Genomic DNA, 70,766 nt, shown 5'->3' with positions numbered 1-70,766 from the left:
CTGGGCAGAAGTCAGCGCAGAAGTCCCCACGATGGCCCCGGGAGCTCCTTCCTGAGCGGTAATAGCTCCTTCAAACCCATTGCTGTGTATGCAGAGTCAGAGGGTGAAGTGTTGGCACTAAGTTGCAGCAGGCTTGTGGTGAGAAGGTGGAAAGCTGCTGCTGCAGAGCCTCTCACAAGTGTCCTACAGCGCGTGCTGGGGATGGAGTGGTGTCCCTGTCTCAAGGAGCAGGCATCGGAGGCGGTGGAGTGCCACTCGACTGCTAAAACACCCGTCCCTGGAGGGAACAGCAGGCAGCCGGGGCTGGAGATCGCTCCAGCAATCTCCGGTTTCCTTGGTGACAGCCGGGATCTCTCCGCTGCACAAGAGCTTGGGCTTGACGGGTGGAGAGGAGCCTTTTTTCTGGATATTATACTGTATTATTTGGTGTAGGGTTTCAAAGGTCCTCATTGTTTTGAGTCTGAGCGGCTGGGTGACGGCAGAGCCCCACCGGCCCATCCACCTTCCCCGGGATGAAAGCATCGCTCGCAGCAGCGGGCTCCTTGCTCCAACTCCTTTCACAGTGGCTGTTGCCATCTTGTTTGATTCCCGCATTATCTGATTGTCACAGCGTGTTTCTCTATATTAGGCAGTAAGCCAATTTGTTACTTAACCTGTAATTGCACTTTAATATAAGCTATCTCAAAAATGTATTTTTGAAGTGAGTCTTATAAACACATGATATGCTCCTAACATCAAACCGCTGTATTCTTTGGGAATAGGCTCTTAGGAGGATTTGGCACCGATTTTGTTAGTTTTAGTTGCTGATGCTTTATCAAGGGCTGACACACTGTATGTCATTAAAGGGCACAGCCTTTAGGAGTTCGCCATATTTAAAAAATGAATTCTTCCCAGGAATTTACTATGAATGTAATTTGTTGCTGATTTGTTGACTTGAACCCTGGGAAACCCAAGAATCTTCTAACTTCAGCTGAAATCACGTTATTGTGGGAAATGTGGTGCTTTTTGGTTCATGAAATGCAATCGAGAAGACCTCATCTAGAATAATAGCAAGAATAACGTTCAGCAGTGTTAATACAGCTGCCAATGGCTGCTGGCAGATTCACTTTTTAATAACTCCAATTTTACAAATTAAATGCTGATAACATGTTTTACTATCATCCTGTGTTAGTTCCCTGCTGCAGTTGTAGGGGAGGGAAGGTATTCAATCTCCATCTCAACTCATTAATTTTAAAAAGTTGGCCAGTATTTGCAAAGTGTTAAGCATATAAAAATTAATGTTGACAAATCTTTGAGGAATAGAATGAAACAAAAGAAATCAATTAAGGAAACAGCCCGCGGTTATATTTTATAATCTAAATTGTGCTCAGTCTTGCAACAGAAGTTACCAGCAAACCCTGGTGCCGGATGGAAATCCTAGGAGGGGAAGTTGGGGCTCAGGATGGAATTCAATATTTGCTGAAACTACCTGAAATTGTGACGAGTGTCGGTGCGCATCTCCTCCAGGTCTGGTCACCAGCTTGAGCATGGCCAATAACCTGAGGGGGAGGGGGGTCCTGGCGAGCAACGGGAAAAGCATTAATGGTGTTAATGGGCTTAGTGGGCTTTTCATGAAGTCTCGTACAAGATGTCTTGATGCAAACCAGGGGCATGTTGTGTGCGAGGCCATTTCTGGATGCTGGCAGCCCCACTGTTTCCGTGGTTTCGCTATTTGCCCTGTGTTCTGATGTCTTTGTGGTTGAAGGGGAGTGTCCAAGAGCCATCTCTATTGAGCTGTTGAGCTCCCATTTGCCAGTCAGGGCAATGTCATGGCTTCAGGTCCCTCTCCAGGTGAAGAAGGAAACCCCAGCGTCCCTTGCCCTGCTCTCCAGACTCCAGGCCATGCTCTGGAGAGGTGCAAGGCCAACCAGGTCACTTCTCACTGCATTTTCAGGGCTGTCCTCACCCTCTTCCCCGAGCTCTGCCTCAGAACATTCCTATTCCCTTGGGTCTGCCTTTGCCAGAAGTAAAGCAGGTTTGCAAGTTTCAGCTGACCACCCTCCCCTTGGACGTCTTTGGGGTTTGAATCAACCCAATTCATGTTCACGCATATTGGCTGGTTTTGACCCAGAAGCAGCAAAGACCACCGAGCTGGCTGAATGTTGCATGTTGCAAAGAGGTGAGCGCGTGGACGGGGTGTTCAGCACCGAGGAACACTATGGCATCTCCATCCTTGATTCATCCGGAGCCCAGCACGGGCAGGGCAGGACCTTCGTTTTCCTTCACCATCCCTGTCCCAAGGCAGTGCCTGGAGCTCCAGGAGCAGGGGACGGAGAGGGGACAGCGAGCACCAGTTCATCCTCCGCCGTGACCTATCGCCACGGCATCCCTGCCGAGGTCCTTGTTTAACCGAGGGACAGTGTTCCTCTGATATCAATGAGTCACTTCTGCTTAGGACAGCAGTATAAATTAATTTGGATGTCTGTGTGATCCTATCAGTGTTATCTTGGAATTCGTATTTTAAGGCTTCTGTGGCCTTCAGAGTAAATAAGTGTTTTCTCTGGATGACATATGAACCTAGAGGAGAAGGGTAAGTTGTCTTGGCTGGCTGTGGCATAGTAGGAGAAACCCCGTAGGGTTTTTCACCACCAGTTGTCTAACTGGACTAGTGTTTTATTACATGCAGGAAGGCGATGAAGGGAGCACCCCAAACCAGCACCTTGGAGGGGAGAAATCCCTCTTTCCCCTTCCCAAACACGTTCCTGCCCCAAGCAGTGTTCCCAGCTGGCCGAGCTGCCCATGACCTCATACAAGTGCACAGCTCCAGCAAGGTGATGTGCTCGGCTCACAGCCACCTCTCCTCCTTGGTGTTTTCTCCTCCTTTTCCAAAGAAAAATGATTATATTGACCATTTCTTTCCCCATGTATTTTGTTTCTATGATTTAGAAAGACCCATAAGAATTTCAGAAGTCTGTATAGAAAATACAGCTGAGGAAGGAAGATCTCCATCGCGAAGAAGGGTAAGGAAAGATCCATCAAAGGATTATCTCTAGCATTCACTTAATTTTATTACTTTAAGTGACTTTATTACCTTCATTTTGCTTTCCGTTGCATTCCAGCACTTATTTAATAAACCCCTCTCCGGTTTTAAATAGCAGTTTAGTTTTTATGGTAATGCTAAACTTAATCAGATGCTCAAATTAGCTTGAAATTAATTATATTGACAGCAATAACCCTTAGTTCCCTCTTCATGTCCTGTGTACAGATCTCCTTCAAGACTGCATTAAATGCCATTTAGACATAGAAATTAGTTGCAGCCCAGTTCCCCGCCGATGAGGGCCCATCCCACAGGCAGTGCTGGTGGTTCTCTGAACAGAGGGGAGACAGACCAGTAATTTGCAACATGAACAACATTGATTTGGGGGTCGGTGCTTCTGTTTTCTTAAATGGACAAAATCTGAGCTTCCCTTAGCATCCCCTCTTGGGGTTTTTGGGCAGCCCGAAGGCTCCACCTTGCTATGGGGGAAAACAAAGCATGGAGGAGCAGCTGGAGGTCCTTGGGCTGCCTTCACATGCGAGGCGAACACCCTGCAGCGCCAGGACCTGCACCTCTTTCTCAGGTAGGACTGACCGGTGAGGTCTGGCAGGGCAGGGAATGGGGGACGAGTGTGCTGTGACCATATAGCATCACCCTGGGTTTCTCCCGGCCAGTCCCACCGAGCCCCTGCCCAGACGTTGGGCACCTGGATTGCTCCAGGCTCAGGGCTCCTGTTGATGCCTCTTGCAGCATCTCTCTGCAGCAGCATCCCCCAGCCTGTCAGAGCCACGTGAATTCAAATCAGGCCCTTCCCGTGTGGAAGGATGCTGGGAGAGACGGCACTTCTCTGCCCAGGAGCACTTTCACCCGGCCAGTGGCTTTCCACCATTCCTGTTTGATTGTCAACAATAGTTTGTAGGCTGAAAAATCCTCTAAGAAAGTTTTTCCTGCTTGTCTGATGGGGCCCGCTCCCAGCCCAGAGCTGGCGTGCTCTAGTTGCACTGTGTTTAAGGCAGCGTTATAAGCAGGGTGAGCTGGAGATCTCCCTGTTGACTTGGCTTGGGGCCTTGGACCTCCCGGCTGGCCCCAGCTCCCCCGAGCGCTCCCCGTCCCCAGGGGAGCTCCATCGTAGAGGAGACCCAAGGAAGCGGAGCCCCCAACTCGCTGTGCCATGGCCGGGCAGGCGGGGGGCTGCACACCATCCCTGGTGGCCATCACTGCTGGGAGGGTTCCAGCGAGGCCGTGGCTGGACCCACCGAGTGTGGGAAGATGCCTCGCCTTCGCTCTCTGGGGTTTCTCTTGGACCTGCCAGTAAATATCGCCGTGCGCTCTCCCATCTGAGCGAGAGCCTGGCCGGATCCAGCCCCTCCAGCGGCGGCTGCTATTGATAATTGCTGTGTGTTGGTGGAAAGCCATTTGTTATTGATGCCAGTTTAGAGGCCTTATTAGCTTAGCATGCCTCATTGCTCTAAAAAAAGAGAACTTCCCTCCTTTAACCCACGCCAGGCTGGCAGCCTGGCATGCCATCCTGGCCCCGGCGGCACGGCGGCTCTCTCCCGTGGGAGCATCGCCCGCTGCTCCGCCGCGGTGTGACCTTTCGCTGAGCCGCCCTGCGTGTCCTGGAGCACACAAGGTGTTAAACTGCATTAATGAGACTGATGTGATAAACCCTGCCAGCGCAGAGCAAGCCTGCTCGACTCCACTTGCTTGCCCTGAAGTCTGATGTGATTTTGCATTTAAATAGCCAGAAGAGTTTGTAATATTAATGCATGGTTCATTGCCAGCAAAATTCGGGCTAGGTATACACTTCACTGGAGAGTGAAGACAGCCTGATTCATAGAGGATTCCTGCTAAATCTGCTGTAGGTTCCCAGGGACCTGGAAAATGCATTATGGTAAAAATCAACATGACCTTCTGAAAGCACCGCGCGGAGCCTGGATCTGTATTGCTAATGCTGGAGCAATACTTGGCGCGGCAGAAGTCTCCCCCATTGTTTGCATTCTGGCTGGATGATAGAAAAGTAATCAAATTAGAATTAAAAAACCCACAAATCGAGCAATATCTGCAGACTATATTTAACTTATGTGATATATGTTATCGTGTGCAGGCATACGCATGCCCCTATGCAATTGTCATGTTAAAGCTTGTTTTGCTTTTGATTGGCTCCGAGGCAGAATAATATGGGGGCTGTAATGTAAGTTGTTTTTCCTTTTGGAATGAATAAGTCTTGCGGTAAAGCTGACACGAAGCATAAATTTGTTAAATTACATAAACATTATTGCGACCCATAAAATTCAATGAATCCTCGTCGCCTGTTTACTCATGGCTGGCTTTACTGTTTGCACAATGTAATTTAACGTGTCAATTTGCTCTCAAATAAAAAACATCTGGCCTTTTGACATGCCAAAAAAACTGCAGAGATGATCTGAGAAAGGAGCTAAAAGCCCAGGCTTTACATAGCAGTTAGCAAGGGGCTCTTAAAAGGAAGCCAATATCATCCAGATCAATTGATGGCCTCTTGGCAAACCTACTTCTGCAAACCCTGTAAGATTAGTAAATTTTATCCTAATTAAAATTAAGAAAAGCCATGGAAGGCTGGCACGCGCTTTGCAATTACATCTCCTGCCAATATTGACATCCATTCTATTGGATTTTTAAACAATCTTATTATTTTGTAATCACAAATAACAAGAAGAAAATTATACTTTTATAAGAGATTTTTATTCTGGATGAGCTATGGAGTCCCAGTAAATTAATTCACCTCCCTAAGCCCCTTAGCTCAAGATTCTCCTTGAAAATCTCAGACTTTGGTAGTCGGGCTTCTACGAACGTCCACGTACACACAGCTACATGCTAAGACAGGCTGGTAAATCTCGGCTTAATCCCTAATAAGCGGTAATACCTATCGCTCCCCCAGACAGCACACAGAAGATGCTGACCTAAATAACAGGAGTTTAGAAGCCACATGTGGCAGAAATCCTCCTGCGAGCTCGCTCTGTGCGCGCAGCCTTGCCATCGACGGCTGCTCCCGCTGATTGATTGAGACATTTATGATTTGCATAGGAGACAGTTCGTGTAATTACGGATTACCGAATAAAGCCAATTGGTTGCAAAGATTAGAGAGGCCACGTCCCATAGGAGCCGTCAGAGAACCGCACGGCATTTCTTAGTCCTGGTTGCGTCTTCAGGGCAGAAAGCCTGGCCTGGGGAGTGGAAAGCACGAGTCCTCCCTGCTCATCGCCTGCCCTGACCGGCGGTTCAAGGCACTGATGGAAAACAAGCAGCCCAGCGCCGGGCCAGACATCAGCTTGTGGGGTAATTATAAACCCTCTGGAAAAACGAGAGCAGATCCCTGCTATGAAATCAGGAGGTTACAGTGAGTTCAGGCATTGTTTTAATTAAGGGAGAGACATCTCTTCCTTGAGGGAACACTGAAATCACGTTACAGCCGATAGGAAAGATTTCCCATATTGTCAGTGAGGGTTAGACACGTTTGTGCGTAAATAAATTCTGATTTCTTTTCACCCGCTAGGATAACACACAATATTTTCTTTTAAAGTATATGGGGCTGGCGGTGGTTTTACTCTAATCAAGTTCTTGGCATTTCGTACAGGCTTATAATGGGACTCAAGTAGTTGCACATTTTCTGTAATTGGACTCGAGTAATTGCACATTTCTCTAAATGATTAATGAATGGAATTAAAAAGTTTGAAAAAAGTCGCCTGCTACACTGGAGAAAATGTAACATCAGCGGGGCTGGGAGGAGAGGCTCTTACACAAATATTTATGAACTGGTGGCTAAAGAGCTACGTGATAGAGGAGAAATCCTATAGCCCATGTACTGCGAGTGGAAATGAAACGGGCTGGCAAAGAGTTATTCTGCAGCTGAGGCCCCGAGTGGTGTAAAGCACAAAGCTTAGGTGGGGATTATCGGATCGAGATATTATAGAGATAACACGTGTCAAAGGTGACTTCTGCCAAGTTCCATTTTATCATTTCTCACAGTAGATAAAAAGAAAGAAAGAAAGAAATTCCAGCAAATGGATTTCTGCGGGGTTTTTACAGAGTAGCTATTGCAAGATGATTTCTGCTTTTTTATTCCCATCCTGCGAGCTAGCGAGCGGATGACTCCTCTCCCTCTGCGCTTACTTTCATTAAAGGACGGTATTCGATAGGAGCGTTAGAAACATATGGTGCAAATCACTTGCTTTGGAGTTGCCTTAGGAGGAAGGAAAAAAAAAAGAGCCATGGATACCCATATGTAAAACCTGACTGCAAACATGACAAGGGGAAGGCTGATTCTGCCTGCTGTAGCTTCCAATCTGGAAATACTTACGCCTCCGATGACATTTGCTGTGCTGCGTGGAAAGATCCACTGCTTCCCGGGGTCTGCAGCCTGTGGCCAGATGTGGATGGAGCGGGGCGGGCTTGGGCACGGGTGAATTTGCAAGGGGACAAGTGCAGCCATCTGCACCCGGCGCTGGGCTCCTGCACCCACCTGCAGCCGCCTTCTGCTCCTGCACCCATCATCTCGGCTCCTGCACCCCCAGCCAGGCTGTCGGCAGCTGCAGAGGTGCCCGCAACAATTTGGCCTTTAATGCAGGGGTTTTGGTGAAAGGGCCAGGGTGATGCTGGTGGGTGGGGGCTCGGGATGGCCCCCTCCGCCCCCCCAAGCCGTGGCAGAGCTGCACTTTGTGGCCAGGGGTTGGGGAATTTTCCCAACCTGGTGCAGATGCCTGTGCAGAGAAGCTGGTTTTGCCCAGGCCCAGGGAGCATCAGCCCTTGCCGGGGGACTTGCAGGGCGCAGTGCAGACCGGCAAGGCTGCGCACTAGCATGTGCTACCAAATGCAACCAAGAAAGCAAAGAATATTTTTTTCCTCCATAATTTCAGCATAATTTCAATTCGAATTAATTTTAATGCTTCAGTTTGCTAACGAGGATGAAAAATCACTTCCCAACAGCAAATCCGTGCTTTTCCCCAGGGTTTAAACCCTGCAGGCATGTGATGCATGCCCTGCGCTGCGCCCGGAGCAGGGACCGGCGTTACCAGCCACCCGCGCAGCCCCAGCCCTCGGCCCTGCAGAGATGGAGCGGCCAAGCATCGCGCTGCCTGGCTTCTGTTGGGGTTTCTGGGCTGATCTTCAGACTCGTGAAATAAATAACAGTTATGCAAGGAGCCCGCTGCCAGGCCGGCACAGCACACGCCGCCTGCTCTGCAGTCGCCCCGTCTCTCACCTCTTCATCGCTTTGTTTTCACACCGCTGCTGCTTTCTCACCACCTCCGGTCACACCGCCCCGAGCAGCCCGGCCGGGTGCAGAGGGGACAGGATCACCCCAACGGCCAGCCCTTCGCAGCTTGAGATGCATTAAAACTCATCCTGTGCTGAGGGCAGGTGTTCAAAGTTAAAGCCTGTTCGGGAGCAGCCACGCCAAGTGATTTGGGAGGGATGTCCACTGCGGGAGCACAGCTGGGAGGGGGGGCTTGGGGCAAGCGCCCGCTCCCCGGGAACTGCAGCGCAGGTTGTGGTCACAACCCTCTAGGGAAGAAAAGGGGCATCCTTGCTGCCACGGAAGAAATCCGTGGCTTTGGCTTGCAAAATGGAAGCGTTTGGCGTAGGAGATGGGCAGCCGGGCAGCACAGTCAGCAAAAGCAGCTCTGTGGGGTGCGTGGTTCCAGCACAGCGTCAGGCTGGGACCGCAGGATGGGATGCTGGGTGCCGGCTCTGACCCTCTCCCTTACGCTGCCAAGTCTGCGGCCTCCCCTGCACTGGCTGGAAATGAGCATTGTTGTCTTGTTTTGCTGTATTTTTTGGCCGCCGTCGGGTCCTGCTGGTTTCTGAGCAGCGCTCAGAGGCGTTGGCGTTTTTTTTCTGTCGGTCAGAGCAGGAGTTGCAGCATGCGAGGGGGGTCCTGCTTTTTTTCCAGATGTGCCAAGAATCACTCTCAATCAAGAGACCTTTCTGCTCCCAGGATTCAGCCATTATTGAAAAAAAAATTCTGAGATGAAAGAGGATGGTTTAAATTAGGGAAGAAGTGTTTTGGAAAAAAGAAAAAAGTGCTAAAGGCTTTGCTTGGCGCCTGCCATGCCCGAGGGGCTCCAGGCCAGGGCTGCTCAGCCGAGCTGGAAACTGTTTTGATGTGCACAGGAGGAAGGCACCAGGCAGGTGTGAGCTTTTGCACCTCAGCCACAGGGACGTGAGTTTGAGGTCTGCAGCCCCATCCTTGGCTCTCCCACCCGGGGCAGCCGGAGCTGGGATGGATCCTGCGGAGAGAGGAGTGGGATCCATGAGAGCTGCAGGGTGGGCTGGGGGAGTGAGGGCTGGGTGTCCTGGTTTAAAATGAAGCTGAGCTGTTTTAGTAGGGGGTTGACTACTTCCCTGCAGCATAACCAGGCAATAAACCTACAGCACAGGGAATTTTTTAAATGCCAATGCATACGAAGCTGATAACGCTGGACTATTGCTCCTCTGTGCGTGTGAAGATTAGGAGCTGCCCATCGCCAGCCCAGGCTTCAGGCTCCTAATTAAACCCGGGGCCCCGCAGATCCCCTCTCACTCTAAACACTGGCACTTGATGGATGGCCTGTTGCTTCACCCCGGGGATGCCAAATAAAAGAAGATTAGAGGAGGTGCGTGGGGAGCGGCGTGCCGAGCCACCAGGGATGGGGCTGAGCTGATAATAAGCCCCGTGCCCAGACTAAACACGGCGGGGGGCTGCGGGCCCCTTCCCCAGCGGATATCACGCAGGGGATCGCTGCCGCACCCTGCTGCCCGCCGCTCCCGCCCTGGGCTGCTGCCTGCTCCGCCTGGCGCTTCGGCACATCGGCACACGCCGGTGCACGGGGATGATGGGCATGGCCGGGCAGCGCTTGGCAGGGGATCTGCTTGGCCAGCGCGGATGGTCCCCAGCAGCATCACGGGGCATCGTGGGCATCCCAGGCTCCTCTTGCCGGGTGACGGTCCCCCCCTCGGCTCTGCCTGGCGCTGCCATCCCATCGGGAATGATGTCATTCCCATGCTGGCTTTGGCACTGCCTGCTTGGCCACGGCTGCTGGCCTGGGGACAGAGAGAGGACAGTCTGGGCACATGGGGATGGCCAGATGGTATCGCAGGGTGGAGGGAAGGTGCAGCTTGCAAGTCTCTTTTATTCCCCTTTCCTGCTACAAATCAGCATCTCGCTAGATCCTCCTGTGCTTGAGCTGCACAGGGACAGCAACGATCACCTGAAGTCTCCACCAAGCTTTGCAGCAAGCCCGAGGAGGTCTCAGTGCGATGCCCAGTCCCTCTTCATCATCCTGTGGGAAGGGTGGGAGAAACCCCCGCCCACGCCTGCCCAGAGCCCACCCCCCGTGCCCAGAGGATGGGTGTTTTCCAGCACTCCAGGCCAGGAGAAGACGTTTAAAGGCCAGGGAGAGCAGTGCCCTCTGCCACCAGCATGTCCCACGGCCGGGGCTGCCGCCCACCCTCAGCAGCGGGAAGTACCGGTGGTGCAAGGAGTGTTGGGAGGGAAAACTGCACTGAAATATCTGTCCTGGTGCGAGCTGGCAAAACCAAATAACAGCGAAGCAACAGCAAAATAGGATTTATAATACCCTCAGCTTTACTCTCCAATTTCAGCTTTGAAGATGAATGTTTGCTGCACTGTTATTCATTTATACATTATTTTTCCTATCTCCTGAGAGACACTGTGCTTCCCAACACACACACACAAAATGCATTTACTTCTATTTCTAAAAATCATATCAGTTCTGCCTTAAAAGTACATGCTCATAAGCATTCCTCTGTATCCTTGTGTAAAGACCCATGTATGAAGATGCAATCCTTGCGGTGCAGGTTCACACCAGGTGAGTAATTGCTCCGGAGTCTACGAAGCCACAGAGTTATTGTGAAGTTTTGTAAGATCTGTGTGCTCAGGTGGATGTGGCTCCCTGGGTAAATGGCTGCCAGTCCCCTGGGCATGGGGACGGGGATGTGTTCAGCCACGGACGCCAACTCCCCTCCGCCCCCGTGGCACGAGGACCGCGGCTGCGTTGACTGCAACACACCGCGTGAGATGGCTGCGTTAGATCCCGGGGTGATAAAACGTGTGTAATGTTGTGTTGCAGAAGGAACAATGAATGGAAATGAGTTGGAGAGGGTTTTATTATTAAAGGGAAGATTGATGGTTCAGCTATCTGGTGTGGGAAAAGCTAGTGTCCTTATTAAATGTAATTATCTGCAGCGCTAATAAAAGCTTGCAGATTTCCCCGGGTCAGGCTGCCCTCTGCTTTAGCTGCACTCACAGACGTTAATAAGCAGCAGCTGGAAGAGCCTGAAGAGGAGTTCAGGGGAGATGCCCATCACACCAAGCACTTGCTAATTGCCGGTCAAGGACGAACATGGAGTCTATCAGGGCGGCTGTTAAACTGGCCGTGTGGGACGAGGTGCTTTGCTGTGCTCTGAGCTGCGGAGAGGAGTTGTAACAGCACGGCTCTGCCTGAGCTCCTCGAGGAAGGGGAGATAGAGCTCGGTCCAGGCAGCCCCTGGGAAAAATTCACCTGCCCGGAGCAAGGAAATGCTTTTCCCAGAGCGTGTACGGGAACAGGTCACCCTCGTGCCCTTGTGTTGGGCTCCTTCGACTGGAGAAAGATGCTCAGACGCTTCTCGTGCCCGTCTTGCCCTGGGATGGTGCTGGTGCAATAACGACGCTGATGACCTCAAAGGGACGAGAACAAAAGCTGGGATGTAGAGGGGAGGAGGCAGCATCCAAAATGAGATGCTTCAGAGCGCTTTGATCTGCTATTGTTTTAATTAATACCTCTAATAAGAATGTAAGATTCTGGATAAAGGATACCTGGATCAACAATTTAATGAGCTTTCCCTTTGGAGGAGGTGTGAGTGAGTCTGCTGGCTGGCTCGGAAACTTCCCGGCAGCGTCATCACGGGCTTGGCTGTCCTGGGAAAGCTCTGGGAGCAGAGAGCAAGCAGAGACAAAGGTTTCTGCTCACTGGTGGGAAAACAAATACCCGTTTCAAGCTTTCTCTAAAGAAGCACAAACCAATGCAGCCTCCATTGCTTTTAAGAGATGCTTCCAACCTGGTGTCTCACAGCTTCCACCAGCTGAAGAAAACCTCTGGGAAAACTGAAACGACCCTTTCTGGAGTGCAGACGGTCCAACACACTGTCACACCATGTGTGTGCAGCAGAGGAGTGATTAAAGGCTTATTCCCCTTTGCTCTCCTTGAAGACTGGATGTTATTTTTTCAAGCAAGGGGAGGTCAGAGGAGAGAGGCTGAGCAGGGTCCCCTGCCCATGGCCAGAGCCTGGGGCTTTGCTGGGAGCTGCTGACATCCAGGCAGTGAGAACAGCAGAGGGGGACCACTGCTTGGGTGCATCTCCAGGGATGCATGAGGCTTTTTGATCAAGAGTTAGCTGGGCTAGGGGATCTCTGCCACACCTCGAAGGGTCTGAGCCAGCGAGACGAGCTGAGCTGAGCTGAGCTGAGCAGCGGATTTGCACAGCCACAGCAGCACACTGAGGATAAATGGCACATCCGTGCCTGCCCGTAATAATCATCCTCGGAAGTAAATCACCAGTGCAGGCAGCAAGCAGTGGGATGAGCAGGGAGGAAACCAGGTGAAGCTCAGCCTCACTGCTGGGGTGGTGAAGCCTTCCCCCCGGGCTGCCAAGGAGTAATTGATGGCTCTGGGTCTCTGCTCTGTTTAAACGGGCAGGCAAAAAGAGAAGCCCAAGCCGTGCATCGTTCTAGAGCACAGTGATCTGGGGAGCAGTTTGTACCCCAAATTGCAGAGCTGCCTCAGACTGAGGGAATTTTCTTGCGTCAGATCCAGAGAAATTGCTCTTTGAAGCCAAACTCTTCATTTTAAAGGATGCAGCGGGGACGAAGCAGCTGGGCCCAAGGAAGGGGCGTGGACCTGCAAATTCAGGCAGAACCTGCAGACCGCATCCCTCACCTTCTCCACCAGCAAAGCAAGGGCTGGAACAGCGACGGTTGCTTGCTGGCCAGAGGTCTGTAGAAACTGAGAAGCCCGCACATGCTCGCCCTCCAGTGCCATGGCCAGTCTGTGATTCCCTGGCACTTATCTCTGCAAAAAAGGGGGATGCCTGGAGGGATGCCTGGGAGCTGGGGAGAGGGGAGCAGGGTGTGCCCAGCTGCTGGAGAGACACCCGGAGTCACGCACCTCTCTCCAGCTGACTCTAATTAATTGCTCTGATGGAAGAATTGCTATTAAAAGTCTTCTCCTGGTTATACAATTGGGCTGGTTGCAGCCCTGGGATGGCCAGACGGACGGCCAGCACCCACGTTGCCACCCCTACCTTGCACTTAGCCCTGATGCTTCAGAGGTTGCCAGGATCAAACCAGGGCTGCCAGCCAGCAAGGCGGCACACGTAGCCAGGTTTCAAGCTGACCTGCAAGACCTCCACATTTGCAGGCAGCATTTTCTGATCTAAGCCCAGCTATTTTCTTTGGTGGTAAATAACAGAGCACGAAAGTGGCTGCCGTGCCGCGGGCTGGGGGCAGTGGGTCCCACGGGTGGGCTGAGGATTTCTGCTGGAGAAGGTTTCTTTTCAGTTTTGCCTGACCGAGAAATAAATAAAGGGAATTTTCCCCCCGATGCGTCTGTAAGTAATTTCAAGTTGGGAAGCTATCATTTTTCTAATGGCAACATTTGCTGTAAATTCACAGGGATGTCATCAGAGCCGTAGGACTCGGTCCAGCTCCCATCAAGGCCAGTGGAAATGGCTTTCTGCTTCCCACAGACCTCACCAGGGGCTGGATTTGGCCATTGTGCTGCTGTTCCAAAACACGGGGTGAATTCAGGGTGCTCCATAAATAATTACCATTAACAGCGAGGACTGGCACATGCTTCCTTAGGTCCTCCCTGTCTGCCAGAGTCATTAACCTGCCTTGTTTTCCAGCATCATTCTGCAGACAGGATGGCACCCGAGGTGACCCGGCGAGTGATCCGAGAGACGATCATCAGTCCCGCGATGCTTCGTGCTGGCAAGGTAGGGACGACCCCGCAGAAGCCTTTCTCCCCCCTGAAATGGAGATTTTTCAAAGGTGACTTTCAGCCCACGGTGCCTGGAACTGCTGTTCCCAGAAGCACCCCAATCCATAACAACCTTGCCTGTCTCACCTGGCATCACTTACACGAGAAACCCCTTTGACCACTGAACCTGGTATCTCGTGGTTGCCTAAATCTTCTTTCTAATGGTGACAAGTGTCTCCATTTTACACCCAGCTGGGTTTTTTGGACTGGTAGGGTCGGCTGGAGCCGTAGTGATGAAACACAGGGGGCTGTGATTTTACTCTGTCCTCTCCTGCGGTGCTTTGGTGCTTGGAAGAGCTGCAGACGTGGGAAGAGAGGATGCTGAGCTGCCTTCATCCTCATGCGGCAGCCACCGGCCCTGTGTCAGCCGTGGCGGCTCACGCCGTTGGCAGGGAGTGCTGAGTTGAGCTAATGGTTATAAAAAAACCCCATTCCTTCTGGCATCTTCACCCCCTGCAGATCAGGAAGGAAAGCTGATTTTTTTGCAATTTCATTTACTACAGGCTGAAAGATTACTGTACAGGGCTGGCTCCCCTGTCCTCCAGCTAGTTAGAGCGCAATCCTGCTTAAATTGTCTTTTTGATAACTGTTCTGGCTGCAAGAACAGAGGTTTCTGTGGGGAATTCACACAGGGCTGCCTTCAACTTCCCCCATCCTTCATATTGCAATATTACTCTTTACCTAGTAGAAGATATTCCTAATCGGCTTCACAAAAAGCAATAAAGCCTTTTCAACACTTCATTGGCTTTGACATTTAAGGCACGCAGCAGGCAGGAGTGCAGGTGGAGGAAGGTGCTCCCCGGCCAGAGCGGGGTGGAGGGAAGCGGGTGCTGCCATGTTATGGGGCATCGCTCCGTCTTATGGGGCATCGCTCAGGGACGGCCGTGGGTCTCTGCAGCATCCTGCAGCACCCTGGGACCCCAGGCAGCCCCAGCCCATGCCGGTCTGGATGCAACCCCAGCCAAGACGGGCAGTGCCCCCGTGTTTCCCACATGGCTGCAGGTCCTTCGGTTCCTCCCTCCTCTCTGTAACCCGTGAACAGCTTTTTCCCACCTCGGGAGCTCTCTGCTTTGTGGGCTGCAGCTCTCCTGCCCCAGCTGTAATGGCTTAGTTTTATTAGCCTGTGACTGCAGACGCTAACCGTTGCCTACAAGCCCTGGGAGGATTTCAGCTGGAGTAGGAGTAGCGTGCTGAGCATCCTGGCACGATGCCTTTTCTCCTATAAAGCGTCATGTTTCCAAATGGGTAATTACTGCACTGGGATTTATGCAGTACTTCCTTTAAGTGGTTGTGTGGGCTGCCATTCCTCGATGAATTAAAAAAGAAAAAAATAGAAAAGAAAAAGAAAAAAAAGGAGCCGAATCCAGTGGTGTTAGCGAGGCAAGGGCAGAAATGAGATCAGCTTGCTCTGCCCTTACCTGGCAATAATGGGAAAGTGCGCTTTCAATTGAGCTGTTCCATTCTTTTGCCCTGAGCTATGAGAAGTAGATTGGATGAAAATTATCAGGCTCCCTGTCTAGAATAAATATTCTTGAAATGGAGCAAGTCATAAATAAGCGAGCAGCAATATCCTGGGTTATGAAGATATAATTTCTATCTTTAATAGCTGAGTAGGCCCCGGGGACTGTCTGGAAGTGGCCTGCCTGGCCCCACTATTGATGAGGGGAAAAATACAAACAAGCAAAAAAAAGCTTTTGTTTCTTTAACCCTGAAATTATTGATACTTTGAGGGAAATAACAACGTGCTGCGGCTGAAACCTACACCTCCCTTCACCGCAGAGAGCGGCCAGCCGCTTCAGTGGGATTAGCCAGGGCTCAGCCCCCGGTTTATCAGCTCGGGAAAGCTGCCCCAGGCTCCCACCAAAGCCCCACGGTTGCCGGCCACACCGCGGCTGTGTCGCCGGCCGGTGGGACGGTGCTGCCGGCAGCAGCCCCACAGCAGGGATGCACGTGCCAGGAGGGGATGGGGACCTCGCACAGAAGCTGGGATGTTCCCCACCTTCAAATGAGGGCGTGGGGGGGGAAGCACGCCCCTACCAGAGAGAATTTCGTACAATATGTGTATTTATTTACAGCGTTGACGACAGCCCAGCCATTGGAAACTGCAAGGTGGGACGATAATTAATAAGAGTTGCCTGGATGAAGCTCCAATTTTGATGGGATTAGTCTTAATGGTTTTATTTTTAAAAGCCATTTAATTACTAATCAGCTCTCCCTTACAAGCTAATACATGCTAGTGCTGTTTAAAGCAGTCTGTTAGGGGGCTTTACCGGCGGGCAGCTGGGATGGCTCTTTAGAGCTTCTTAAAAATGCCCTGCTTTTCCCGATCCCTGGGCTGAGCTGTCTGCGCCGATGAGCATCGCTCCGTCCACAGGGGCTGGGTGGGCAGAGGTGTAGCTGCACCACGTAAAACATCCCACTGTAGGCTGGGGGGGTCAAATGCTGCACAGGCTCGGCGTGGAAAATTTGCACAATCTCATGCTTTTACAATAATAAAAAAAAAAAAGAGTTATGCCTTATTTCTGCATTCCTCGGTGTAACTGCGTGCAATGGTCTTTGGGGAATGCCCTGAGCAGCGTCTGGGGATGCTGATGGGTGTAATTTGGCAGGGAGGGGGGTTGTTGGCCCCTCCGGTAGCTGTGGACACCGGTACTCCCAGCCGCGGTGCTCCCAACCCTGGTGCTCCCCACCCCAGCCAGCCCCATCCCCTTAATTTATAACTCAACAGAAGCCATTCCTTAATCTTTTAATTATATGGAGTGACATGGGTGAAATAACTCCTTTCATTTCTGGGCCACTGACATGATTAAGAACTGAAGTCTACTGTTTTGGAAAGAAAACGGTGTAAATTGCCCATCATGTGAGATCTGTATCACCTTCCACCGAAACCCCGAGTGAGAGACTGCCGCGAATCCATCACCCAAGCCTTGCTAGGGGAAGATTGCACCATTATTAAATTATATGTTTTTTAAAAAACGACGCACTGATCTGTTTCGTACCAGTAAATATGTGATTTACATTTAATTCTGAGTAACCTTTCCGTGATCAGTGAGGTGTGAAGGAATTTAATGACACAAAGCTACATTTATGAAGAGACCATTCATATTCATTAGGCTCACGCATTAACAATCCTGCCAGTGACATCCCTCTAGCACATGCTTTATTGCTACAGTTTACAGGCCCTAAGAGCCGAGTGAGCTGCAGCATCCACACCCCTGCACAGACAGACCCACGGACAATATCATCCAAAAAAAGAAATAAATGAAAACAGGGCTTGAAGTTGGACGTTCCTGGGTTTGGCAGGCAACCATCCTCCTGGTTTAGAGGAGAGATTTGGGATAAGAAAGGGAGGCCTACAGAGGAATATTTTCTTTATCTTCGCAATGTTTAGAAAGAAGGAAATGTTGCAGAGATAAAAATGTTGCTGATCATCTTCTTTAAAGCAGCCAAAAAATGAGGGGCCAGAGGAAAACCCACCCCAGGGTGACACTGCTGCAGTGGAGAGCACAGCTCCAGCTTCTGGCATGGGCAATTATCATGAATCAGACTTGGCATCTCAAATAATGGTGGTTAGAGCTAAAAAAAAACCCCGACAAATCAAGACTCAGGGTTTGCCATTCTGGTTCTCACCCATGTTCTTCATTTTTGGGTTTGCTGCTGGTTTCATGGATGCAGGACAAGGAGGAGGTGGAGAGGTTTGTGAGAGGTCCCCGGGGAGTTCCCCTCGTCAGGCAGGGCTAACACTGCCCAGATCATTACAGCAGGATCCCTGCTCTTAAAAACCAGCAGTGCTGGTGGCTCCACATGTGCCGGGGTTACTCTGCTGAAGGTTTCTCATATCAAACCTGCCCCAGTTCAAGCCCACAGCTCCCTGCCGTGACACTTCTGGGGATGGGAATGCCATGGGTAAGGCATGGAAAACCCAGGGATAATCCTTGAAAAAAAATACCCCACCAACACACATCAACAAGTTGCAGCTCCATCTTCGGAAGCACATTGAACCTGAGGTCCCCTACATGGGGATCTGTAAGGCGTGGGTCACTGCCATGGAAGGTGCAGTTGACCAGACCAACCTTGGGGCACCTTCTCTCACAGGATGATGGGGATCTCCTGGGATCCCATAGCTGGGTCCAAGCTCATCTGTACTTAGCACACGTAAAACATGCTGTTTGAGGAAATTAAAACGTGGCCAGCATTAGAATGTCTCCTACAAGCCCCCGCCTGATGGTGAAGCAAATGAACCGCAACTGTCTGCATTGAAAAATAATTGGGCGTATTAGGATGCCATAAGCAAATAATCAAACCAGAGGCACGCTGCTGTCCGCTGGCAGCCCTGCTTACTCGCCGGCTGCCCGCGGACACGGGGACACGCACATGGCAGCTGGAGGGGACCCAAGCAGAGTGGGACAATGGGGCATCTCCGTGGTGCTTTGGAGTGACCCATGCCAGGGGGGATGCTAGCGCTTGCCCTCTGCCAGCCCTCCCCCAGCAAAAATATTTTGCTTTAATCCATTATAAAGCCACCAGGCGATTGCTCTGAAAGCGGAAAGGGAAGCAGCCCGTGTGCCGGGGAGAGCCCCGAGCGCCTCTGCGACCTTGGGAGCGCAGTTTATTTTTCCAGCTTCTTATCTTTGTCCCAAGGGAGTCATGCGCCATGGCTGGTGTTTCCCGCTGCAGCCGTCGAGAGCAGGCGTGCAAAACCCCGGAGCCAGCGCCGGGATGAGATGCCAAGGGAGCTGCCGGTGCCGCCTGCCCTCGGCCGAGCCCCCTGCCCTGCATCCCCCTTGGCAGGGGCACCGTCAGCCCCTGCGGTGCTGGGAGACGTTTTATCCCCCCCGGCTCCATCAGGGCTGGCTCACACCCACAGCTCAGCCCCAGCTGCTATAACAGGAGTGGGTCTGCGGCTCTGCCCACCCCTCCGAGCAGGTCCCTGGGCTGCCCGGCGCCCTCACCACAGCCGGCAGGGACCTTCACCCAGCCCAGCAGCTCTACCTAGGCTCCTGCTGCCCCTCCGTGCCCCTCCTGCAGAGCCTTGTTGTTTGCCTGCTACCCCCGATAATTCCCCTTCTCTTCCGCCCATTTCCTTGTAGGTGTTTACAGAAGTATTTCTCTTTTAAGCATCTTCTTTTGCACTCTGAGGTCCCCTGGTCCCTGGGCATTCCTGGCCCTGCGGCACTGCCAGCTGCCCCCATGCTCCCCATCCTCTCCCTGGATGGATGGACCAGAAACCTACCCCAGCAACAGGATCGCGATTTTCCACATGAACGTTCCTTAAGATCCAGTAGAAAGAATAAAAATGACCCTTTGCACTGTACAAATACCCCACAGACCCTAGTGGTCTGCGGTCCATATTTACCAACTATCTTCCCAGGAAAAATGCCTTTTAAAGCAGATGACATTGTAGCATGCCCACTTTCAGAGCACAGAGAAAGATTCTTACGGGCTGCCTGTGCTGCAAATGAAACATTAATTAATTTACCAGCAGGAAGGATATAAATAACTAAATCAGATGGTGCGACTTATTCATGAGGTCCTGATGGAAGGCAATTGTTATTCCTGGCTGTGCAGGTTAATGAACATGCTCTCCTTTTCCCAGCATCACACGCTAAAAATACAAGCGGGCCAAGTTGTGCCCAGCGGCTCCCATTCCTCCCCTGAGCCCAGTGGCCCCATGGTGGTCCCAACACGTAGACCCCTTGGAGGGGACACATGCTTGGGGCTGGGGGTGCAGGGCAGGTCATGGGCTTGCGGGCAGGTAGGAGAAGCCAAGTGTGCAGCGATGGAAGGGAAGATGCTGCCCAACAGCCAGAAATTCAACCTGGTTTGAGCACTCCTTCCCTGGATGGAGTACAGGAAAGGCCTCGTACAGGCTGAAATCATTATTCAGAGATTAACAACAGCGTTCCTGAAGTTTTAGCTATATGGTGTCCTTGATTTCTCAGGAAGTTGGGGTTACATTGTTCTCCCAAGACTGATGCAATGTAAATTGGCCCTTTGTGAATATGCATTGATCTCCCTAACGCACACACCTTCTGTGAAGCATGCATTTGGTTATCTGTCAGCAACAACCCAGCACCACAAGGGTTAAATCAAATTATTGCTCTGCCCTAACAAACGTTGCTAAATATTTTGGCCATGGACTGAGGGTGATAAAGCAGCTGGGGAAGTACCTGCAGGTCACTGCATTGCCAAACCGGAATGCCCCAAAATCCCAATGCACCAGCGCAGTCCCTGCCTCCCTCCAGCCGGCATGGCAATGTCCACATCCCCAAATGCTGCTGGATTTGGGCAGCCGGTCCCCACAGAGCCTGAGAGGCACGGCACCGGCAGGGTCAAAGTTGGAATCAGTGCTCTGGTCCTGCACATACCCATAGTGTCAGGGAGAAAGCCAGCTACTCGTGTGGGCAGCTCGGGGGACCATGGGTGCAAGCAGTGTGCGCTGCAGGATGGCAGGAGATCTGCTGTTTTCAGGGAGATCCCTCCTGTTCTGCCATTATTATGGGATGGGGCTAAGTAAAAAGCACGTTGTCCTCATACCCAGGCCTTGCTTTAGCTTGCTGCCGTGACTTAGTAGACGGCAACAGCTCTGAACAGCAGAGCACTAGGCTTTCAGCACATAATTAAGGGTATATGCTAATCATGGAGGAGAGAATGAGCCTGATGAAAAGTGGTGGTCTCTGCTAGCCCGAGTTGAGCCCCGGGCAGCCCCTGTTATGTTCCAGTAAAGATGCCTTGTGCCCCTGAGCCCAGCCGACCTCAGCAGTTCATGGGTTACCCTGCGGTCACCTGACCACACAGTTACCCAGCTTCAAATTTGGCCTCAAACAAGAATCGAGTCCCCTTTCTTGTGTGACAGCCCTGGAGACCACCACCAGCCATGCTGTAGGGCAGGGGGGTCTCCCCCCAGCCCCCTGCCACCAGCCATCCCGAACCAAGGGCAGCCCCTGGCACCAGCAGCACCGCGCGTGCCGGAGCAGCACCGCCAGCCCCTGCCCTCGGCAAGGTCGTGCCAATGAGGGCTCGATGCACCTCGGTTGAATCCTTCAGCTGATGTGCTGGGGATGTCCCCTGTGCCGAGCGAGGGCATCGCAGCAGGAGCAAACACCCCTCCTGCCTCCCTGAGCGGGCAATGGGAGTGAGCGGAGGCAGCGGGTCCCCTCTGACCCATGGTGGCTTGTACTCTCACTCTGGTAGATCTTGCCTTGCTTCCTCTTGAGCAGAGTTTTTCCACAATGTGCCGCCTTTTCATTTGCCAGTGCTTAAAAGGATTGGAAAGATTAGGAGATTTCAATTTAGCAGCAGGCAGGCAGTATGTCAGGCAGCTTCCTGCTCCAGAATAACATGCCCTAATCAATAACACCAGACCACAGCCCACAAAACTGCTCTAAAGTGAAAACAAGATTTATTTTTTTAAAGGGGGAACTAAAAAAAAAAAAAAAGTGACCAAGCCCCAACCATCAACCATCTCTGCTTTCGTTTTCTGTGTGTGTGCACACTCAGTTAGTAAGAGTTTGTAAAGTACAGGCCAATATATAGCTAAAATTGCTAAACTTGAAGCAGATGCTCAGCCTGTCCTCCCTGAGTTTACCAAAGCCCTGGTTTTATTTGCCTAGCTCAAGGTGCTGCTCATGGAGAAAGACGAAAGCTGGAAAATCAAGGTGATGGGTGTCCATCCTGGAGCAGGTGGCAGCTGGAGCCAGTGCAGGGGACAAACTGGGGCTGAGCCATGCTCATCAGCATCCATCCGGCTGGGAGTGGTACCGCAGCATCCCTCAGCCTGGGAGCAGTGCCTCACCATCTGTCAGCCTGGGAGCAGTACCTCAGCATCCCCCAGCCTGGGAGCAGTACCTCAGCATCCCCCAGCCTCGAGAGGTACCTCAGCATCCCTCAACCTCGAGGGGTACCTCAGCATCCCCCAGCCTGGGAGCAGTGCCTCAGCATCCCCCAGCCTGGGAGCAGTGCCTCAGCATCCCCCAGCCTGGGAGCGGTGCCTCAGTCTTGCTGCTGCACATGGGCTGGCTGTTATTAAAACGTGTAGCGCCAGTCAGCACCCAGTGATCGGCACTGAGATATCATTGTCATCTGGTGTAGCGTGACTTTTTTTTTTCTCCTCTCTTTTCACTTTGATTGGAATAGAGCCTCCTGGGAGACGTGAACTCATCGCAAATGGCTTCCCAGGGATGGGAGCAAATGAAATGTAACAAATCTCCATTTGCAATTTTGGGGGCACGTGACTGGAATGGGAAACGGGATGGCGGAGCTGAGCTCTTCCTCGGTGCATTACCGAGCAGTTAGTGGCTGCTGCCTGCTAAAATAAACCCTTTATCACCTTCATCCTTCATTTCCAGTGCAGCTAAATAATACGGCAAAACGGCACAGCCTGTCCCATTTAGCCCAGGACTTCTGCTTCCCCGACACGTGCAAGAGGGAAAATATTTTATTTCAGCTTTCTTCAGCGCTCTATAACCCCCTATTCAAAATGAGGCTTTCAAGAGGTTCTTATGGTGCGTAAAAGCCTTAGCAGTGCTGCAGAGCTCCCATGCCTGGCGAGCCCTGTGCATGCACCGTGCCATGCCGTGCCACGCTGTGCCGCACCATGCCGACCCCTCCCAAAGTCCCTGCGGTTTCAGCTCTGCTCATGCATCTCTGCTCATCACAGCTCCCCGTGGCTTCATCGGGGACTCTGGCGGAGTCTCCCTCTGCCCAGACCCCGGCATTTCGCTCTCAATTAGGCCGAGCCGTTCCACCCCGCGGGCAGAGCCGAAGCCATCCCTAATCACGCCGCCGCTGCGCGGGGCAATCAGCCTTCCCACGGCTCAGCCCCGCGTCGCTCAATTACCGCTAATGGGCACGAGGCTGCTCCAGCTGAAACATGTTGTTCCAGGATGATGATTTTATTTTATTTTTTAACCTCCCAGCAGGATCAATTGCTATTGTCGCTCAACTGGAAGGCTAGACAGCACCGAACTTGCTGGCCTCAGGTCGATTTGTTTAACAGCCTTGTCGTGTTAAACAGTTTCATGTACTTGTAGCAAAACGGCAAAGTTGCCTCCCAGCTGCTGACCAGTGCGCTCCAGTCTCTGCCGCACACAGCCCTGCTGATGCTGGTGTCCAACTCCTGCATCAGGCCTACAGAGGTTTTTTTTTTTATCATTTTAACTTTCTAAATACAACACTGGAGTAACTTAGGGTAGTCTCCAAGGTACAGAGAGCCAGACCAGAGGCTGGGCGGATAAATTGCTCACGGTCAAGCAGCAATCCCCAGGCTGCGAGGAGACCAGAGCCTGGCTCTCAGGAGCACTAACCTGTCCTGTGACATTAATCTAGCTAAGAAAAAGGCCACTTAGTAATTTTATAAACAAATTTTAAAACAAAACAAAAATAAAATCCTTGCTGGCCTATAACCTTCAGAAGAACATTGCTGGGCATCCGCTGAATCTGGCTCTCCATCCCACCGAAGCAGGGATCTGGCCCGCAGGGTGGGCACATGCTGGGCACGGGAGCTCTGGGCTCGTCCTTCACCTGCTGCTTTGGGGTTTATTTGTTCTGGATTTTACTGTGAGTGCTGATGACGGGCTCAAAGAGAAAATGTATTTCCAGGGGAGATTGCCCAGCATTGGAGCATTTGTGCCAAGACCATGGTCCTCGCACAGCACCTGTGGAGATTTCCTTCTCCAGTGGCTTTTGAAACACATCAGTGCATTTCTGCCCCTGCCTTTGGGTTCTGCCTCACCGGCTGTCCCGTGCTGCTGCCCTGCCCCTCGGCTCCCACAAGTCACTCAGCACCCACGAAGTCCCTGTGCCCGTCGGTAATGTTACCTGCTGGGCTGGGGGACGAGGGAGGGAGGATGGCATGGGGATGCACGCCCAGGCCCTGGTGCTTGGCATGTGCTTGGGCAGTGGGAGATGCTCGGTGCTGCAGAGGGAAGAGCTGCAAGAATCCGCAAAACCCAAACCACGGGTGCTCACAGCACCACTGCCCGGCTTCTCCCAAGCCCCCGCAGCTCGGCGAGGGATGCTGCCCTGCTCTGACACATCCACCCGCACGCCTTGCTCGTTACTGCCTTGTTCATTATTACCGTGCTGGGATGTGGGGCAAGCACAGTGCCTGGAGGAGAGCTGAGTGCTGCTGCTGACCCTGGTGCAGGGAGCCCGGATCAGGAGCCTCGTCCCCAGGTGCCATTTGTGTCTTTCCCACCCTGTCACCCTGGCACCCCATGCAGCTCAGCTGGGGGTGGAGGACCTGGCTCACCCCTCGAATCAAACCGCCATGTTTCCAGCCCTTAGGGACACCTCACCTCGCATCGGCCGGGCTCCGGTTTGGGTCAAGGCTTGAGTTTTCCGGTCTGTCAGAGCCCCTGCACCCACGGATACAGCTCGGTCTGGGTGGTGCAGGGTGCTGTGCAGGTCTGTGACTGCAGATTTGATTTATTTTTGATTCTTTGTGACTGACAAACCTGAAACGTTTGGGGCCTGGGGTTTTGGGTTCTTTTTGGCTTGTTTTATAAATATCCAAGCGGCTTTGGCAACCGATTGAAAATGCTGAGCCTGACGAGTAACAGATGTAATTTTACAAAAGCATTAACCGATCTGCGGGGTTAAGTAGATGTGAATGCAAACACAAAAATCCCTGGTTTTGCGCGCTCTGCCCGGGAAAGCCCCGTCCTACCCCAATTACTCATGTCCTGCCCCCCTCTCGGTACCTCTCCGGGCCAGCCCCGCTTTCGCACGCCTGCGGCCATGCCGCCTCTGCAGGGCTGGGCTCTGGGGGCACATGCCCAGAGGGACAGCGGGGTCACCCATGGCAGGGCTGGGACCCAGCTGGGTAACCACCCCAGTACCCAGCCCAGCCGTGCATCGCCCTCGCCGTGACCACCGCTATGCAGGGCTCTGCTCGCTGCTGGAGGCAGGCTGCAGGCAGCGGGTGCGGGCAGAGGGTGCAGGCAGGGTGCTGCAGGTCCTGGTGCCACTTGGGGCTGCTCTCGGGCATCTTGCCCAGGGCATGGGGTGCTGTGGGTTGCAAGGGGCAGAGCACAGAAATGCCCTGAGAGGAAATGTCCATGTCAGGAGGGCGACTAGGACAGGGAGGTGAGGAGGGTGAGGTGACTCGGTGACATTTGGGGGAGCTTGCTGAGGGAGGCGATGGAAGTGAAGAGCTGCAGAGAGGGGCTGCAACCCTCTGGCCCCCCACTCTGGGGCATTTCTGCCTCTCCGGCTGCAGGTCTTCTCGCAGAGCTCCTTACAGAGCAGTGACGGGACGTGCGTTTTGCTGGAGAAAGGAGCAACTCGTGGGAGCAGGGGCCGTATCCAGCGGCGAGCACATGGAGTTGCTGCAGGTTTGGGGTCGGTCCCTTGCAACCACCGGGAGCCCTCAGGGCCAGGGCGAGCAGCTGGGCGGGCCGTGCCAGGCCAGGAGGGTGGTTCTTTGCTCCTTTTTTTCCAGAAGGAGAGTTAATTTTAACTGAACAAACAAAGAAGGAAGGCTCTGCTAATGAGACACAGATGAATCTCGGCTGGCTCCGAGGGTGTTAGGGGAGCTGTTTTTCCAGCACTAATAACCCAGCCTATGACAATGAATGAAGCTGATATTGTTTGTTATTGCTAATAGATTCTAATGATAACTTTATCTGCAGCTCTGAGAGGCTCCTGGCTGTCAGCGCTGGGAAGGTGCTGGTCACATGCACTCGCAGAGCCAGCAGAGGCATCCAAAATGTGGTGCCAAGAGGTTGGTGCTGTTCAGGGCTGTGGGACTGTGTCCCCCCTGAGCTCTCCCACCAAAGGACGGGCTCTGTGGCTGTCTCTCAGGTGGGAAGGGAACCTGCAGAAGACCCAGGGCTCTCTCTGAGGGATTAGCTCTGCTCCCGCCCACTGGGCAGGCAGGAAGGTGCCATGGAGGACAGGGATGGAGAAACACTTTCTGATGGTAAGGGTGGCCGAGCACTGGGAGGCTGCCTAGGGACACTGTGGAGCTCCATCCATCCTTGGAGGCACTTGAAGCCCAGCAGCACACGGCCCTGGGCAACCTGCTCCCATTGGGATGCTGGGTTAACAGCTGATCTAAGGGAGAAATTGCCATCAGATGCAGGATGGGTGGCCCCACCGATATAGTCTGTGGCCAGCGAGAGGGTGGGAAGAGCCGGAACTGAGGTTATGGGATGGCTGATGCATGGAGCTGCACAGGGAGGGACCTGGCATCCAGCATCCTTCTGCCAGGCAGGGCCACATCTGGGGCTGCATGGGAGCCTCTAATGGAGAGCCTGCCCCTCTGGCAAGATGCATCCCATTTCGAAGCCATGTTTTAGAGCCACACACACCACAGTGTGTAATTTGTACCAGTAACTTGACTGAAAAAAACCTCAAAGACTTTCAAATGCTGAATAAAATGACAAGATTATAGGCAGGTCTCTGGGCTCTCTTTGGTGAGGGCCCTGCCTGCCCAAATTATCAAGGGGCCGGGTGTCTCCACTGGGCTTTCTGGGTCCAGGAATGTTTCCCTGGGGAATTTCAGCAGCAAAAACCCCAAAGTGCTTGCTTTGAAATCCTTTTCTCTTGAAAACACTTGCTCTGATTTGTTAAAGAAATGATGCTAAAAGCGGAAGCCACCCTGGAGGCAGCTTGCTCCAACCAGCCCCTCTTATCATTTACCAGCTGCACCCGCAGTTATTTTTGCTGCTGGCTGGGTTCGACCTCCCCCCGGTTGCCGATGCAGGGTCCTGCTGGTGGGTCTGGCCCTGGCATGGCCGGGGTGGCAGGAGGAGTTCCTGCAGCCGCCGGCTCCCAGCCACCGCGGTGCACCTCCGGCGGGGAGAAAACCGCAGGCAGCCGCGGCTCTGGTTCACACGCGACTGTTGAGCAGAAACTGCGTGGAGGAAAAGGCAGCCGGGCGCGGGCTGCGAGAAAACAGCAGAGATATGCAAATGCAGTGGAAAAACTGACTGCGTGCAAAGGGGCCAGTTCAGCTTCGCCGTCTTGCAGCGGGGCAGTTTCGACCGAGGCGTTTTCTGTCTCTCTCTTCCCCCCCGCCAAGTATCTGATTCTGTCAGAGAAGCCATTTCAGGAGGTCTCTGTAGAGTTCCTAATCAGCCTGGAAGTTGCTGGCTTGCAGGGAGGGAAGTGCTATCAGGAAAACAAAGCCATAAGAGTCAAAAGGATATTTATTTTCATATCTACAAAGCAAGCCTGCAGAGAGAAGTGCATAGATGTTTGGTTTCTAGTGCTGGAGCTGAGCTCTGAAATCACTTCATGATGGTTTTGGGTTGTTGGAAACAAAGAGGTAGGGTAGGTGGTTAGCTGAATCACAGTTAAGTACGGGAGATACCAAACACAGCCTTAAATCCGTGCTTATTCAGGAAAGATCTTTAAGCGTGTAATTAACTTTAAGCACATGCTTAGGTGCCTTGTAAGTGGTGATGCTTTGCTGAATTAGGGCCGTAATTATTGGGCTGCTACCGAACACATGTTTACCTTTTGCAAGGCTTGCTTGCCCCAGCGTGGGCGCTCCGTGGCATGCTGCCCGGGCCGGCATGGAAGCATCGGCGGGGCAAGCTGGGCACACCGGCCCCAGGGAGGACCTTGGCTGCGTGTCTGCAGCTGGCAGGTCCTGGCGGCATTTGTGACCTCCAGGAATCAGCAATGCCAAAGCCCTTTGGGATACAGTACCGCTGCAGGCTAACCCAGGGATCCAGCACAACCACGACCCCGAGCTCCGCTCCTCAGGCTCGTGACCAGCTCACCGCTGCACAAACCTCCCCTTCCTCTTGTGTAAAGAGCCAACACAGCCTTATCGGCTGTGATAAACATCTGTAAGTCGAGCACGGCTCCAGAAGGGCCGGCGGCCTCGTGCTGTGAGCCATGTGCCGAGGGCTGTCCCGGGCAGGGAGCTGCTCCGCCGGCATCACCGGAGCCTCCTCCGCACACTCCTCCCAGCTCCTGACCTTCCCAAAGGGATGAAGAGCACAGGCAGGAAAACGCCACAAAACCTTTGGAGACACAGGACGATGTATTTATAGCCAAGGCTTTCATGTCGCAAAACACAGGAGGCCAAACTAAACATGCCAAGACTGCAAGAAAGCAGGAAACGAAACTGAATCGTCGCTTGCCAAAGCCCTCGAACGAGCCTGAAAGACAAATGTGAGCAGAGCAGCCGCTGCCGGCTGCCTCTCAGTGTGGGCGGCCGAGTCGGGCTCTGCTGGCCCCGTCCTCAGCGCGGGCAGCCTGTTCCCGCTCTGGCCCCTGGCACGAAGGGGTTAACGGGTGAAGGTTTTCACGTTTTCACTTGTCTCTGTCATACACTCTTGGGAGGGGTGGTTTGAGGTTTTGCAAAACAAATATAGACTTCATTTGAAAACCACACAGGCTTTCGAGGGGCTCTGCGCAGAGCACAGCCCGCTGCTTGCCAGGCTCCCTCCTGCCAACTGCTGGGTTTCTTCTTTTTGGGGAGTCTCTCCCATGCTCTGCTTCGCCTCCTTGCTTGTGTAAGACTCCTTTGCCATGCTCCTGTGCCCAGGAGCTCTGTCCTTGCCCCACGTGGCGCCGGGTGGCATACCACAGAACGCTCCTCCTTCTCTTGGTACATCCTGAACCTTTACCAGCCGCAAGCGCGTGACCCAGATGGCCCCGTTTGGGGACAGCACATCACATCGCAGACGGTCTTTGTGCTCGTGCTGCGGCACACAGAGCCGGCTCGAGGCCAGCTCTGGCACTGCCGGCTCTGCAGACGGCAGCTCCTCTGCAGACGGGTGCTCGGGGCTCTGCCCTCCTCTCCAGGGCTCCCGGGGAGTGAACCTGTCCCTGGGCTGTCCCCAGGACCTCACCTGGGGGGACTCACTGGCCATTTCACACCCGGCACGTGGGCTGCCGCCCTGCTGCTTTGCTCTGCCTCCCAACAGCATGGTGCTCCCTGCCTCAAAGCACTCTCTCGCCGTGGCCCTTCCTTGCTCCCAAGGTTTCCTCTTGCAGCGGCCAGGACCCTTCCACCCTTTGCAGCCTCATTTTGCTGCAAGACAATGAAGAGAAAGTCCAAAAAGCCCAGAAGCCACATACCAATAAGGTCTGGGTGGACCCTGAGGACACCAGCAGCTCTCCCACAGCCACCCGAGCACCGGCGCATCCCTCCAGCCGGTGGGTGGATGTGCCCAGCTCCCGTGGCTGCAAAGGGAACATGCTGCAGGATTGGGACCGAAGCGGCTGCTTCACCTCACTGGCAGGAGCTGCTTCCTAACGAGCTGGTAATGCTCGCGGCAGCGTGTAGCTAGTCCAACACACTGTCAGTCGTCGCATCCCCAGCCTGTGTTGTCCAGGTTTAACCCAGCCGTCGTGTGCTGATGGTTTGATGGGCGTGTGGCTGGCTGAGCTCCCCGGCATCCGCAGGGCAGAGCAGACCTGAGACACATCCCTTCATCACCAGGGTCAGCCTCCCTCTGATCAGTCTTCCCTGACAAAATCATTATCGGAAGCTATATGTGGTTATTCCTGTCAAAAAGAATGCTCTGTGAGCAGCGTGCGATGCTCTCATCGGGGCCGGGTGCGGAGATGCAAATGTTCACCTTCCAGCTCTGCAGTGTTGGGCTGACCCGTCGGGTGCCGAGTCCAGAGGGGTGCTTGGAAAAGCACAGGGCAGGGAATGGCCTCCCTCTCCCCTCCTGCCTTCAGATGATTTTCCAGTGCTGGTGCCATGGCAGTACGGGTGGTTAATGCAGAGGGGTGGTGAGACACCGTAACCTGCGTGAGAGGTGCTGGAGGAGAAGGGCTGCCAGGGTGGAGCATCCCCTTCTTGGACAGCAAAAGGCTTTTACAGGGCAGGAACAGCCTGGCTGTGGCCAGGGGCTGCAGAGCTGCAATCCAAAATATGCACCCTACAAGTCCAAGCCTGACCCAAGAAGTGGCCTGTTTAGTCTAGTTTCACAAATATGACATTAAAACTTCAAGTGAATGTTGCCAGGTGGATAAGTAGGGTCTGTTCTGGGTGGCTTTAGCGTATACCGGTGTGTCTGCCATGCAGGGAGGTTGGTTCGTGCAGTGGGTACTTCTGCAACGCATGCAACCGGCAGCGCAGGTGCAAGTGGCCGGGGAGCTGCTGCAACCCGCCTGGGATGCTGGAGTCTCCTGGGAGGATTTGGTCCTTGATCTCTGACCTTGAAGAGACTCTGTTAAGCTGTGCTCACTTCCTCCAGGATTGTTAACCTGGGCTAAGAGGATATTTTCCACGTATGACAGATTGCAACACCAAGCCTGGAACCAGAACAACACTGATTAAAGAACAAACCCCACATTTAACGTAGTGTAATGATTTCCACCTAGCTTAATGGCTGCAAAACAGAAACAAGTTATCGCTAGCACATCAAAGAGCTGGAAAAATGTAGTCAACGGTACCTTTGAGCTATTATGCATATCAAGTGGCAAGATACCATCGTGAATAATAAGGGATCTGCAGCGAGGTTGCACAAACAGCAGTGAAGCAATGCTTACCATGCACCCTCCTTCTGGGGTACATCAAAAGCCCAAAGAGAAGGGCCACTAATTTCCAAAGAGCTGCACATCTAGAGGCAGTCAGAGGAAGAGACGTGCGGTATCGTGAAGAGGAGGCTGGGATGCAATACAGTCGGGCAGCCAAAGCGATAGGCTGGCACACAAGCTCGAGTGCTTGAAGGGAAAAGCTTTGTGTGTCACCAGGTCTGACATAACCTGAGATGAACTCCTCATGCTCCTGGCCTTGGAGGCCAAAGTTTCCCTCACCTGGGAGTTGCTACATCTTCTTTCTAAGCTTCCTTCTTCACCAGCTGGGTTTTTTTTCCCAATAAATAACAGAGAGCTCACCAAGGGCAGTTGCAGCACATTTTTTCATTTACCCCTTTCCTTTTGGGGCAGCTTTCCTGCTACCTTGGCAGTGCATTGGAAAGGCCATTTCTCTCTCTGCTTTCTGAGTCACGAGGTGCTTTCTATAAGGATTGCCTGTGTTAATGTCCCTCAGATAAATATTAGGGGTATTAAATGTCACTGTGCCAGCTCTCCTTGGCCAGGCTGTTCCCGTTGGTTGGTCCTTTTGGAGCAGGGGCAAGTAGCAGACTTGCTTGAGCTTTCTGTCCTGTTAGCCCTAATGATACTAAAATGACGTCAGGTTACATGAAATTTTTGGTGTGCCCCTCCCTCCTTGGCAGAGGTGCTCCCTGGGCCACCGTGATGGAGGGGATGGAGCAGGTCCACACAGCTGCCACTGTCACCACGACAGGGAGAAAGGTGCATCCCCCAAAGTTTGCTCAAGCCCTGTCACAGCCCTGGCACATCTCACTTAATCTCCCTTGATCAGGTGTCCGGCAGGAGGAGATAAGCCAGCGGGCTGGGATTGATGTGAGCTCAGCACACCTCAGCACCAGGCGGCCTTGCTGCTGCTCGCTGCTTAGTAAGGCATTCCCAGTCCTCAGCAATTACAACACGAAGAAAGAAATACACTTGACTTGCAAATAGCGTTGGGCAACGAATGAGTCTTTCTACCCACAGAACTAGCCCTGGGGCTTACCACGCCGTCTTAGTCTGACACAGTTAAATTTTTGCAGTGAGTGCTGATGACAGAGGATTACAAGAAGGAACAGTCCATCCTCAATAAATGGTTTCACTTGAGAGCTGCAACCCAATTTGTTAATTCCTCTGGTATTTCTGGCAGCAGCGCTGCTTGCTGCACACCTTCCACGCTAACATCTTCCTCAACTGGTACATCCTTCGGGGTTATCGTGATTTTGGAAGGGATTAAACTGGCCCATTACTCACACATTACCAAACGTCCTTCAGTGGCTGTGGAGCTGCGTGTGTTCCTGGAGAAGCTGGGTAGGACGGCATGGGCTGAGGAGCCAGGGATGGGGCTGGGAGGATCATGCTGCGTGGGACGTGGTGGGTGGCTGATCCCTGCTCTGCAGGGGAGGGCAGAGGCACGCAGTGCCATCCATTTGCATCACAGGTATTTTTTTAAAGTTTTTTTTCACCCTTTTATTTCCAACCAGTGCCTGTTTGGCCCATGCCCCAAGCGTGTTGTGAATTCTGAACAACGAGGGTTCGAGCAGGAAAATGAAGTCACGCATGGACAGGAGCATCGGTTGCGGCCAGCCCTTGGATGCTGGGTTTGATCTGGCTTTGCCATGGCCGAGGGGGTCTTCCTCACCGTGAACCACCACACAGCACTGGGAGGCTGGGGCCAGGTGGAGATGGGGATGGAGATTTGTGGCATCTCTTAACCATTGCCCACTTTGCCTCTCAGAGGCAAATCCACCCCGCTTACCTCCCCAGTCTGCTCCTTTCCTGCTGCCCCACTGCCCTCGCACTGGGTTTGCACATAGGATGTGACATCCCCAGCTTTGACAGCCCACCAGGCCCACCCAGAACAGCTGGCAAGGCCTGAGCTCCCAGGGTGATGACGTCTGGTACGACCTCCATGTACGCTCCTCAGAATGACAGAAAAGGCTGTTTTACCTATGGGAGACGTGCAATCTCTGCCCCAAATCCACATGGCTACCTCCCTCAAGCGGGCGCTTTAGCACAGTTATTCCACGAGCCCCAAGATGCCGGTGTCCCCCTCCCCAAGACACCCATGTCCCCTGCCTTGAGACGCCCGTGTCTCCCACCCTGAGACGCCCTTGTCCCCCACTGTGGGGCAGCTCTGCTCCATCCTGCTGAGCAGGGCTGGGGTGATGCCCCCCAGTGCGGGGTGGACAGACACTGAGCCCACCTGCCCCCAGCACGCTGAATCACTGGTGCCTGGGTATTAACTTCATTTCTAACAATTCCAGTAGTTGAATTTGCAGTTATTTCCATGTGGAAGTAGCTTTCCAACTCTGCTTGCAGTAGCCATGGCCCGACACCACGTGTGCCCAGGATGGCTAATCCTCTGCCCGGAACAAAAATAAGACAAACATTCAGATTAAATGGAGCATTAAAGGAAGATCAAGATGGTATTAATATTCAATTAGAAATGATCAGGGTGAGACTAAGGCTGACTCTTCTATTATTGCTTTGTTTGCAGGTGGCCTTTTCTTGCCACTGGAAGCCGGGTTGGGAGCAGGGGACCGTCCCCACGTCCTCACCGGGGACAGCTGCTCCAGGCTCAGCTCAGCAGCAATGATGGAGGGCCCAAGCGCTGGTCGTGAGCTGACCCTGTGACTCTGGCGAAGCAGCCAGGTGAATAAGTGCAATAAACTAGAGAAATTGGAAAAGCAATTGCAATTTCTGGTGCTGAACCAGCCTGCTCTGAGTAAGCCTGGGGAGGGGGAGCAGTCGCTCCAGTGGCGGAGCAACAAGTCCCACATGGCGGGGAGGACTCCAGCCCCTCTTTGCAATTCCCACTCCAGCCCCTCTTTGCAATTCCCGCCTCTACAGGCATGGAGCACAAAGGCAGGGCTGCGTCGAGTCCAGGGCGGCAGAATAGCTGGGCTTGTTTGCTCTTCAAGGCTGCGCATGAATAAAACATCTCGGGAGCACAGGCTCCCTTTGTCTGGCTGGTAGCCGGGCGCTCTGTTTTTTGCCATGTGCGCACAACTTGGAGGGCAATATTTTAATGGGACGGTGCCTCTGACCAAAATAAACGACCGATTGTTCTGTCTGTCCTTCCCCAGCTGAGAGGGGCTTCCTCTGGGCACCGGTCCCTTAAGTCCTCGTGCCACTGGCGTCGGCAGGGTCGAAACATCCTTCCTCACAAACAAGACCAAAGCCGGGAGACGGCTCTGATGGCTCTGCTGATGCTGCACAGCTTCGTCTCCAGAGGTAGAAAATGCAGCTCTGAGTGCCTGCCTGTCCCACCCACTGAGTTTCTTCTGAGAAAAGTCTTCATCAGAAATGAGTCACAGGCAGAATAATTGAAACTTTTGATGTTTCGGGGGATAAAGGGGTCAGAGCAGCTCACCCAGAGCTCTGCCTGCATCCCGGAGAGGCCTCCTGCCCGCTCTGATCTGGGGGCTGACGGCGTCAGACCTCTGCCTGCTGCAGGGCTGGGGAAAGGGGGTTAAAGAGGATTAATGTGGGATCCAGCCCAGAGGCACGGGGCTATTGCTGGCCCTAAAGCTGAGCTCGGGTCTCTTCATCTCGGTGGCTTGGACTGCATCTGCCACTGCCTGTGACAGCAAGACCAGCCTCAGGGGTAGTGAGACCACTGCACATGAAGGGAGTCCTGGCAGCTGTATTGGCTTGGTGTGGCAAGGTTTTGGTAGCGGGGGGGTTACAGGGGTGGCTTCTGTGAGAAGCTGTTGGAAGCTTCCCCTGTGTCCGACAGAGCTGGTACCAGCCGGCTCCAAGACGGACCTGCCACCGGCCGAGGCCAAGCCCATCAGTGATAGTGGTAGTGCCTCAGTGATAACATATTTAAGAAGGAAAAAAAAAGTTGCTGGGACAGACAGAAACGGCAGCCGGAGAGAGGAGTGAGAACATGGAAGAGAAACAACCCTGCAGACCCCAAGGGCAGTGCAGAAGGAGGGGGAGGAGATGCTCCAGGTGCTGGAGCAGAGATTCCCCTGCAGCTCGTGGGGAAGACCATGGTGAGGCAGGCTGTCCCCCTGCAGTCCAGGGAGGTCCACGGTGGAGCAGATATCCACCTGCAGCCCGGGGAGGACCCCACGCTGGAGCAGGCTCCTGGCAGGACCTGCGGATCTGTGGAGAGAGGGGCCCACGGAGCAGGTTTTCTGGCAGGACTTGTGACCCCGTGGGGGACCCACGCTGGAGCAGTGTGCTCCTGAAGGACTGCACACCGTGGAAGGGACCTATGCTGGAGCAGTTCGTGAAGAACTGCAGCCCGTGGGAAGGACCCACGTTGGAGAAGTTCGTGGAGGACTGTCTCCCGTGGGTGGGACCCCACGCTGGAGCAGGGGAAGAGTGTGAGGAGTCCTCCCCCTGAGGAGGATGAAGCGGCAGAAAATAACGTGTGATGAACTGACCGTAAACCCCATTCCCTGTCCCCCTGCAGTGCTGGGGGGTAGGTAGAGGATCCAGGAGTGAAGTAGTGCCTGGGAAGAAGGGAGGGGTGGAAGGAAGGTGTTCTGAGATTTGGGTTTATTTCTCATTACCCTACTCTGGTTGCTTGGCAATAACTTGAGTTAATTTTCCCCAAGCCGAGTCTGTTTTGCCTGTGATGGTAATTGATCTCTCTTGTCCTTATCTTGACCCATGAGCCCTTTGTTATATTTTCTCTCCCCTGTCCAGCTGAGGAGGGGGGAGTAATAGAACGGCTTTGGTGGGCACCTGGTGTCCAGCCAGGGTCAACCTACCACAGCAGCGCAGGGGACAGGGAGAGGGACACGATGCTGTGGTGTTGGCAAGTGCCCTGGTGTTGCACGGTGCTGTGGCAATGTTGCTGCCGCCATAGGTACTGCCGTCTGGGATGAACCCAAACTCCAGCGCTGTCCCGCAGAGTCACAGCAGCTCAGGAGCGGATGGTGGAGAGCGAGCCCATGTCCCACCGGCACTGTGGTCGTCAAGCCGGCTGCAGTGGCCACGGGGCTGGTGGGTTTGTCCCCATGTCTGCAGTGGCCAGGGACCAGGCTCCCTTCCTGGGTCTGAACTCAGACACCAGTTTTCCTTTACATTTTTCATTTAATCCACCCCATGGCAAGCTGCGGGTGTTTAGGAATGTGGTTAACGGTTCATCTACTTCCCGCTGCCCTCGGCCGTCACGCAGATATGAACAGCCCTGCCTCGCGTGCTGCCTCGGCCGGCGCTTGCTGTGTTCAACGCCTCCAGTGCTGCCCCGTGCTCCTGTCGCAGCAGAGGAACGAGCACTTGGGCAGCTCCGGCAGCGCCTTGCCCCGTCCCTGCGTGGTGTGTTGGATCATGCACGAGCTGATCCGTGGCTGGGAACAACGAAGCTGATCCCTGGCTGGGAACAACGTGGGTTCGGAGGTAATTGCAATGCCTGTCCAAGCTCTGCTTGCAGATGCTTTTGGGTATCGACTCCTGAGCATCCCCCTGGCCCTGGGAGGGGACCAGGGGAGCCCGCACTGGGGCCATCCCAGCTCACCACTGGGCCAGGGTTAAGATGGGGAAAATTCCTAAAGAAACAGGGCTTTGCTGGAAAGCCCTGACTTGTCCCAGTGGAGCAGCAGTAGGCAAGGGAGTAGAAGAGCTGCTCTGGCCTTGGCTGGTTCCCCCAACCCAGAAAAAACTGGGCAAAAATCATTCCCCCACTGAGCTGCACTGCAGGTGATCGGGGCAAGCATCGCTTACGATAACAATAATAATAACAATAATAATAAACAACCAGTACACTGGGAGCCTAATGGAGCAGAATCTGCAGCTATGGAGTTATTTACCCACATCTGATGCCTCAGTCCCTGTGTCCAGTCCCCTGTGCTGTGCCGGGCACACGCCATTACGGTGTCCTCGTGGCTCAAGCACTGGCACCGTCCCCGCAGCCGCTCCTGGGGGTGCAAAGCTGAGCTGCCCACTCTCAGCAGGGTGGCAGGTGCTCCAGGGGTGCTTTTAAGTAGTTTATTATGAATAACAGAGCCTCTAAAGTCCTACCAAAAAGTGACTGGGGCGCAGTTTACTCTTAACCTTTTCTTACAGATGAAACCTTTCCACAGCTGGTTGGTTTAAAGAAAAGCTGTTGAGGTGAAAAAACTGATTAAAGGGTCCGATTCTTTTTTCCCCAAAGAAACAGCAACTATTTTGATGGCACCAAATTAGCGACAAAATGTTCCTTCCAAACAGGCGGTTTATAATTGGAGACGAGGATTTTTTTCTAAATTCCCAGCCAAGTATGATTTCCGCGGCTCTGGTGAGGATGCTGAGCGCGTCCCCCCCCACTACCCGGTGCTGGAGCCTGCTGCGGGCCAGGGAACCATCTGGCACCGGTCCCAGCTCCCACCGGGAGCAAGGGCTGCACAGTGGTGGCATCCGTGTCCCCTCCCGCGCCGGCTGCCTCGCCCTGGGTGGCACACTCACCCCGACTGCAGCCGGGATGTGCTTATATAGGGCTGTATTTTGGGGGAGGAGTGGGTTGGGGAAGGAGGAGAGCTCCCAGTCATCGCTGGGATGAGCCATGGAAAACCGGGTGCTGGCTTAATACTGCCGGAGACACACGGGAGAGAAGAAATGCAGGAGGAGTGGCATGTGATACTTGATTGCTCGCTACAGGCATGTTGGCTCTGCATGTGTAAAAACAATAATTAAACGTAAGATGTGGGAGGATTATTAAAGGTTTTATGGCATCTAATCCTTTTTGAAACCTTTCTGTAGGCTGGAATCTGAGGCTAGAGCAATAAAAATGCAAACTACACCCAGATTAATTCCATGCACCATTCTTTTTCCTCCCCGGCCCATGCCCTCGGTGTTTACGGGGCTGTGGGAGCCAGACGGCAGGCAGGAGCCCAGATGGGCATTGCCTTGTGCTGGTGAGGAGGGGATGGGTGGGAGCCAGTGGGATGCTGCGGCCGCGGCCCCTTCGCCGGCCCCAGGGCTCGCGGGGCTGGGGAGCGCATCCAGCTCCATGCAAGACAGGCGTCGGCGCAGGGTCACGTGTGCGTGTGAACATACAGACGTATACATCTTAACTCCACCTTCCGGCGATGCCCCTTGGGTGCTGCTCCCGTCCCTCTGTCTGGGGACTGAACTGAGCAATCCCTGCGCCCCCACGAGCTGTCGCGGAAATAAATAAATAAATAAATGAAGGCGCCTTTCGCATTTCAAAGCTGGGAAATTTTTTATATTTTTGTTTTCTCCCCTCCTTCAGAATGGCTTATCTCCATGAAATTAGTAATTGGCGTTTCTTTCTGAAGCCGGGTAAGCGCCAGCAGCCGGTAACACCCACGTGACACTCCATTCTCTCCGAGAGGCCCTGCAGCCAAAGCAGAGAGGCTAATAAAAATAATAACAAGGAAAAAAAAAAGCAGAAAGTGCTGAAATCATATTTTACTTTCCATTTTGCTCCCCCGATGTTTTTCAGGCATGCAAAGCAGCATCAGGCTGGGCAGAAAAGCGTGGCGGGCAGTTTTCGGGCACCCTTCGGCGGGTGCACGCTGGGCGAGAGGAGCGGCGTGAGTCAGGGTGAGCTGGGCTGGAGCTGGGTGCTCCCTCCCGAGGGAGCAGCGGCTGCACTGTCCTGGCCCCAACCAGCCCTTCTCCAGGCCTGGGTAAAGACTAGTATTTACAAAACCCCGTTTCATCTCCAAAGAACCCTCGGGGCAGCAGCATCCTCCCCCGGAGCTCCCGGCTTCGCAGCTTGTCTGGCACGTCGGGGCGGCAACCCTCAGCCAAAACAGGTTTTGGCTTATGATTTCCAGCCTGCTCATTAACTTTGGGTTCTTCTGGTTGGCTTCGTTAGGGTTTTTTTCCATGCATGCCACGCTCATCCTATCCTTGTGCCAGCGCTTGGAGACCCCTCGGCTCCGGGTGGACCCGAGACTCAAACCAGCCTCCTTTGGGGTTCCTCTGGCAGCGTTACCCCGCGCGGGTCTGGGGGCACGGGCAGCTGGAACGACCCCCGGGCTGCTCTAGCGGCCGGCAGTGCCTTGGCTGGGGGAGCTGAGAATGGAGGTGTGGGGCCGTTCCCGGGGAGGGTGTGCCGGCTGCCTCACCGAGGGCTGCGGCAGATCCTTATCGCCAGGAGTACATCCAAACCTACCGAAAACAAAACCGGCCTGCCAGCGACGGGGCGAGTGGCGGGTGAGCTCTGCGCACATCCAGCCGCGCATCCCTCCTAATCCCCTTTGAGTTGCTAATGTTGTACACGCCCTGACAGCCGATGGTTATCAGTGTGGGAGATCCTGGGTGCAGCTCGACGCCCCGGCCGTGTCGGAGCTTCCCAATCTGTCCTGCATCTCTATTGCTCTGGCTAAGGCTGCTGCAATCGCCGAAGGAGAGGCGGCGGATGCCAGCCCTCTCCCGCTCGGCTGTTGCTCCAGTTGGATGCCCCGGTCTGGCAGCGGAGATGCTGGGGCGGGCTGGGAGGTTATAAAAGGGGGCTGGAGGCAGGAGCCTCGGGGGGTTCCTCGGCTGCACCCCTCCTGGCCCCAGTCCACTGCAGACACCTGGCCCTGGTTTTGCTCCCCGGTCCAGTGATTCACGCTGCTCAGCAGCACAGCTACCTGAGCGGGTTAATTACCTTAATAAATATAAATTACAGTGTGAATTAGAGCACGCTGTGGTTTCTAGCCTGGGCTTTAACGAGTGCCCCATTTACTCTGAGTAACCCGCTGCAGACACTTTGGGGGATGGCTGAGGTTGCCACAGCTTGACCCTGAGCACAGGGGGGACATCCTCGGGAAGGAGCCACAGACCCCCCACGCCCTCTCCGCACGCTGCGCATCCCTCCCCATCCCTCTCCCCTCTTCCCCGGCCGCGGCTGGGAGATGCAGGCACCAAGCTCCCACTGCAAAGCGAGGAGCATCGACAGAGAAGCCATTAGGCATTTTGGTTTAATTAAGATGAGTCTTGGGCCATGTGCACACACAGTTCCCGGGGTCGTGGAAACCGGGGAGTGGCTGAATAGGTCGGGGCAGAAACCAGGCTGAGCTCCCTCTGCGTTAGGGCTCTTTGCTGGCTGGCAGAGGACAGACCCCGCTGCCAGGCTCGGCAGCATCCTGGCACCCTCCGCCATCCCGACTTCATACAGGAGTCAGGCCCCAGTGAATCCCTCTAATTTTTGTATTTTTTTATGTTTCTTTTTTTCAGGCAAGCCAAAAGCACAAAAATTGCTACGAATCGATTTTTGTACATCAAGTTTAGATGGGTCATATTTGCCTAGCTTTTAATGCCTGGTGTCTATAGCTTGCACTTCCATCATCCCATTACACAGATGACAAGCAGGCCAGCACCACAGAGAAGAAACAAATTACCTAATAAATCAAGCACCTAGGATATAAAGCGGACAGTGTTATTAGGCTCCTACAGAGAGGGATAGTAACAGATAGGGATGGATCCAGGCTGAAATGGTGGGGAGAGGGGGCCGTGTGTCTGCTTCACCACGAACAGTTGCAGAGCGCTGATCTGCAGCTGGAGCCGCACACGCCATGCTGGGCTTGGCTATGCCAGGATGTTCGATGGGCTGTACGTTGGCTCTATAACATTTATTTCATAAAAGGTTCTGTGAAGCGAGTTCCTGGGCACGCTGACTGGGAGGAGGTTAATGGGGTTGGAGGGGTGTTTTTATTAGCATCTCCCTCTCTCTGAATCCTCCTTGCAAGTTCTCATGGCTTTAACGAGGAATTCTGAGGGCTTAGAAATGAGCCTGCTCCAAACCATCAGGTCTTTGCGGCCTTCATTGCAAAGCACTGATTTCATTGTGGGATTATAATTAGCAACTACAATGCCATAATTATGCACCACTTAACTTCTTGGCTTTAATATCTGCGTAAGCCAGCATTAAAGCAAGCGAGCAGGATCCCGGTGCTTGATCGTGGGGGAAATATACAGGGAAGAAAGCATTTCCAAGGGGGGTGTCATTCCTGGCGTGCAGCTAAACCTGCCCTCTCCCAGAGAAATTGCTATTGTTTTCTGTGAGAACCGAGCGCGGCTCTGGGACGGAGCGAGCCCTCGGCCCCCGGCCCAGCCGGGGCAATAGGCAGAGGAACAAAAGAGGGCTGCAGGAAGGAAATGCTTCATAACCTTCTAAAGGCTCCCTCTCAGCAGATGAAATGCTTTTGATTTTTATCACTTTTGTTCTTTCAAATAACCTACCCTTAACCTTTTTGTGTTTCCCTTTCTGGGACAGCAAGATAGTGCTGGGAGTGCTTGTAACTCTTGGCTCCAGGGTGCCGATGGGGAAGCTTTGGATTTCTTCTTTGGCATTGCCTACCTCACGTCCCATTTGTCTCTTCACCTACAGCAGAGTCATCTCCACTTTAGCATCCACAGCTTTTGAGGCCCTGCTTGGGACCCCGCTTTGCGGGGCTGGGTCGCCATGGCACACCGGCACCCCGAGGGGATGCCGTGCCCCGGGGAACGGAGCGGCTGCACCCGATGGCCCCTGGCCCTCCCCTGCCCCTGGGATAACTTGAGTTTCTCACCTTGCACAAGTCAGTGGGTGTTCCTTGAAGTCCACTGCGGCCATCAGCCTCTGCGTCATTTAACTCGTCAAAAGCTGCCCTGCAACTCATTATTCTGCATGAATTAAATTGTTTGTAATTGATAAATTATGCAAAAGTGCCTGCCAATTCTGAAATGTAGAGCTGATATCAACCCACCCAGGGGGACTCATTCTAATTTTATCTCAGGCTTGCATTGTGCCTTGCCTGCTTGATGTATGTTGTATTGATTTAACAAGGCTCCTGGGAATTAGGTTGATTTTCTAATTTTATCCTCTAGATGAAATGAATCAGATTTAAATACAATGAGGGCATTGTCTGCCTTGGGTAGCGCAGCGGCACGAGCAAATTGTCCTCTGGCCCGATGGTCAGCTGTGCTTGCGAAGGGGATCGGTGGGGCCAGCTCTCAACCCAGTGTCATCCCAATGCATCTCCCGAGGACCAGACCCACCCTGGCCTCCCTCGAGGCAGTCCCCCAGACCCTCCTGGATGCGTGGCACCCGACGGTGGATGCTCCGCATGCTTTTCCTGTCCGTGATCCCCCCGGACCACAGCAGAGCAGGAAATGTGAGGTCGCTCTTCAAAATAGTCCTGTTTTTTCTAGCGGGGAGGGTTGCTGGAGCTCCTGTGATGATCCGAGGATGACATTGGCACGAGAAGTAACGTTAGTACTAAAAAGAAGCCTAGGAAAAGATTAAGGCTGTATTTTTTCCATGCTTGTTCAATTCTACATGGTAATAGTCTATAGAGGGGATAATGGAAGAACTTGAGTCACGTATTGGGTCTGTCTTCACAGTCTCTGAGAAATTACCATTACAGTGAATTCAGGCATGTTCCCAATCCCCTCGAGCCTCCCCACCAGCTGAGGGCAGGAGGCTCAGACCCTTATGATCTCCAGCTGGGAGGACTTTCAAAAAGCAGCATCTGATGCCCAACACAGCTGCACTCTGCCAAGAATTACTTTGACCCACCCTTTCCCCCCTTCATCCACTTATCAGATAACTAGGACAATTAGGAGATCATGACCATAAATAATCTAGATTATGCAGGAAAAAATTATGGTCAGGGTAATATGTCCTAATGTGTTGGATTCAAAAGGCTGGGAGAGACCTTTGGCTTCTGGATGTGGCTCAAAATGGTGGGTTTGGAAGAGGTGGGGGGTTCAGGGGATAAAGCACCAGCTAAGGGCACGTGCACTGTGGGCTTTGCTTTGCCCCTGATATCCTGGCACGATTGTGGTTTAATCTCTTCAGGGCTTGATTTTTGTAGATATTCACCAGAACTGGTGAAAAAAAACAGGATATCTGCTTGTGGGATCCTCATCTGTGTTCAGGATCCTGCTGCAGCCCAGACTGCGTGACTGTTCCCACACCTTTGTGGCCCATGTGGTAGTTTGGGTTGGAGGTGCCAGAAGGCAATTCCCAGCAAGCTGGACGTGGATGTGTCTCCCAGGTGGTGCTGGGGGAGAGCTGGGGAGCCTCATCCCTTCTAGGGAGAGGGGAGACAGGGCTCCTGGCACTGGGCAAGGTCCTGACTTCTGCTCTTATTGCTGTGCTTCACTGCAAAGGCTTTATCCCTGGGATATAGGATGCAGGCTGGAAACCTCCCTGGGATTCCTGGGTGGAATCCACCATCCAAGAAGAACATGGCTAATCTGGTGGAGGAGGGCTTGGCCCAAGTGTTTCGTTGTGTTACGAGTCGGGACAGCATCCCCACGCCAGAGAGGCTGTTGGGGAGCGCTGGCGGGGAACCAGACTGGCAGCGGGCGAGGGAGGATGCTCTGTGGTTCAGCTAAACCCTTCCCTGCCTGCTGAACCCGAGCTGCAAGGCTCGGTTCAACCCGGGGGGTAAACAAGGCTCCGAACCCCGGTCAATCCCCCGCAGTCCTGCTGGTGGGGAAGCGCAGAAGTCAGGGCTGTCCTGCTGAGCCATTCCTCCCCGAGTGGGCTGGGTCGAGCCACCGCTCCCGGACAGCCCGGGAGGAAGGGAAGAGCTTGACAGATTTTTCTGGTTGCGATGATAAACACGGAGGAGCCAGCGAGCACATTTCCATGCAGGAATTCTGCATAACTTGTCTGTGCATATGGTACAGAGGCCCTGAGGCAGCCAAAATAAAATTAAAATTAATTTTTTTTGTTACGCCTGTTTTAAATTAATATGCATGTTTTCCTTACAACTAGGACTAGCTATTCGCTTCCATCCCTCCTGCCCTCGAGACCTTTAGGGCTTGTAACTGGCCTGTTGTCCATTATGTAATTCCAGTATATGGGAATATGCTAAATCTAAAATACATATTTGGGTACTTATTTGGCTGTTGAGAAAGGGATTGTTAGCAGGAGGAAGATGGATTTGATGCCTGGGTGGGGAAGTCCCCAAGAAGCTCCTGTTAGAGCTTCAGGAGGATCTGAGTGTGGGAGGGGGGATGCTGTTTCCCCCCTTCGTGGGGGCTCCTTTGCTGAGCTGGGGTCTGGTCCGAGGCATGTGTTGGGCTGGAGGGCACAGGAGCTCTGTGCCCTGTGGTTTCTGCCACAGCTCTCGTGCTGGAAGCCCCTCTCCCCCCAGGGCAAGAGCTCAGCTGAAGACCGTATTGATCCCTCCTTCCAGCACAGACCCTGTTAGGTCTTGAAAATTGCTGTGCTCCAAGAGCAGCTTCACTGAGAATGAGAATTTGTAGTGTTCAATAAATATTATTAGAAAACTGAAAGATAATAATTATGTCAATTACAGGATGGGTAATTGGGCCTGGAGAAGAAAAGTACTTTTCTTCCTAATTGCTGGGGCCATGCTACTGTGATTGCATGTATCAGTTCCAAAAATAAAAGGCCAGCTATCAAGTGGAGAAAGCACTTTGTTTTTGTAATGGCATGTTATAGCACTGTGCCTGGAAGAGTGCACTGGGCCAGCCTGCAGGAATTTAAGAGCATCAGTTCAAAAAAAAAAAAAAAAAAAGGTGAAAAAAAAAAGGTAGCATTTTCAGGTGTGATAAGAGCCTCTGTGTTGACCCTTTCATTCCCACACCCATCACCACCCTGGTCTCACCTCCATCCCCCCCTCCCTTGGTGTCCTGGATGGTTGCGCTGGAGTGGAGTGGCTGGCAGTCTCGGGGTGCTGCCCCTGTTTATTCATGAGGTGGATTTGGAGGTTCCTGGGGACGGTCCTGCGGGGCTGGGCAGGGTGTGCGTGGCCATGCCAGGCAAGGGATGCTCGCGGCAGGCTCGTTCCTCCTTACAGAGCCTGCCGGGGCTGGGTGGCCCGTCAGTCAAGGGCAGGCACAATCCCCTGGTGCTCTGGGGCTTTTGTTTTTTTCCACGGTAAATAAAAATTTCTGTGATCCTGCTTGAAAGATATCTGGGAGAAATTTCAGCGTGGTGGAAGAGGGGGAAGGGGAGCGGTGATTTATTTCCTTCTTGCCTGGTATAAAAGATACTGCGCTGGGTCTACTGAGCTTTGAGTGTTTGTATAAATCTGTCTGCTCAAAACATCTCAAAGAGTTGACTGACGGCCCATGTAATTTAGCACACAGCTAAAAATTTAAATCTTGCATCCTGCCGAGAGCTGGAGAATACAGTATCGTCTGTGCCGCGCTCAGCATCATGCTGCGGGAAGCGGGTGCCAGGATTATATTTTGGGAGCTGCCCGCGATAGAGCAGGGGCACTGCTAAGCCCCCCCGGATGGCGCTCTCTGGTTTTCCCCGTGGGATGGAGGCATTGCCCAGCGTGAGGGGTGGCATGACGGAGCTCAGCAATGCTCAGCGTGGGGCTCGCGGCCACGGGGCAGCCCGAGGGTTCGTGACCCTCCCCGCAGCGCTGCCGTGGCTGTGCTGCCATCTCCCCTTACACAAGGGGGGATTAAGGCACGATGTGCAGGCGCGCGGGGTCAGGGTGCTCCGGAGCTCCAGGATGGCCCTGCGAGCTCCCAGCGAGCTCCCTGCGCTCGACTGCCCCAGCCCCAGCCCGGGTGCCTCCCTGCAGCCCGGGAGCCGGTTTTGGGGCAGAACAAGGCTGCTTGGCAGCATGAGCTCGGGTCAAGGCGCCCAGCCTGGCCTCCCTCAGGGCACGGGCAGCCCCGGGAGGGAGTGGCACCAGGGGCACGGGGTGCCACCGAGGTGCCAACCCCCAAAACCATCCTCCCTGCAAGCGTCGGGCCACAGGAACCAGGTGAGTGGGCACTGGCTCCCAGGGCTTGCCTGACTCCGATTTCTTTTTCTTCTATCCCTTTTATCTCCCACTTAATTTGTCTGCCTCAGTAGCCCATATGTTTGCCTGGAGATGGCAAGGTTTATTTTTTTTTTCCCCTGAACTATAAATAGACATTTCAGAACAACTTCTTGCTGCCAGTTATCCGTCTACACATCAACATTAACATAATTACCACAGTGAATCTCTAATCTCGGCAGTAACGCGTTCAGGTTTTAACAGTGGATCGGGCTTCGTAAATGTGTGTAATTTGGGTCTTTAGTGAACTGACAAATCTGCAGGCGAGTCGCAGCGGAGAGTTGTGAACTTCCACTAGTTCTCAGCTCTGATTGCTCGAGAGCTGAATGGTGACAAGTGAGATGGGAACAATGAATAATATCTGCCACGTATCCCAGAGGTGGGGATGTATCACAGCCTAACTCGTGGCTGTCAGGAGAGCGGTGCATTAATTTTTCATCATCTTTGTTTTGTTTGCAAATGTCCCCGAAGGACGGGGCTGTAATTAGGCCAGTGGCAGAACTGGCAGCGGGATTTCTCTGGCGTGTTTTCCAGCTGCCATCTCTGACAACTTTCTGAGGAGCTCATTTTGAGCATGGCACAAGCCGGAGGTGATGCCTGTGCTGCTCGCCCGTGCCCAGATCCCCAGGACACGCTGCCCGGAGCTGTGCCACACTGGGGCTGGCAGCGCAGGAGCCCACCGGCAAAGCATCGCTGCAAACCCACGCTAAGTCCACCCTTCTCCCCTGCCGAATGTGATGCTTCCCAGAGATGCATCTCCCCTTTTGCCCCGGAGTGGGAGATGCATTTGCTGCTTGCACGGGCTGGCAAGGGAAAGGTGCCCCACTGCAGCCCCTCTGCTGTCTCCGGGGCAGAAGGTTTTGTGCTGGCAGCCAGCTTTGCTGAGGCTGGGCTCCCGTGAGCTGCCTGCTCTCCGGGCAGCACGGGGAAAAGAGTTACCCCAAACCGTAAGTGCATGTGTGTTCCCTTCCCAGCCTCTGAGTTATACAGGGACTGGTTAGATGGTTTCAGTGGTTAGATGACTCATGACCTCATCATATTGTGGCAATGCTGCTATAGCACTCACACTACAAATTATGGGCTGGATCCCGCCGCCCCAACGGTGGCTGGGTGCCCGGTGACTTCAGATATAGCAGTGCGTGTGTTTGTTTTCTGAAAAGCTTTGACTTCAGTAGGAGGGTTTTGTTTTTGGGTTTTGTTTTTTGTTTGGGTTTTGTTTTTTTTTTTTTTGCCTGAGGAACAAAGAAAGGATGGGGCCTTAAAAATGGAAGGAGCTGTGCTGCTGGAGATGCTCTACTCTCGCGCTGGGCTGGGCTGTCCTCAGGCTGCGCCGGGCTCACGATCCTTCCCAAAGGGATCCTTTGCAGAGGACGTGCATCTCCATTTCATTAAGACAGCTGTGTGCTGCCTGCAATGCCTCCGTACAGCTCTCCTTAGCGGGTTGTGGGTATGGCAATGAGGGCAGGAGCCTTATCCCCGCTTGCCTGCATGTCCCAAGTACCACTGCCCAAAATCTTGGCTCTCTGCGAGCTGACGTAACTTGAGCAATGTTTGCAGCACATTTTCCACTGCTGTGGTGGGTTGCCTGGAAGAAACCTGCTCAAATAATCATCACTTTGATTCCCAACAAAAGAAAGGAGCCGACTGCATTAAATGCCTCTCTTCTGATGTGCTGTTTTGTTATTTTGCTTTCAAGAAAAATAAATACCCCCTCGGCGTGTTTACAGTGCTGATTTGGTATGGCAAACACAAGCCTAAATTGGAGGGCAAGGCATTTCAAGAAGAGTGAAGACAATCTCGGGAGCTGGCTCTCCGTGCCGGAATGCCCCTGCGGTGGGGCAGGAGCCGGTCCCCTGCTCTGTGGGAAGGAAACCTCCGGCTGAGTTTGGAGATCTGCTCCCCCAGCCCCTCTCCTCCTTCCGCAGGGCCCGCACCCCTTCTCGTCTCCCTTCCCGGGGCTTCCCCTTGCTCATGGGCTTTCAGTTGCCACCTCGGCATCGAGACTCCTGAAGCAGCTCTGCCCTGGGTGATTTCCCCCATTTGCATGCTGCAGCCGGCTCCTCTCAAGCTGAAACGCCGCTCGCTCTTTCCTCAGGCCCCAGCACTGCTGCTCTGGGTGCAGAGCTGGGCTGGGGGGACCCCACTCCTCCCTCTGTCCCATGTTTCCTCTCCCCAGGCTGCCCCCAGCCCCGTCTGCCTACAGCAAAGTTTGAGATTTGCATTTTGTTTGCATCTGATTTTCATTTGCATCTGCTGCTGCCACATCCCTGGGCTGCAGCCGTGGGTGCAAGGAGCAGTGAGCCAACCCTGTGTTGCCATCCGTCGCTGCAATGCATGCAGATGTGCCAGATGTTCCTCCCCTGCGTTGGATGTGGGCCTTGCAAAAGCAACAGTGAAGGCAGAGCCCAGGACCCGGGTTAGGAAAGGGCCAGGGCTGGCGTGGAAGGACGTACCGCTGCTGCTCACTCTTCATTGCCCTCCCCAGCCCGGGGGAGGTCCGGCCCACAGATGCCCTTGGCCCAGACCAGGGAACACTGGGAGCAGCACCTGCCCCTCTTTCCACCAAATCCCCCAAATTCGAGAGAACTGGGGTTGTTCAGCCTGGAGAAGAGAAGGCTCTGGGGAGACCTTATTGCAGCCTTTCAATACTTAAAGGGGGCTTATAAGAAAGATGGGAACAGACTATTTAACAGAGACTGTTGCAATAGGACAAGAGGTAATGGCTTTAAACTTCAGTTTAAAGAAGGCAGATTCAGACTAGATATAAGGAAGACATTTGTTACGATGAGGGTGGTGAGGCACTGGCTCAGGCTTCCCAGGGAGGTGGGAGATGCCCCATCCTTGGAAACATTCAAGGTCGGGTTGGACAAGGCTCTGAGCAACCTGGTCTAGCTGAAGATATCCCTGCTCGTTGCAGGGGAGCTGGACCTTTGAAGGTCCCTTCCAAACCAAACCATTCTGTGATTCCATGAAAACCCAAAGGCACTTCATATGTGAAGGCTCAGCAGACCCTTGTCTCCAAACCCTCATCCTCTTCACTAGGGAGGCAACTGCCTGCAGCCTGGGTTGGTGCCCTTTGAATTCAGCTGGCCAAATTTCCCCATCCCACGCCTCCCCTTCCCTCACACCCACTCCCACGAGGGAGCAGAGCCACGGGGTGGGCAGGCAGGCAGGGGTACAGGCAGGGGTACAGGCAGGGGCGTGGGGCTGGCCTGGCAGCTGTTGATAGGCAAGGATGATAATCACAAAGCACTATGGGGGGTGACGGTTGTTTTTCTTCCCTAGGGCTTGTGTGGATGCGCTGGCATCTCTGACAGCATAATCTTCTGCCTGGTGTCATCATTATGGAAACAAGCTGTAAATCTTCCCTTGATGTTATGTAGATCCGGGATGGCTTGCCTCACGGGAACAGCCAGCGTTAAGAAATAGGGTGTTGAACATAAAGATTAACATATTGCAAGCACTAATTTTGGGAAGGAACTGCCTTTGCGAGGAGAGCTGTGGTCGGTAACGCTGTTAGCGGCTCTGCCGAGCTCTGCGCCGTGTCTGCCGCCGCCTTCCCAGCAGCTCTGAGAGCTGGATGCTCTTACCACACCATCGCCTTTTTTTTCCCACCCCCCCCTTCATTTCCTCTGGCAGAGCCGCCGAGCAGCAGGGGGAAGAATACTGCAAAGTAAGGGATGCTGTTCAACAGAAAAAGTTGCTGTTTGGATATTTTCAGTGTAATTTTGCTGACCCGCAGACACCTTTGTTGGCCGCTGCTCCCAGACCTGTCATCTTCCCACCTGCTACCATTTAATCCTGCCCATCCCGACCGGCTCTGCGGGCTGCTGCGTGTCGATCCCGGCTGCGCCGAGTGTTTCCACTCACCCCCTTGCTCTTCTCCGCCAGCCCTTTAATCTTGGGGAATTTTTTTTTTTTCCCTCTGACATCTCTGACTCTCTTGTGAAATGCAAATTAATTAGATTCTAATTACTCACTGTGTGCTGTTTCTGTTTCACTCTCTTGTTAGGTTAGTCTAACATCTTTGTTGTCAGCTGTATGTTGTATGTATTCAGCCCATTAAAAGTGATCCTTGTTCAGCAGGAGACAGGCAGAGCAAAGAGACAGTTCCCCCCCTCCTGCTGGGGCTTTGTCAGGAGCAGCTTTGTCAGCAGTTCCCAGCAGCATCGCTAAGGCAAACCTCTGCTTTTTTTATTGTTCAGTTTTTCTCCTGTTTTTTTTATAACCCGTCGAGTTAACGAAACATTTAGTGAGCATCAGCCAACCCCGCTGGCTCACCCGCACAGCTCAGGGCCACGCTGGTCTTTTCTCCACGCTGGCTTTTTGCTGTCCGTGGTCTCCTGTGTACTGGAAAAGCCACGCTGGGACCCCTGCCCGGGACCTGGGACCCCTCCATGTCCCTCCATCCTGCACCCAGCCCCAGCCCCATCCCGGGTCCCACATCCCTCTGTCCTGCTGGGAGGACCCCGCTGCCCAGTGGGGGCTCGGGGGCAGAAGTGGGACCCTCAGTCCGGGCGTGCTCATCCCCAGGGACCCCATGGCCTGTAAAAGGTGCAGTCACTGCCCTGATCCTTCTCTGCCCTCTCTGTGTCCTGAAACAGACACCAGCCTGCCTCCTCTTGCCTTGCCGATGCCTGGCTTTGTCCCCTCTCCTGTCCCCTTCCCCTTGCTCCTTGGCACCATCCTCCTCTCTCCTGCCAGACCTGTGGGACTGGCTGTCTCTTGCCTTTCCTCTGCTCTCATTAAACCACCTTTGCACCACGGAAAGGGGCACCTATGGACACTTTTGAGGCTGCAGACGTGGCAGCCCCCATGGCAAGTGTCCTCTTGCTGCACAGGTGGCTCCTAGACAAAATCCTGCAACCTCGATGGAAAGCACATGGTAGGAAAGTTCATGCAGGCGTGGAAGGGAGGGCAGCATCGCACGCTACTCTGCAAAAGCTGGCTGAGAAATGTGGGTATTGGTCTTCATCCTGTGCTCAGGAGTTTCAGGCAGATTCATGCCTGGTTAGTCCAGTAATGGAGATCTTAATAATAACAGGAACTTCATGGAGAATGTGTGTCACTCAGCAATGAATCAGGTAGGAATGTTGACACATAAATGATCCTCATTAGTCCCGGGAGCTCACACCCATGGCACGGAGCACTGTGGAAGTCTGCGGGCTCACTGCTGGCATGGCCAGGTGGTGGGAAGGGGGGGTTCCCCCGGATTCAGCCCTCCCTCGGCTCCTGGCTCCCCCTGTGCCTCCCCCCAGCCCTCAGCACCCCGTGCCAGGGAGGCGGCTGCCGAACTGCAGCTCCTTTAGGTGCCTGTTTGATGTCTTAACGATCTAACAAAACATGTGGCAAACAGGAGTGTTCATCCCGCGCCTGACGTTGGGAAGAAGACACTCCTCATACGTTCTATAAATTGAGCATGTAAGGGGGGGAAGCTGTGAGGGAATTGCACAAGGAATCGGGAGCATCGGCAGCGCTTCTCTGGCAGCGGAGACCGGAGTGGCCTCCGCCGTCACCTCCACCCCGGCCTTGCTCTGCCCCCCCCAGCACCCTGGGGGAGCCCTGCAGAGCCCCAGGCCAGGAGAGGGGGGTCCTGTGTTGGTGGGACCAGAGCACACCCATGAACTGGGGACGGAGACACCGCTTTAGGCACAGCCCAACTTGAACGGGCAGGTTTCGGCTGCAGGAATAAATGCACAAAGGCAGCCCCGTATTGCAGCCCCCCCTTGTCTTTTGCTCTTCAAATAAGTAACTTGGGGCGAGACTTTCAAGGGGTTTGGCCCCTGGCTTCACTGCTACACACAGGGCAGATGTCTGAGTGCTGCCTCGCTCCCGCAGCAGCAGCAATCCTGCATCGCTGCCCTGGAGGCACGGGCTGCCTGCGGCTGCCCCCCGTGATGCCGGCCCTTTACCTGGCCCTTTGCATGAGCACGTCCCGCTGCCTGCGCCCTGCATCCGCGGGGAGCCTCGCCCCTGCACTCACAGAGCCGTGCAAAGCTGAAGAAGAGAGGCCCAAAAGCATCCCTAGTCGGTCATCGTCCCTCTGGCTCAGGTCAGCTTTCCTCCCAGCTGTTGAACTTCCAGATGTGTGTTCTGTGTGGGCTGCAGTGCCAGGACTGATCCCACACAGCCCCTGCTGCTGCCCAGGTGTGGGGACCAGCATCTCCCTGGTACCCACAGGCACAGAGCCAGGAAGATGCTCCTATGACAAGGCACCACCAAGCAAACCAGACCAAAGTTTCTGCAGGCTTTTTTTCTCCTCCGAGTACTGCACAGTCCCTAAATAGTGTTAAAATACAAGCAGAATCTTCTTCTACCTTCGTGCTCTTCTTCTTCGGTGGGAAGCCCAGCTCGCTGCTCTCCGGAGTTTGTTTGTTGCCCTAGGAGACACGCTGACAAGCATCACAAGCTTTGAAAGTCAATTGCTCACTGGAGTTGAAAATGTGTTTTCAGGTATCTGGCTGATAGGTCCTCCATGAGGAGGATGTGGCTTGAATGCTAAGTGACGCAGTGCTGAATCCGGCCCCTCAGGCAGCGAGAAGGGGAGATTGCTCTGCTCCCATGTGCGGCGATAAAATGCTGCAGCTCAGAATGACCACAAGATCTGAGTGCGAAGTCCTTGTTCACCAAGTTGATAAAGAAGGCACTATTTATATTTAAAAGCACTATAAAAGTTTTGCTCCTAGAGGAATGGTTTCGGCCAAAAATGAATGAGGATTAAAAGTTTCCGTTGCTCTGGGGAAATGGTTGTGGCTCTGGGTTTTCCGTGGTCCTGGTTCCCCTGGAAACAACGGCCGTGCCCAAGTCCTGCCCTGCTGGGCTGCGACACATGGGGCCAGGATCTGGCCACTGGTAGATGAACACCAGCGAGGTCCGAGCATCTCCCGTGGTGGGACACAGGCCTGGGCTGCAGAAGCAGCAGTAGTGATGGAAGTCATGCCAGCAAAATGATTTGTCTCTCCTGGGGATGGGTGACGGACCTCCTCACCCTGCCCCGATGCTACCCTCAGCTCTGCCTTAGTGTCGTCCAGAGGTGTTTCATTGCTTGGAGGAGATGCCCAGCTGAGGACCATTACGTCTCTAGGGCATGCAACCTGGGCCCCAAGACTTGCTCCGATGGTCAAAATTTTGCTGCGCTTCTCTGGCTGGAGTTTGCAGAACAGAGCCCAGACGGTCAGCATCTCCTTGCAGCTCCATCATTGCTGGGGAGAAGAGCCCAGAGGTTGGGCTGCTTACCGTGCTGGAAAGCAAAGTTTAGCTCTGCCTGTGGCCGGTGCATTGAGGAGCATGTGTCGGTGGGGGGGAATATTCCAGCAAACCAGCCGTGCATGTTTGATGTGGTTTAAATTAATCTCGATTGCTGTCTAATATTTTAAAAAGACACTTTTTATAACATGCGAGAATAATGTAGGAGAACTAATGTTCCCTTATGAAATGCCTTTCAGAATAATGATAAAAGTGCACTTTAATCTGCTGTGAGAAGTCTCCGTGAGGGAGAGACGTCATAAGAACAGGTGGAATCGTGGAATAAATACAATAATTAATGAGAAGGAAGAATTTGCATCTTCTGACTTTTCCACAACACCTGCTCTTTTTTTTCCAAATGGCTTTATTTTGTTTCCTGAGGGGGTCAGGAGAACCTGGGGATTCAGGCTTCTGGCCGTTATTAAGTTATACTTTCAAAGACTATAAAATGTCAGGGAAGCAGTGCATGGGAACTAAGTGCTCCATTAAGTTTTCCCTATGAAATTATGCACCTTTATTGCCTTAAATGGGAGCTACCGCCTAATGATGGACCGATGCAAATTTCCATCTGCATACCTGAGCCAAAGGGCTAGTTCCCACAGCAGAGGGCAGGGAGGTGCTGCTGGCGAACGCCAGGCACAGGGGATGGACTCCCAGCCTGGTCCTTCCCTGCCCAGCACCGCGTCCCAGCAGGAGGGAACCCGCTCCTGCGGGAACAGAGAAATAAGGGGCCTTGTCTGAGCCCCTGGAGATGGCTCCCCGGTGCTGTGCATGGGGCAAGAGGAGGTTCTGGTGCTGGCTGCCCCTGGTCCCACACATCAGGCAGCTCTGTGGGGCAGCAGCATGACCCTGGGTTTGGCTCGTTCTTCCCAAAAGCCAGACTCTCATGGTGGGATCGGGGCTGCGCCTTGCCCGGCATGCAAGGCTTCTGGGCCGCCTGCAAGCAGGCTGCTCCCAGCCAGCGGGGCCAAATCCTGGTCCAATGCCCCCATTCCAACCGCTCACAGAGCCTTTACCAACCGGGATGGCTCACACCTCACCCCGTGTCTCTGCTGTCTCTGCTACTGTCTCTGCTGGAGACTGGACCGTCTCTGCTACCGACACTACCAGCACACTATGCCCACACCTGTGCCACCCCCAAACTCTGGCATCACCTCCAAATACCAGCATCACCCTCAAACACTGGCATCACTCCCAAATATCACCATCAGCCCCAAATACCAGCATCACCCTCAAACACCGGCATCACCCCCAAATACCTGCCTCACTCAAACAGCGGCAGCATCCCAGAGGCCCCATACAAGTTGCAGATGCACTCGAGGTGCTGTTTAATGGCTCCGCACAGGCGGGGGCTGCCCAGGTCAATTTTTTAAGCCCTATTTCTGCTTGTCCTCTGAGAATGTCCCTGTCGGGCATGAGCCTTTCTGATGGCCCGTAATGCCACTGGCAGCTACAGAGAAGCAGCACCTGGGAAGAGGTATGCAGCCTCTTACAGCTCAAGACATTGAATTAGTAACAGGTACGTATACAGCAAATAACCCATTCACGTTGGGAGCATCTCCCTTTTAGAGGTCTTACTTTTTATACAGTTTCTGGAGAAATCTGACGGTTTCCTTCATTTTCTGAAATCGCGGTGTTACAGCAGATAAACATTTTGCAACTGCAATCCAGGAGAAGCCGTTGCAAAATGGAAAACGTTTAGCAACTGGTTAATGCTGGTTGGGAAGAATTTCAAATATGAAGTTTGTACACTGCATGTTATTTCTTGCTAATTGCAGCATCTCAGGGTGACTCAAAGATCCCCATCAAAGAACAGAAAGTTTAATATGGGCTGCAACAGCGGGTCAGGCTGTTTGCACTTGCAGAGCACCCACTAACCTCCCCGCTGAGCAGGGCTGAGCGCTGGCCAGGCTGCAAACAGCATACCAGAGCGATAATTTCTCTCCCTATATTTCTGTAATATCACTTTGAAAACGAGGAAGATGAAAAAGAACAAGCATACCAGACAAATTACTGCAATTGTCAAAAAATAATGTGTCAACAGTCATTTGAAGAATAGGCTTCTGGTTCATTTTGGGGTTTTGATCGTGAAAATCTGCTCGCTGCTGAATTTGGGTGCTCTGTGTCCTGCTGCAGACCTACTCAGCCCCTCTGGTAAGGCGGGACCTCTCCAAGTGTATAGGGAAGGATCACCCAAGTGCCCTGATCCCACCTGGAAGCGACTGGCCTCCTTACGACCTTGTAAATTATTAACTATTACATTATTTTTACCTTTTTAGACTAAAGGATGCAAAAAAACCCCAAACCCAAACAACCCAGTGGTGTGAGGCAAAATTCACCCTGACACAGTCCAAGCCCATACGCTTTCTCCTTGACCTTCACCGCCCACCGAGCTGCTCCCCCTCTTCCCTGCATATGGAACTTATTGCTCCAAACCTGCTTCCTCCCACTGCTGCTCGCACGGCTGCCCGCAGCGCTGCCTGCCCAGCCACGGCACGGCACGCAGGCATCGGCACCGAGCATTCAGCCTCTGCCCAGCTTGATATCAAACGCCATTGCCATCAGGAGTTGCATCCTAAACAGTGAAATCCAAACTAAATCATAGGAAGGGTGTGTGGTTTTGAGGGGTTTTTTATTAAAAAAAAAAAAGGAAATTTGAATGGCAGCATAATTATTCGCTTGTTTAAACATCGATAGAAACTTGTGCTAATAAGGTCTGAAGCCCTGTATGTATAATGTACCCAGCCACGAGCCTTGAAATGAGCCAGTCGCACCCCCTTTGTCCGAGCACAGAGGGGGGAATGAGGGCGCTTTAAGTCATATGTATAATGTCACTTATCCACCAATCACCATACATATAGGTACTTTCCTAAATATGTTAAGTACATCCTTTAATGTTTAGTTAGTTTCACCGGGGTTAAATTTTAATCATATCTGTAAGTGTTTAATTAGAGTCATTGCCCTCAGGACAGAAGCAATTACAATACATACCTTGTTGTAAAGTATTTATTGTATATATGTATATTGTATATATGTAAAGTATTTATTAAGATCAATAGTTGGGTTTTAAGTCGTTATCAGGATAATCTTCTGCAGTCATCTTAATGATTCCAGCAATTTGGCCGGGAAAATCTTTGTGAAGGATTTCAGTGAGATGCCCATGCGTGCGAGTGGTGGCCAGGGAAAAGCAGAAGCAGTGAGCCTGTCCCGTGGCAGGGAGTTGGGGGAGGCTGCGAGCTGGGGCTTTGTCCTGATTGCCTGCACTAGGCATGAAACCGGGAATACATGAAAACTGGGGGAAATGCTCACCAGCATCGTCTGAGCCAGTCAAAGGACAAGTTGAGTCATTTTGTGGAGTGCAAGGACAAGGGTTCATTGATCTGCTGCTGGAAAATATGTCCCCAGTGCAGATGATGCTCTGCCAGTACTGTAATGCCGCCGTGGCAGCTGTCCTTAGGGCAGAAAAACGTGCCAGACCATAGAAAGTACCAAAAATGAGTGTAGTGGTGAGGGTGCCTTTCCTGAGCCATCAGCGATGTGCCTGGTGCTGCTCCATCCCTCCGTTCGTAGCATCCAGGCTGTTACCCCACGCAGGGACTGGACCCCCAGCATCTCCGATGTTAACCATCCCAGCTCTGCAAAATGTATTTTAGCCTGATTTGATTCCGCAGTGGAGGAGCAGACACATCCAGGGCATCTGTAGGTCATCAGCCCGTGGATGCACTAAGAGGAACCTCCCAGGACCCACCAGCTCCCCAGGAGCTGTAAATGGTGCCTGTTGGGGGAATGGTTGGGGACAGGAGCAGAATGTCCCTGGGGCTTGTGCCACCTGGCCTGGGCGCAGAGGTTACCACCATGCCATGGCCGTGCTCTCCGCTCTGCCGTCACGTCTGCAAGGGCAGGGATGTGGGCACGGAAAGCTGCCGGCCGTGCCAGAGACCTGCCTGCAGGGACCTGCTCCATTAGCAGGCAGCAGAACCTCAACGAGCAGCCACAGCAGCTTCATACGCAGTTGGAGAGGCAGCAAATTCCTCCGCTGGCAACTGCTGCATCGGGGCTGAGGTTTGGATCTCCTCTGCAACGGGAGGTGAACACCGCAGGAGCACGCAGAGGCTAAAGCTGATACTCCTCCGTACGTAGCATTTTCTCTGCGTGAATATATAACGTGGCCACCGGCCGGCCACGAACCACAGCTGGGCCCTGGGCTGCCCTTCCCTCCTCCTGCCCTCTGCAATCAGGCAGCGGAATTTGCAGCTAATCGCTCCCATCCTTCAGAGAGCTGGGGAGCGCAGACGTGGAAGCAAAGCTCTGCCACCAAAGTTTTCAGAGAAACACTTTCATCTAGTAAATAACATATTATTAATTTGCATGAGGGTTAAACTACTGTGCTGAGATGTATCTGCTTCAAAGCGATTTAAAGAGCAGACATTGAAGTGGTAACTCCTGCATCCTCTGAACAGCTCTTAACCAGTCTTCCCTGTTTTGTAAATGGCATTAGTATCTTAGCTGCTTATTTAAAGCTTTAAAAAGTAACCGACTTCCTTGAAGTCATTAAAGTCTAACCTTTAAACTCCAGGAGTCTAATGGTTCAAGCCAAGCATAATGTTGAGGCACATCTGTGATAAATCTGCTTTTAATCTTCACAAAGTGCTTTTCATAGATTCCAACTTTAACGTATTAGGTGTTAGATGAACACACTGAGTGCTAGTAAAATACACTAGATTGTAATCTATTACCTTTTACACAAAGCAGCATTTAGTTTTATTAACTATTGAAATATACTGAAAACTGTTAAAAAAGCACTGTGTAAATCTTTAAGATTCATGCTGTTTGATTTTATAGAGGCCTAATTCCTTGCAAAAGTAGCAGGAGAGTAGTTTGGCCAATGACTTAATAGTTTGTAGCTGATTAACAGAAACCTCCCATCTAATTTCAGGGAAGTGCTGGTTAATGAGGGGCCAGACGCAGTGCAGGGATGGAGGGGGCTCTGCAGGAGCTGGTACCTGGCCCCGACGCCCCACTGCACCCCGAAGCCGCTCTTTGCATGGGTGCAGAGGCTCGGGTGCAGCTTTACAAGTGGGCTGTTTAAAACTGGGATGTCTCTGGCCCCGAGTGTTTTCGGGCGTGCTGGGGAAGGAGACCAGCCTGAAGCTGGAGGATGAGCAGCAGCGGTGACAGGCAAGCCCGTCTTGTTTCCAGGGGGGTCCCTCTTCGGATGCGGGTTCTCCCAGAGAGACGAGGACCTCTGGCCGGTGGGTGATGGTCAGAGACCGTGTCATAATGTCCCTGCCGCCCAGGAGGTCGTTCTTGGTGTGTTTTAGCCTGGGGCGAAATTTGGCAGAGAGGTTATTGCAAACCCCTGGGAATCCCCTGGCTGTGGCAGGAAGGCAGATGGGCTCTGCCTCAGAGCGGGGCCGGTGGGCTGAGCACTGGGCAGGGTTACCGGAGCGTGGTTGCATGTTCTGTATCCTGGTAATCATGAGATTACACCTCCCTGTTGCCTTCAGTGGTTATGGGGCTTGCGGTGCACAGGGGCTGGTGCAGAGCCAAAGGCTCCCCGGGAGCCCGGGGCACCGGAGGAGGCGATGAGCATCCCAGGCAATGCTCCCAGCCCTGTCCCATGGCATAGGGCAGGGGATGGATGCTTGCGGGGTCTGCAACCTGCCATGTGTTCCTGCTCCCCGGTGCCCTGCGTATGTCTGTTACCCTCCGGGACACCTTCCGTGTGTCCTCACCCCAGCCGGCAGCCAGGTCCGGGGTTGTTTGCACGTGTGTAAACCCCCACTGATTCAGCCGAGCTCAGGATTATTTTGGGGGTTTCCTCAGGTGCAAAAGCGCAGAGGATAACCGCTCGATGGGCCTGGGACCCATGGCTGGGGGTGCAGCGGGGCCGGGACTGGCAGTCTGCCCACACCTCTGCCTCCGGCGCAGGACCTTTCCACCCCGTGCCCGCACACGTGTGACACGGGAGTTTCCAGCCACACAGCCGGGCACCATGCAGGATGCGGGATGAGTCAGAGCGAGAAACAGTGGGGTTGGCTAGGAGGGAGGCCTGGGGTTCCCCTCCCTCTGCTGCCGTGTGGGGCTCCAAGGAAAATAAAACCCACGGGTGAGCCGTGGGATGTGCCGGGGCTGGCTTGCTGCTGGCTGGTGCGTTGGGTGCGTGCTCCCGGCCGAGCTGTGCTTCGGCAAACTCCCCAAGGTTTCCAGCCAAGCTTGGGATGCTTTGAGGCCTCAGTTACAGGGGCACTGGGGACGTATCCTGCTCCAAACCGGGGCTGGGCAAGCAGGACCTGAGGATGTTAAGCGTTGCTTCTGCGCATGAACCTCGCCAGACCCCTCCTGCACGCCCAGGGAAAACCGGGTTGGGCTCAGGGGTCCCCTCGGGCACCGGCACCCTCCTTCTCGAGCCATCGCATGCCAGAAAGGCTGGGCGAGGGGCGGCGGTGGTGGTGCTGCGGTTTGCTTCTCTGTTATAGGCAACAATGCAGCCAAGCGAAGTGGACCCCCTGCCTGGCTGCTGCGGCGGGAGAGCACGGCGAGCACGCACGGCCCCCCCGGGTGCCCCCAGAGAGCAGCGCCCGGCTGCTGTGCGGGCCCTGGGACCGGCGGGGAGAACAGGCTGGGCCCCCGGGGAGGGCGAGGACCCGGCCACCGCCGAGCAGGTCCGTGTGAGCCTCGGCGGGCGGCACGGAGAGCCGGCGGCGGGGGGAGCGCGCCCAGCCGTGGTTTTAATTTGCTCGCTTGCGTGCAAGCGTTGGAGCTGAGCTTGCACGGGAGGCTGTGGGCTTGCGTGAGCCCGCGGGACCCGTGCCCCACAGCTGGCCAGCAGCCCATCCTTTGCTCCGCGGCAAACCCTGGCATCTCCCAACCTCTGGCTGCACCATGCTGCTGCACCACCGGCTGGGCTGGCCGCATCCTGGCTCGCTTGGCGGAGGGCTCCCGCTCCAGGGCATGCACTGGGCGGGGGGTTGATGCCGAGCCAGCGCTGGTCCCGGTGCCGAGCCAGGATGGGGCTGAGCCGGGACGGTGCTGAGCCGGGGCTGGCCGCCGGCACTGCAGCGAGGAGGGAGGTTTGGATTTCGGGGCTGGGCTCGTCTCCGTCTCCAGCTCTTCATCTGCACTTTTACAGCCAGCAGGGCTAATTGTCAGGAAAACATGCATTTAAGGGGAAAAAATCCTTTAAGCCGCAGAAAACTATAAACATGGGAATAATTAAAAGATATACAAGGCCAGAAAGTTAGCACAACAGTAGGTGATTTAAATATGTGCACAGGGATCTCTCTCCGTACTTCCTAGCCAGCCACTCCCAGAGGCCTCTGAAACGGTGAAGGAAATGTTTGTTTGGATGCCAGCAGCACAAGTAGGAGCTATAAAGCCGGGTACGGTCGTGGCGGCACGCGGGGAACCTCGACGGTCGCAGGCGGCAGCTCTGCGCAGATTTGCCGGGGCACGGCTTTATTTTAATAAAAAGCTAAATTGAAAAACGTTGTTTGAAAGGCTGTTCCAGATCTAGAGGGAAATAACTCTGTTTCAGAGCTGATGAAGCCAAAATGTGTTTTGGTTCTTTCCACTTTTGGAAGATCTGTCGATAGTTTTGTTTTTTTTTTCCTCTTGCTCTTTCTCCTTTCCTCTCCCTCATACGATTATTCAATTTGCCATGAAAGCTGGGACCAAACCAAAACCTCAGTGCCAAAACCTCCGCACTTGGAGAACATTTGGACCCTGAGTTGGAGCTTAAATTACATCTTGCACATGGCCCCAGCCGCATTGCATTAAAATCCAAAATATACATGAGTTCCTGGTTGTCGAAACCCAGCTCTGAAGCAAGCCGCTTTCCGCCCGGGGGTTTCTCTGTCTTCCCCAAACCCAGGGGAAAAAAATCCCGGCACGCTGGAACGGGTTCCCCACGCAGGGACCTCCGGGTGCCGACGGGTGCTGTGGTGCTGGGGCACGGGGCTGCCCCACGCTGCGGGGTGCGAGGGTCGCGGCTGCCCTTTGGGGTGTTTTGCACTGTTTCTGCCCTGGTGCAAAGGAGCTGGGGGTCTCTTTCTGGCTGGGTCTGGCAACCGCTCCCCCGCCCTCCTTCCTGCTGCAGCCAGGTAGGAAACATCTTCCACAGCTCAGGCCCCAGCCGGGTGGAATGAGGAGAGGGCAGCTCCTACCAAAACTTCCTCCCTGCAGGGAGATGGGGAGATACGGGCCTGGCATGGCTTGGCTCTGCCGTGGTGGATCTTGAAGCCCAGTGCACGTGTCCCGGTGCACCGACAGCCAAAGGGCTGGATGCATCCCACTCTCCCATCTGCAGTGAAGACAGTGGGTGCTGGTCCTTGGGGACCGTGCCCTGCAGCATTGCTCCATTTCCCAGCTCAGGTGGGGTCTGTGCTTGGCCGGACCCCCCTCAGTGATGTCCTGGCAGGGTGAGGTGGGACCGGCAGCATCTGCATGGGGATGCCTGAAGCCTCCACTTGCAGCTGAACCCATGGACCCACTGGGAGGAGTTGCAAGCCGCTCTGCCGGGAGTCTCCGAACATCTCCCATCCTTGTGCTGGCGAGAGCCAGCTTTGCTCCTCAGCCTTCGCACTGGGATTTCCTGGGGCTTCCAGCTGCCGAGGATCATGCCAGCCTTGATGCCATCACCAGGGCTCTGAAGGAGACCAGCTCACCCAGGATCCCAACAGCACCCATCCCACAAGCAAACCCTCCTTCCAACAAATGCCTCCAGGCCTGGGAACATGGCAAACAAATGCAAAACGCAGCAGGACCAGAGGGGTCTTGGTGCAAAGCAAGGGCAGGGCGCTTGCTCCCACGGTGGCAACCAGCTGAGAACACCTCTGGCCTCACAAAGAGGTGCTGGCGCCTGCCACAGCCTCGATGCCGTCAGCCAGGGCAACTCCCAGCGTGTGGCCGAGCCAGCGGGATCTCCCTCTCCATCCCCACCATCTCCCTCTCCATCCGTCGGTCTCCTTTCCCATGGGATCCCCACGGGACCCGAGCCACGGCCACCAGAGCTGTTTCCCTGGACCCTCTCCTTTCACAGTGTCCTTTCCCAATTTCCTTCCTTCCCCCAATTCCCACTTCTCTGCCTGCTCATTTTCATCAGGCACAGCCCATAAACAAGACACATCCTCCTCTGGTGGAGCCCATGACCAGAGAGCTCTTGGCCTCATTTTAGCAGTACAAAGTGTTCCAGTGATTATTACCCCTAAATAATGTGGTTTAACAATTAACAGCTTGTTTAAACAGTATTTGCATTTTCCTGCTACTGAACAGGAGACTTTAATCTCCGCACACAAACAGCGTCTTGTCGGGACAAGCTGCGGTATCTCCGGGCTGCGGTGCAGCCGTCCTCGCCCCAGCCTGCTGTCCCTCTGTGAGGTTTTGCCATAAATTACAGCGGCATCTCCAAGACCTGCAGCATCAGCCCTGCACGCCTGGGTTCAGCCAGTGCCGGTGTCGAGGGGCCGACGGGGCTCGGCACGGCCCCGGCGTGGCGGGTCGGACCGCGCGGTGCAGACAGTGCTGCGCAATAGCGCACCCAGCTCCTGCGCCCCGCCGGTCCTTGGGCTCCTTTGAACGTGCTCGCTTCAATTATCTCTAATTACACGTGGTGTATCAGAAGCCAGACTGCTTTGAACCTGAAAGAGAATTTGTGCCGTTTCCAGGTGCAGAGCAGCAAGCCGCCCCAGCCACATGAAAAGTTGATATTTCTGGAACTATTAAAGAAGTGTCTTTTAATGATTTAATAAAACAGCCAGCGTAGCAACGAGTCCTCTCAGATGTCAAAACCCCAATGCAATAAACCATTCCTCTGACGACCGGCTTCCTCAGATGCATCATCAGGGAATGATTTTCCGAGGCAGCCTGGGATGTCCATAACAATGGAGCCGAAAGGGACCCAAGAAGGATCATCGCTGCTCTCTGGCTCCGGCTGGGGCGGCCGCCCGTCCTCGCTCACTCAGCATGGCAGTGGTCGAAGCTCACCCTGCTCCATCCCCGAGCATGCAGGCTGCAGCGTGTGTAGAGACAGGAGAGCCGCGGTGCATCTGAAGGCATAACAGCGGGGCGATAGTCCTATTTATTTTGAGGATGCCTGGTGACCTTTTGCAGGCAACGCAGATAAATGCTAGGCCAGGCGGCATTGTTCTCTCTTAAACCAAGAAATAGAAACATTAATCATCTAACCAGTCATTTATCATGGTTTGGGGGCATTAATTTGATGGTATGTCATTTCCCATTTGGTTTGTGCGTTGTGGAGGTTGCATTCAAAACACCTTCAATTAGATGTAGCTAATGATATAGAGCTATTTTAAGGACCGATGATCTCTTATAGCAGGAGGTTGCGGCGACCGGCACAGCCCTTGGAGCGGCCACCTCTGACACCGGTTAGGAGCAGGGGGATGATCAGGCCTCCCTTACCTGACAAGCCACCGCCAGCCTCCCGGGGCTGCTGGGCTGCCCCTTCCCCAGCGAGGGCTGCTGGGACACGGGGCTGCAACCTTGCATGGCACAGGGGGCTCACCCCGCGCTTGGGAAATCATGAAACCCCCCAGAACCTGTGAGCTCCCCCTTCTTCCTTCCTCCCAGGCGGTCGGTGGGCTCATGCAGGCAAACCCAGGAGAAGGTTGCTCAGTACCCGAGAACCACGTTTCTCTCCTATTCGAGAACCAGCTCGTAGGTGCCAGGCCAATGTTGCTCATCACAGCAATCCCTTCACCTCAGAGGCTTATTTGTAATGCAGACATCATGGGAATGTCATGGCCCACGTCTGCCCTGCAGCTACCTGGGCAAGGGAGGGCTGAGGCGTGCAGGTGAGAGTGGGACAGAGGAGGGCAACGGCTCATGGGCTTTGTCCTGGGGGTCCACGACAACATGATGGGGGCTGCAGGTGAACTACGTTGTGATGGGGAAGGGGACAGGGAGGTATGTATGAGGAACCGGGGACTTCTAGCGGAGCCTGAGCAGATGCGTGGGGATGCTGCAGTACCGAGTGCCAAACAAGTCTTTGGAGCCAGGAGTTTCGGTCAGGACCAGGCAGCAGAGCTTGATCCTCCTCCCGCTCCGTGCATCCACTGCATGAAGCCAGGCAGACCACGACGCCCAGATCAAAGCTGTCCAAAGCGGACCGAGACCTCTGAGGACGCAGTCCCTGTGCCGGGAAACACCCCACCAGCTCGGAGATGAGCGTGCCCCAGCCTGCGAGCACCACACTGCTGTGGTCTCGCAGAGGAGTCCCAGCCGGGCCCTGGGCCAGGGTCTGAGCACGGGCACCAGGCGAGCTGTGGCCCGGTGATTAGGTGTGGGTTTGGTTCCTGGCTCAGCTGCGGACTCGTTGCGCAACTGGGGTGAAGCACGTAACCTCCTGCCTCGCTCGTTTGACTTTAGAGAGCTGTTAAGTCTCTGAATGGAAAAGCACCCTGTACTGGCTCCGGTTATTAATGGTTGCTCGGGGAGTAATAGCAGAGCTGGGCAGATCAGAGGAGCTGCCTGCAAACAGCTCTGTCATCCTGCCTCGGAGCTGGCCTGCAACACCCTTATCTTTCCCAGACTGGGGCAGCTCCTGAGCAAAGGCTGCCCATCGTGCCAAATTGCACAGTGAAGCAGGCAAACACTCATTAGGTGCTAGGTGGAGCCTACCAAACCCATACTCAATGGCCACCTAGACCACAGCAAAGCCGGGCTGCAGCATCAGTCTGAGCTGTCAGCACGAAGCAGAAGGAGCTGCATTACCACAGGTCGAAGTCAGAGCTTTGCCATGCCTTGGAGAAAATCTCTTGCCAGGAGAAAAGCAAGCACCTGCCCTACAGCCATGCATGCAATGCACCCTTCCCACCACGGCAAGTCATAATGCTCTCTAATGCTCACTAGAAAGTCCTGTCTCCTAAAGACCTGCTCCAAAGCAACCCAGGGAAAGGCAGCTGCTGCCCTTTTAGAGATGTGGATGATTTACTCCATTGCCTGTAATGATTCATTCGGAGTTGGTCTGGTCTGTTTGGTCAGGGCCGTTTTACAGGCTGGGCTGTCAGTTCCTGGTGCAGCATCACTGGACACGGCAGCACCGGGTTTCCGATATGGGTGTGCAGTGGGTGCCGGAGGGACTGCCCAACTCCCATGCTGGAGACCCTCCAGCGTCCCTGCATCCCTGGGCAAGCGAGAGAGACAAGGAAGAGGCAATGATCCCAACAGACATTTGACCTTCCCTGACCAAAGGCTTTGTCAACATGGAGAGACTGCCTGGAATAGATGTTGCAGAATAAGCTGTTCTGGTGAGCTGACTGAGGCAGAGAAACCCTCATTCCCTTTTGCAGGCTGGAGAGCCTTTAAAAAACAAAACAAAGTAAATTGCATATGTGTCTCTTGCACCAGCTTCTGGCTTTTGCACGAGAAATGTGGCTGAGACGATGGCTTTAAATAAAAAGAGATGCTGTTCCTGGCTGCGGGAGGGCATTCTGTCCTGGCTGCTGGCCGGCCTGCCGGCTCGAAACACCACACTGACACTAGCCAGGCTGGAAATCCCATCTGACCTCAGCCCAGAGCCGGGCTGGCAGAACACCAGCTTCCCCCTACCGCCCCCCAGGTCTCGGCCGAGCTGCCCCGCTTTGGCGAGGGAAGGGGGAAATGGGCTCCTGCCCACCTTGACTTACGCACCGAGGCCAAGGTCCTTTTGGGGTGCAGGCGCAAGCTGGTGTTGGCGCAGGGCTGCAGTCATTCCCGTGGCTTTTCCCTCGGGAATCGAAGCACCCCCCAGACCGCCTCCGCAGTGGGGTGAGCTGCCTGCGCCCGGCACCTGCCCCCTCCCCTGGGTCCGGCAGCAGGCCGGCAGGCAGGTGCCTGTAGCAAAACCCCCCCAAGGAAAACGCTGCCAGCTCCCACTTCTCCTCCACGGACGGGCAGCTTGCCCGCGTGGGGCCGACATGGCTGCTTACTGACAGAGCTCCCCAAGCGCCATTCCGAGGGCGTGCTGGCGAGGCCGCGCTCGTTAGGGATGCCACAGTAATGCTTCTGTTATTCACAAACCCCACGCTGTTGTATTTTCGCCTCGGCTCCAAGCAGTGGCCTGGCTGTCTCTAAAGAGTGTGAAGCCCTTCTAAAACTTTCCGGCTAGCTGACAAAGTCCTCCGTGATGTAGCAGTCCCAAGTATTTGCTTGATCTTCTGTTGCCACACATTCTTCCGAGAACAAACCCGCACAGCAACGCGCGCACGTCATTCTCCTCCGGAGAGCTGGCTGCTTTTCTCCTGTTATAAACCAAAGCTGACAAGTGTCAGACCTCCTGCCAAATTCGCACTGACTGGCATTCTCATGAGTGTTGGTCAAACAGTAAAATCCATTCATTTGTCTAAAAACAAACCCACAGCATTCTCCTTGTCTCGGGCTGGGACAAAGTCTGTGCCTGTCTGCTCCCAACACCCTTCCTCTGATGGCAGCGGGCATTGCCCCCTCCTAACCCCGCAGCGGGCGTGAGGACGGGCTCTGCGGGGTGGCACAGACGCAACCCTGGCCCCCCCAGCCGGTGCTTGGTGCGGGAGGCTTAAGCAAGATCCCTAGTAAAGCAGGAAACCTAAAGCTTGGGAGTTATTTGAAGTGGGAGGCGGCGAGAGTGATGCTCTAGCTGGGCTCGGCTGCGGGCACGAGGCTTGGTCCCCTCCATCCTCCAGCATTGCAGCCCCAGTGCGATGTCTCCGTCCCCAGGACTCCCCTCTGCCCCCACGGACCCCGGGAGGCTTCGTTCTCCCCAGCCACAGCGCGTGGCAGCGAGCGGCTTGGCCGACTCTGCGTGGACCGCTGTGTTTCTGGCTGACGGCAGCATCAGGGCTCACCGCTCGGATTGACGTGCGTGCGTGCACTCTTCGTGTTTGATTAAATGCTTCTGAGGAGGGAGATGCTTCATTTCCAGATCAGCAACAGCTTGAGCAACAGAAGCATCTCTCTCTGTTGTAGAGCCTTCAGGAAGCTGTGGGTATTTTTTTTTTTTAAAGACATTGGAGATGTGCTGGGAGGAAAGTGGAAAACACAGGGCGAGCGTTGTGCAAACCTGGCAGCTCCTGTGAGCAGCTTGTGCTCAGCGTTCAACTGGGATAAGTGACGGCTTTGAAAGCTGGGTGCGAGCGCTGCTGTTCCTGGAGCCGCTTGGATCCGGGTGCCCTCGGCCGGAGCTGGGCACAGCCCTGGGGTAGGTGCTGCTGCCTTGTCACCTAAGGCAGCCTCTATGGAAGGGCTAATGCTGCAAGAGGGAAATTGCCAGCTGCCTGCAGCAGAGCCGATGTGCTCCCGGGGAAGGGAGCATCCCTCAGCCCTGCAGCACCTGGGCAGCTTTTGGAACAAACCCTCTGCAGACAAATGTCGTGTTTTATTGGGGATGATGGGTGGGCCTCTTCTTCTTCCCCCTCTTCCATTTTCTTCTTGCTTCGATGGCACTTCTCACATGTCCTCGCAGGCAGCACGTAATTGTTGGCCCCTTTGCTGAGAGCCCAACGCTGTGCCTTGCCAGGGCAAAACAAGCCCTTTGTCAAACCTCCGGCTCCCAGCCGGCTCCTTCCCGGGGCTGGAGAGCACAAGGCAGCCCGGCTGCACAATGCTGGAGCCCCGCCAGCGCGTCGGGGCATCCCAAACCCCACGCTGCGCCTTTCATCCCACGTGGGTGGTATGGGGAGACGAGATCCCCCTGCTGAGCAGGGGCGTGCCGGGGATGGGGGGGGCCCTGCTGACAGCCCCCTGCCCCAGGGCCGGGGGCTTTGACCCCTTCTCTTGGGCAGGGGATGCTCCAGGGAGGGAGGCGGGGGGTACCCAGGCTGTGCGGGGCCCTTTGCAGAGTCACACGCCGGGTCTCGGCCAGCGTTGGCTGCGGAAGAGCGGGTACCTGCCTAAAGGACAGTTTTGATGTCAGAGCTGCGCAGAGGCAGGTCAAGCGGCTCTGAAATCAAAATTGTCCCTTACACTGGGTCTTGCTCTTCTGCAGCCCTTGGCTCAGCCCGGTCTGTGGTGGGTCGGAGGGCGCTGCGGATGCTGCACCTCGCTGCGGGCTGCATAGGAACCGAAAGGTCCCCGATGCCTTTCCTGGGGACTCCTGGGCTTCTGGACGGCTTGGAAGTTATCGCTTCTCAATGCTGAAAGCTCACTGCTTTAGTCCTGAAGCACATGATTTAGAGTCGGGCTATAAACCATGGTTTAATTAACCAAGGAGCTGGGCGCACTGGGACGGAGGGGTGCTGCCCGCCCGCGCTGGCAGCCATCTCCTGCCCATCAGCGGGAGGGAAAGAGCCCGGTCCCTGTGGGAGACAGCAGTGCTGGCTTTGGGCAAGCGGTGGGACCGCTGCCACGGGCTCGTACAGTCATTATTCCTCCAGAGAGACCACAAAATAGCTCCTGCCCAGCAGATACTTGCTGCAACTGAAACCAGTCCTGAGCTATTGCTGAAACCCGTCCTAGGCTGAGCCCCAGACAAATGTGCGCGGCTCTCATGTATCAGTGGTAAATGTCTTCCTGTTTAAAAGCTCTCAAAATCACAGGGGTAGCTTGTTTTGACATTTGATTAGCCACAGAGAACAACTTGAGAGTGCTTGAGTGAGTGAGTGAGCAAACTCAGAAGCAATCCTGGTGCTGAACTCTCCGGCCTGTTAGCGATAGAGGCGTATCGGGCAGGGGAGGGTGGGCACGGCTCCAGGGGGAAGATAAGTGGGCTGCTGGGAGAGACGAACGCGAGGAGAGGAAGTGGTGAGTGAAGTCAGCTGAAAACAGTTTCTTTTGCTCGCTCTGACTCATAAATTTCATTAATACCCGGGTTTGCTGGGGAGCGAGCGGAGCTCTGCAGACCTCTGTCTCGCGGGCGCCGTGCAGAGCCATGCTCTGCTGGAGGGGGACTCTGGCTGCGCAGGACCCAGGCGATTGGAGATCCGCCATCGGCGAGCATTTTGGCTGCAAATAACCCCCCTGTCCCTGGCTGCCAGTGGCCCGAGCAGGTCCGTGAACAGGCAACGGTGCCACGCTGCTTGTCTTGTTGATGCTGGTGCGATGCTGTTGCTGGAGCCCCGGGGTGCCGGAGCTGCTCCAGGGCCCAGGGCATGCGGGGAAGGTGCGGGCAGAGCAGCGGGACAGGGTTCGGGGAGTGCTGGGCGGGCAGGAGGAGCATCCCTGCCTGCAGAGCCAGGCCAGGCCTGGCGCTGGCAGCCACTCTCCCGCAGCCCAGGCAGTCATGAACTCACAGGGGTTTGGGGTTTTTTTGGTTTGGGTTTTTTTTTTTCCCCAGACCTAAAACATGTTGTGTCAGGTTGGTCATGACACTGCAGGGCTGTTTTCCTTTCCCTTGCTATCACTGCTATCAAGTAGGAGTTAACAGCTCTTGTTTATACAATGACTATCTGGCCAGAGGCTGATTTAATACCTCCCACTTCTTTTAAGTGCAAATAGACTCTAATGTGTGTATTAGGCTACTTGAATGGCTGTTCTGGTGAAATACTCGCTTTCCAAATAACTTATCTGCAGTTAATGCTGGGGAGAGGAGAAGAGCAAACTTCTTTAGAATTTAGCAATAATAAAAAGAAAACAATCAGTTTAATATTTTCCTCTTTCCTTGGCTAAGCCTTTAGTCATACCGAGCCTTGCTGGGTTTTCACAGGCAGAATCCTATAATGGTTTATGGGCCGCAGCCCTGATTCAGCAAGTCGCTTATGAGCATCCCCAGGCCTGAGCCCAACACCTCTCGCAGGCGATGCCGCATCGGCATCTGGGGCCACGGAGCCTTGTAGCAAGGCTGCCATCGCCCTGCTTCCAACCCGGCGCGGATGCCAGCCCCGCACCGCCACCGTCCCGCATCCCTCCCGGTCCCCGAGCCGCTCGCTCCGGGCTGGAGTGTGGCCACTGGCAGGGGGGGAGCGGTAGCCGTGCTGCGCAGGCAGCCGTCTGCAGCCACGCTTGGCAGGAGAGACAAAGAGTAATATCATCCCTGAGCGAAACTGCAGAGTTTCTGCTGAGTCACAGTCATCAGGGAATGGGGAGAGCAATTACAGACGAAAACTGGGAAGGCATCCCAAACAAATTGGTTATAATTAACAAGTAGAAGAATAACACCAGTAATACCATTAGCAGGCCCAAAAGCCATTTGCAATATAATATCTATAATTAGACAGTATACAGCAAAAGCCTGGGCTGAGCTGCTCGCCCCGGGAAGGGAGGGCAGGTGAGCATGGGGAGCAGACTGCCCGCGGCCCAGGCTCCGGAGGCGGCGAGCACCCGCCGGCACTCGCCGGCACCCACGAGCGACCTGGCTCCAGCTGCGGGGACCGGGGAGGCTGGCGAGGGGCTGGCCCCGGCTCCGGTGCCCGGGAGGCTCCGCGGGCACAGCCGAACCTGCTCTCCCTGCCGAGAGCAGCCAGGCTCTCCGCTCCCTCCTCCATCTGGGGTGCAGCCTGGCATTAAACATATATAAGCCCATGGTGTTGCTACCCCAGGAGCTGCTGCAGTGTCACAGCCCCAGTGCAACCAGTGCTGGTTGAGCGTGCAAGGCCAGCGCTGCTCCGGCGCGGGGGCTCTGCACCCATCCTCTGCCGAAGCACAGCGCCAGCTCCCGGCTGCTCTCACCCGTGGGGTCCCTGCGTACCGGGGAACTGGGGCAGTGCTGGGGCTGGGTGCGGGCAGGGGTCAGGGAGGCAGCAGGGGTCAGGGAGGCAGCAGGGGTCAGGGAACCCCGCTTCCCTGCCTGCAAAAGCTCTCCGATGCCCCGTTTTCCCCATCTGGGTTTGGACACCGGCGCGTTGTTTGATGGAGCCGGCAGTGCTGGAGCTGCTGGGTTCGGACCTGAGCTGCAGCCGAGTCCTGTTAGGGAGTCCTGGGCCCGATCCATCCACCAGCTCCTCCTGTTCGTCCCAACTTCTTGGCCAAAATTTTGCAAAGGAGCGGATGGGCCGGGGCTTTCCTAGCAGGCTCTTCTGAGTTGCCTCTGCTGCTGGGAGGGTCCTGGGGCTCTCTCCTTCCCTCCCTCCCTCTGGCCCCATTTGCACCCATCTGTATCCCTTACCCACCTCCTCACACCTCCCATCCTGACCGCAGGGGCACAGGGGAGAAAATTTTTGCTTTTGAGGCTCGGGCCCTTGTTCGGTGCCAGGAGGAGCTTGCGGCAGGTCCCGAGCAGGTTTGCTGCCTCCTGGGCCCCCCTGCCTGGGCAGCCCCCGGCTCGGCGGCTGCAGCCCGCAGGCGCTGGGCTGGGCGGACGCAGGGATTGCTCAAGCAAATCCCGCGGATGAGGGT

Source organism: Haliaeetus leucocephalus, unplaced genomic scaffold (assembly GCF_000737465.1).
Source record: "Haliaeetus leucocephalus isolate CR32 unplaced genomic scaffold, Haliaeetus_leucocephalus-4.0 Scaffold339, whole genome shotgun sequence".
Classification (NCBI taxonomy): domain Eukaryota; kingdom Metazoa; phylum Chordata; class Aves; order Accipitriformes; family Accipitridae; genus Haliaeetus; species Haliaeetus leucocephalus.
This window is presented reverse-complemented; position numbering follows the sequence as displayed.